Source organism: Coregonus clupeaformis, chromosome 37 (assembly GCF_020615455.1).
Source record: "Coregonus clupeaformis isolate EN_2021a chromosome 37, ASM2061545v1, whole genome shotgun sequence".
Lineage (NCBI taxonomy): Eukaryota > Metazoa > Chordata > Actinopteri > Salmoniformes > Salmonidae > Coregonus > Coregonus clupeaformis.
In genome coordinates, this window is record NC_059228.1 from 4,901,398 (window position 1) to 4,973,486 (window position 72,089).

A 72,089-nucleotide genomic window follows, 5' to 3' on the forward strand; every position below is an offset into this window, starting at 1 on the left:
TCTGGTTAGCGAAAAAAAAAATAGAGACAGTCAAGCGAGTTAGATTGAGCTGTAAGATGGTGTATGCAAATAGTTGGTGAATTCTAGAACGATAATTTATTTTCGTTACGGGGACCAGGGGATGCAAGTAGCTTTAGCTATTATGCTAAGGGGGAGGCACCAACCTATAGTGGGTTCTAGATGTGTTAAATAAACAAAGTTATATTTTAAACTAAAGTAATGCAATAGGCTACAATTATAACATTATCAGAAAAAGGCACAATTTAATGTGAAATAGTTATTACAATTATTATTAATAGTTATTACAGTTATTATCATTGATCCATTAATGATAGAAGGATAGTAGAGGAAAGGCAAGGGATTAAATCTCATTTAGGGAAAGAAGAAGAGTATGAAGATATATTAGGGAGAAAATACCATTAACTGAGGGATTAAAACGTTTAGCTGAAAAAGACAACAGGAATCATTTACCTTACACCCTAATATAGACATTAGACCACACCAGAAGTAGAGATGGCAGGATCACCAGTAGCAATCATGAAGAGAAGGTTCCCAGAAAATAGTGAAGATATTGGTAATATCTCTAACAAATGAGAAAAAGGACCAAGGAGGGAACATTTGATGTAACCGTGATTGTATTGGCTAAAAAATGAAATATGACATTTACAGGGGGGACAGGAACAATAGAAGGGGAGACAGATTTTCCTAGGGGGTTGAACAAATAATTGATAATGGATCATTTGAGATGTAGCAGATTTAGTGTAATCAATTAAATAATAATTGTATACTCGAGGAATTTTGAGTGGTTTTATGGATTAGTTATGAGGAATTAGATTGATACAAACAATTATTGATGGGTTAGGACTGGGGTTATCTGTATCATGTTTTGTGTGTACTACCAACTTTAGATTACTGATGGTAATTGAAGGTTAACAAAATTATAACCAGGAGAAAGAGAATTAGCTTATCTCATTGGAATGTTGCCCAGGGCTAGGGGGAGCAGTAGTGAAGTTAGGCAGTATTTAAGTGGGGCCTGGCTATTTGTGGTTGTTGTTTTTCAAATTGGGTTTTTCAAACAAAAAACAACACACCTAGTATGATGTTTTTAAAGCCTTGTTGTTTCAATTTTGGGGGGGTTTTCAGCAGGTCAAGGGTGATAGGTCTTGGAGGAGCACGCACAGTGAATTTTATGGAGTTTTTCGGTTTTGGCTGAGATTGGGGTATATATGATTTCTTATGAGAATGAATGTCATGAGGACTTAATGAACACTTGGGATAAGTAACATTTATGAAATATTTAGAATAATGGTAATGTTTGGTATGCTATGGGATGGAACAGTTCGTTGAATAATTTCAATTGCCTCTGAACTCTGTTTTAACTTTCTGGTGTTAATTAATCATCCACACTAGTAAATTCTAAAGGCATGAGAGGTGGACTTTAAAAGATAGTTTATTTTACTAAGTTGAGGGTAATTTATAATACTGTGAAAAGTGTGAAGAAGATTATAATTTGGTAATAATATATATGATTTGAACCATAAAATAACAGAAGAGAGAGAGAGCTTTCCCTGAATGAGGGATACCTGTTGCTAGTCAATTGTACTAATCTTGGATTACTTTTACGGGATAGAAGTAAATTGAGGTATTATCAAATGTTGTCATTTAAATTTCCTTTTTAGTATGCTTTAATAAACAACAAGTTGGTATTTGAAACTAAATTAATGCAATGAGCTGCTGTAATCAGAGGAAGGCACAATCTAATGTGAAACAGCTATTACCTAGATCATTTATTTAGTAATGAGATCAGGAAGATAGGAGCAATAAAGAAGCAAGGGACAGCCTCAAAAATAAATAAGGGATGGCAATTGGATGATAAATTACCAATATTACCTAAGTGATTGTTTAGGTAGGTGGTAATATTGACACATGAGCAAAACATGTGTCAAAAGGGGGATGGTAGGATTAAATAATAAATATATACGAAGGAGAGGACAAAATACTTAGTAAACATTTTTTTAGATACAGTCTAGAAAGAGAATGCAGTCAGAAATAGAAATTGAGAGCTGAACATGTGTGAAGATAGTTTATTAACCACACCCGTATGTCAGAGGTTTTGTGCCCCACAGGTGAACTAAAGGAGAAGGTGACCCACTCTATCTAACCAGGTGACTGGTGAGCATCCAGTCCCTAAAGAAGAAAAACTGGAAGCAGGCCTGTTGGGAAGGGCCCTATCAGGTTATATTGGTCACTGCCTTTGCCATTAGAATAGCAGAAAGAGCAACCTGGGTCCACGTTACCCACTGCAGAAAGGTAAGAACACATACAAGCACCATTGAACACATGCAGAGTTAGAGAGAAGAACTAGACCAATAGGGTCTGGGGATCACCTCTGTTAACGAAGATCTCCTACCCCGACCTATCATCACTGTAGTGTGTTCTCAGGGTGTGAGTATGGGGTAGTACCAAGCAGAAAGACTGAGGACAGGAGAGGGTTGGCGGTTTTTGGGAATATGGATAACTTGGGTTGCATCATAGTCTCGGTAATGGTCTTGATATGTCAAGATCCACCACCAATTATGCTATGCCCTTACCATTGTTAAGAAGTGAGAAAAGAGAAGAGAAGCGACCCGACATACTGACCGTCAAGGACGAGTGGCCTACAAAATAGGAGTCAGAGAAGGGCAGACTGTCAGATTCAAAATAAGGGTTGGGGACGTAGCCAACGGGTGGGGTACATGTCAATAAGCAAATTGGGATTATAAAATCCTATTATATTCATGTTCGGCCCCCACGCCGGATTGTTCCTAGATTCAAGTGTTTAAACACACTTGGGGATGGGGATATGAGACCGGGTGGGACTGAACATCCAGATGGGGGGTATAGAGAAATAAAGACATCACCAATTATCAATTGGAGATAGTAGTAATGTGACAGACTTAAGTTCGGAAGCACAGGAGAGAATTCTAAACCTTACAGCCCCTGTAACTGATGTGTGGTGGGCGTGTGCCAGTAAGGGCAGTGTAAGGCAGAGAATTCCAAAAGGGTGGCTAGATACGTGCGCCCTGGTTCTACTGATTCAGCTAGTTAGAATTAGTCACCAGGAACCAAGGATTAAACAGATGTAGGAGGAGTTTTAACAAGAAGGAGAATAGCCCTATTTAGATGGATGCGATTGGGATACCAAGGGGGGTATCGGATGGATACTGAGCTATGAAACAATTGGGGAAAGGGTTTACTACCACGTTCTTTTGGTGGGTGACAATAAACAAAATTGTGAATTGGATTAATTATATCTATTATGACCAACAACAATTTATTGGCTGGACTAGGGATGCAACAGAAGGGATCTTTTGAACAATTATCCGCCATCTCACTCTTATGACTTAGTAAAATGAGGTTGGCTCTAGATCAGGCAGAAAGGGGGGGTGTCTATAGAATGGTAAGCCATTGTTGTACGTTTATCCCTAACAATACCAGTCCTGACGGGAGTATCTCTAAAGCCCTAGTTGGTTTAGATAAACTATCAGCTGAAATGAAGAGCATGGCTGGAATGGAGGGAAACGGACTGTGCTCCTGGTTGGGGGAGTGGTTTGGTAAGTTCGCATCAATGGTGGTTACTGGATTTCTGACCCTAGTAGTTGTGTTTCTAATATTAATGTGCTGTACTGCCTGTGTAATATCTTGTCTGAGAAAGTCTGTTGCAGATGTCGTGCATACGGCTGGTATGATGCCCCTCCTAGGGGCTCAAGAAGGAGATGCAGACACTGAGATGGGGTTGACAAAGGATGACCCTTAGTTTGCTATTGGTGAGGTGGTGGAGTGACACCCTAGAGGGTGTCTAAAGGGGGCCAAAATCTACTTCCCTGTTTGTGTTTTATGTTTTATTAATCTTGTGTTTTGTGTTCTATTAATCCTGTGTTTTATGCTTTATTAATCAAGTTAACCATTGTGAATGTTTGTCTTTCCTTATGTAAAGGCTTGAAGTTCATGGGTGGCTGGTAGACAACCTAGTACAAGTTGGGTGTAGATGGAAGGACTGAAGGCCTTTTTATTATCATTATTGCCTATTCATAAAAGTGTGATTATTTTTGTTTGTATGAGTGACACACTAGTGGGTGTCAAAAGGGGGAATCCTACATTTCCCTGAAATTTCTTATTTTGGGTTTTCTTATTTTGGGTTCACACCCAGTGGGTGTGAAAAGGGGGATTGTGGGAAATTATTCTCTTATACAGTGGGGGAAAAAAGTATTTAGTCAGCCACCAATTGTGCATGTTCTCCCACTTAAAAAGATGAGAGAGGCCTGTAATTTTCATCATAGGTACACGTCAACTATGACAGACAAAATGAGGGGAAAAAATCCAGAAAATCACATTGTAGGATTTTTAATGAATTTATTTGCAAATTATGGTGGAAAATAAGTATTTGGTCACCTACAAACAAGCAAGATTTCTGGCTCTCACAGACCTGTAACTTCTTCTTTAAGAGGCTCCTCTGTCCTCCACTGTTACCTGTATTAATGGCACCTGTTTAAACTTGTTATCAGTATAAAAGACACCTGTCCACAACCTCAAACAGTCACACTCCAAACTCCACTATGGCCAAGACCAAAGAGCTGTCAAAGGACACCAGAAACAAAATTGTAGACCTGCACCAGGCTGGGAAGACTGAATCTGCAATAGGTAAGCAGCTTGGTTTGAAGAAATCAACTGTGGGAGCAATTATTAGGAAATGGAAGACATACAAGACCACTGATAATCTCCCTCGATCTGGGGCTCCACGCAAGATCTCAACCCGTGGGGTCAAAATGATCACAAGAACGGTGAGCGAAAATCCCAGAACCACACGGGGGGACCTAGTGAATGACCTGCAGAGAGCTGGGACCAAAGTAACAAAGCCTACCATCAGTAACACACTACGCCGCCAGGGACTCAAATCCTGCAGTGCCAGACGTGTCCCCCTGCTTAAGCCAGTACTTGTCCCGTCTGAAGTTTACTAGAGTGCATTTGGATGATCCAGAAGAGGATTGGGAGAATGTCATATGGTCAGATGAAACCAAAATAGAACTTTTTGGTAAAAACTCAACTCGTTGTGTTTGGAGGACAAAGAATGCTGAGTTGCATCCAAAGAACACCATACCTACTGTGAAGCATGGGGGTGGAAACATCATGCTTTGGGGGTGTTTTTCTGCAAAGGGACCAGGACGACTGATCCGTGTAAAGGAAAGAATGAATGGGGCCATGTATCGTGAGATTTTGAGTGAAAACCTCCTTCCATCAGCAAGGGCATTGAAGATTAAACATGGCTGGGTCTTTCAGCATGACAATGATCCCAAACACACCGCCCGGGCAACGAAGGAGTGGCTTCGTAAGAAGCATTTTAAGGTCCTGGAGTGGCCTAGTGTGACACTCTGGCTCTAGGACTTTTGTATGTGAGCTAGAGTGTATGTTGTTTTGTTGGGGATTTGGGTGTTTTTCTATGTTGGTAGTTCTGTCGGGTGTATTTCTATGTTTGCAGGTCTGTGGGTTGTTTTTCTAGGTGTTGTATGTTGTAGTCAATGACTCCCAATCGGAGGTAACGAGTGTCAGCTGTCGGCTCGTTATCTCTGATTGGGAGCCATATTTAAACTGTCAGTTTTCACCTTTGTTTTGTGGGTTATTGTTCCAAGTTCAGTGTATTGTTACGTTAGGACTTCACTATCGTCTTTTGTTGTTTTTACGTGGTTGCTTTATAAATAAAGTCATCATGTTCACTCCACGCGCTGCGTATTGGTCCGCTCCTTCCGACGATCCTGACAGAATAACCCACCATAAAGGAACCAAGCAGCGCGTCCAGGAACAAAGGGTCTGGACATGGAAGGAACTGGTGGAAGGTAAAGGGTCCTGGACTTGGGAGGAGATCCTAGATGGTATGGATCGCCGACCATGGAACGAGACGGTGGAGAGGCGACGGCGAGAGGAGCAACGGCATCAGCAGGGCCATCATCGTCGGAAGGACGAGAGGCAACCCCAAGAAATTTTTGGGGGGGGGCACATGGCTTGGGCGACGGAGCAGCAGGAGGCTGCCACAAGGCAGAGTCAGAGGGCTGCCAGGTTAAGGGGGCTGACGGAGGCAGAGAAGGGACAGATTCAGTGGGCTACCAGGTCAAGGGGGCAACTGGGTAAAGCAGGGAAGGAAAGTGTTGAGGCACGGCGTGAGGTACTGGGGTGTGTAACCAGTTCGGTCCGGCCCGTTCCTAGTCCCGTGGTGCAGCCAGTAGTGTGTGTTCCCCGTGACGGTACGGCCTGTTCCGGTCCCTCGCACTAAGGATACGGTGCGCGTCGCCAGCCCAGCCCGGCCTGTTCCTACTCCTCGCACCAGGGATACGGTGCGCCGCCAACCCGGCCCGGCCTGTTCCGGCCACTCGCACCAGGGATACGGTGCGCGTCGCCAGCCCAGCCCGGCCTGTTCCTACTCCTCGCACCAGGGATGAGGTGCGCGTCGCCAGCCCAGCCCGGCCTGTTCCTACTCCACGCACCAGGGATACGGTGCGCTTCGCCAGCCCGGCCCGGCCTGTTCCTGCTCTCCGCACTAGGCGTTATGGGAGTCCCCAGGGTCCAGCATGCCCTGTTCCGGCTCCCCGCACTAGGCGTTATGGGAGTTCCCAGGGTCCAGCATGCCCTGTTCCGGCTCCCCGCACTAGGCGTTATGGGAGTTCCCAGGGTCCAGCATGCCCTGTTCCGGCTCCCCGCACTAGGCGTTATGGGAGTCCCCAGGGTCCAGCATGCCCTGTTCCGGCTCCCCGCACTAGGCGTTATGGGAGTCCCCAGGGTCCAGCATGCCCTGTTCCGGCTCCCCGCACTAGGCGTTATGGGAGTCCCCAGGGTCCAGCATGCCCTGTTCCGGCTCCCCGCACTAGGCGTCATGTGCGTTCCCAGGGTCCAGCAAGCCCTGTTGCTTCTCTCCGCACTAGCCCTGAGATGCGTGTCCTCAGCCCGGTACCTCCTGTTCCGGCACCACGCACCAGGCCTACGATGCGCCTCAGACGGCCAGAGTCTGCCGTCTGCCCAACGGGGCCTGAACTGTCCGTCTGCCCAACGCCGTCTGAACTGTCCGTCTGCCCAACGCCGTCTGAACTGCCCGTCTGCCCAACGGGGCCTGAACTGTCCGTCTGCCCAACGCCGTCTGAACTGTCCGTCTGCCCAACGCCGTCTGAACTGCCCGTCTGCCCAACGGGGCCTGAACTGTCCGTCTGCCCAACGCCGTCTGAACTGCCCGTCTGCCCAACGCCGTCAGAGCCTTCCGCCAGACAGGATCAGCCAGAGCCTTCTGCCAGACAGGATCAGCCAGAGCCTTCTGCCAGACAGGATCAGCCAGAGCCTTCTGCCAGACAGGATCAGCCAGAGCCTTCTGCCAGACAGGATCAGCCAGAGCCTTCTGCCAGACAGGATCAGCCAGAGCCTTCTGCCAGACAGGATCAGCCAGAGCCTTCTGCCAGACAGGATCAGCCAGAGTCTTCCGCCAGCCAGGATCCGCCAGAGCCGTCCAGCCAGGATCCGCCTGAGCCAGCCAGCCAGGATCTGCCCCTCAGTCCGGTGCTGCCCTTTAGTCAGGTGCTGCCCCTTAGCCCGGTGCTGCCCCTTGGTCCGGTGCTGCCCCTTAGTCCGGTGCTGCCACTTAGTCCGGTGCTGCCCCTTAGTCAGGTGCTGTCCCTTAGTCCGGTACTGCCTACTAAGCAGTTTGTGACTGTGGTAGGGGTGGGGATCACGACCGGGGCCAGAGCCACCACCGTGGACAGACGCCCACCCAGACCCTCCCCTAGAGCGTATGCTGGTGCGCCCGGAGTGCGCACCTTTAGGGAGTACTGTGACACTCTGGCTCTAGGACTTTTGTATGTGAGCTAGAGTGTATGTTGTTTTGTTGGGGATTTGGGTGTTTTTCTATGTTGGTAGTTCTGTCGGGTGTATTTCTATGTTTGCAGGTCTGTGGGTTGTTTTTCTAGGTGTTGTATGTTGTAGTCAATGACTCCCAATCGGAGGTAACGAGTGTCAGCTGTCGGCTCGTTATCTCTGATTGGGAGCCATATTTAAACTGTCAGTTTTCACCTTTGTTTTGTGGGTTATTGTTCCAAGTTCAGTGTATTGTTACGTTAGGACTTCACTATCGTCTTTTGTTGTTTTTACGTGGTTGCTTTATAAATAAAGTCATCATGTTCACTCCACGCGCTGCGTATTGGTCCGCTCCTTCCGACGATCCTGACACCTAGCCAGTCTCCAGATCTCAACCCCATAGAAAATCTTTGGAGGGAGTTGAAAGTCCGTGTTGCCCAGCGACAGCCCCAAAACATCACTGCTCTAGAGGAGATCTGCATGGAGGAATGGGCCAAAATACCAGCAACAGTGTGTGAAAACATTGTGAAGACTTACAGAAAACGTTTGACCTGTGTCATTGCCAACAAAGGGTATATAACAAAGTATTGAGAAACTTTTGTTATTGACCAAATACTTATTTTCCACCATAATTTGCAAATAAATTCATAAAAAATCCTACAATGTGATTTTTTGGAAAAAAAATTCTCATTTTGTCTGTCATAGTTGATGTGTACCTATGATGGCCTCTCTCATCTTTTTAAGTGGGAGAACTTGCACAATTGGTGGCTGACTAAATACTTTTTTCCCCCACTGTATTTTAGATGTGCTGTTAGCTTAATAAGAAAGCATTAATGATTAAACATAAAAGGTTTGTACTGTACTGATATAAATTGTTTAACCTAACAAGCTGTGATTCATGTGAGGAGCTGTTAGGGAGTACGGTGAGATAAGGCTTGTGACTCACACTGCCTGTTTGTTGAACTGTCCAAGGACATAGGTACAAAGAGTACAGTTAGAGTGGGAAAGTACAGGAAAACTGTGTCTATGGGTGCTGACTCTCTGGACAAGCTGCAGATAACAACTTATGCCTGGCAACAGTGAAGCGCCAAGGGGATGGGACCAGCCTGTGCGCCAACGATAGGCTGAGTAAGTGTAAACCACGCTCAGTCTCTACTCTGACAGACCAGCAGGGAGCGGGAACTATCTCTGTCAGAGTATTTAAAGAAGAACTTATAACAATGGACCAGTTCTCTGACTGCCATGTGTGGTATTTCAGTGGACCCGTATATACGAACATCATATTTACCATTGAAGTGTTTTGCATTAATTAAAATACTAGTTTATTATAGAAGACGTGTATTGACCTCTTTTTGTTCCAATACCAGATTTGAATTGACGCAACTTAACACCACCATTTAATATTACAATGAGAAAAAACGGTTAATTGATCTAGCTAGTAGGTTATGTCAATAACTTAAGTCTACAGTAATTAGCTAGGTAAGAACAACTTTATCCACTAACACAAGGAATAAAATGGCTAGCTAACACCCGAAAGCTAACATTAGTTAGCTAGCTAGCTTGACCAGGTGTTTAGAGAAAAGGTATTTGGCTAGACTAACGTTAGCTGACTAAAATGTGCCCAGATTCGGAAACTACTAGTTAGCTAGCTTGTTATCTCGTGTCAGTTTAGTTAGATTGCGTTAGCTAACAAAGCTTCCGAATCTGGGCACATGTTAGCCAGCTAAAGTAGGTAGCTACTAGCTAGTGAACTATTTAGGTATATAGGATTAGCTAGCATCAACTAACACTGCTTGTTGCATTAACAAATGTGGGCTAGCTAGGTTAGCATACTAATTAGTTAACATTAGCTAACGTAATTCTAGCTAGCAAGCTAAGAGGTAGGCTTACCTCAATGCGTTTTTTTAGGTTTGAAGGCGAGTTCTTGAACTCTAGTATTTCCTGAACTTTTGGTAAACATAACAGACATTTCATCCGGTAGGATGAATCCTTCATTCCGAGAAAATAAAACATTTATTTTAGATACAGCCAAGGGTGTTCATCCTCATCAGGAGGTGGTGGTAGAGCGATGTCGGTCATGATTGTGCGATTTCTGAGATGCTTGAGCAAAGTGCTACTGAGTGGATGACTGTTTTGCAAGTGACAGGCTCCCAGTGGTTGGGGTTTGCACTTTAGGACCCTTGGATTTGCCCAAAACGATGAGAATTGGATCAACTCTGCATGTCGTCGCCTGCTGCATTGCAAAACAAGTTCACCCATGAGTGTGCCGGCCGATGTTGCTTGCATCTTTTTTCCAACATGATTAGTTTTTTCCTTCCAACTTCAGATTGATTTGATTTTGTAGCGAGTAACGAAGGTGTCATGGGAAATGTATCGGAGTAAAAGTATACTTTTTAAAATGTTTATGTAGTAAAGTAAACAGACAGAAATATAAATAGTAAAGTACAGATATCCCCAAAAAACTACTTAAGTACAGTAACAAAGTATTTCTACTTTGGTGTTTTGCCAGTGCAGTGAACACGCTGTAGAGGCACTCATCATGGACCCTGGTGGTGGGTCCGTGAACAACGATGTCAGAGGTACATGGCCTTCTCTGGGATCCCCGCCAAGACCGACATTATGATATTTTGGAAGCAGCTGGGGGCGGAGCTTAATCCAACCGACATGTGCTTGTAGCAGAAGACCCCTAAGTGGGTGAAGAACACTGTGAGGTTGCGGCTCCTGTAGGTATCCCTCATGGTGGTCCAGCTTGGTGAACACAGTGGCGCCATAGAACAGGGCAGTGAGCTATTCCGCAGTGGGCAGGGGGTATTTGTTTTGGATGATGGTCTTGTTTGCTGCTCTAAGGTCCACACAGGCACGCAGGCTCCCCGATTATTTTTTTTCCACCACCAGGTTTGAGATCCAGGGGGATGCATCGATAGGCACAATGATGTCTTCCTCTAGCTGGTGCCGGAGTTCGGCGTCGACGTCTGTGCGTAGGGCCAGTGTGACGCGGCTTAGAGATCATATGACGGGGGTCAATCAGAGACTGGTGTGCGAAGGAGGTGAGGCAGCCCAAGCCGTCGAACAGTGCATGGTGCTCTCCTCGCTTTGAAGTGCCGCCTCACCCTCCCTCGGGGGTGGGGCATCTCTGTGTATAGTGTCTGAGCAAAGCGGTCCGTGTCAGTTTGAGCGAGTGGTTGGAGAGAGGAGGCTAGCTTTGCAGCACATTCTGCCACAGACTCCAATTGAAAAGCCAGCTGGAGTGCCTTTGCCTTTGACAAATCATCAGGTTTGAGTAACAGTCTTTCACATACATTCTTGTTGTTTTAATGCTCAATGAGTTGGTCACGTACCATTTCGTCCTGCACTGCCCCAAATCTACACGAGCTAGCTAAGCCCAGTAGATTTGCCTCATACTGGTGTGCACACTCACCAGGCAGCTGGTGGCACCATCTGAACAGAAACCGACAGAGGAGGGCACTTTAGGGTGTAGAGAAGTGTCTCCAAGAGAGCCACAGCATTGCTGTATTTTTCAGCATAGCCAAGTGTCCCGAACACATGCTGTCCCTCTGTGCCTAGGCAGTGTAGCAGCAGTGCTTTTAGCCTAGCATCACTCACGTCCTGTAAGCCCAGCTTGTTAATGTATGTTTCAGAAGTTTGAATCCATAGAGACCATGGAACTGGGGACTCACCTGGCAGAGCGAAAAAGGGAGAGGGTGATGGTAGGGAAAATTCAGCCATCCTTGTCGCCAAATGTTAAGTGTGAAGGATAGACGCGACCACAGGTGTCAGAGCCAACTACTCTTTTAATCATAATGTCAACTGAACAATGGAGAACATTGGGGGGGTCAACAAATGTAAAATTGCATGTAACTCTCCTACTGTACAGACATATGGTGTTTTGGGGTAGAAGGAAGAGTGCATTGAGCATAACACGTCAACCCTGTTACCCATTGATAGATGTTTAAACAAGTTCAAATGTTTTATTAAGCTTGCATTCAATTTCCCCTCCCTTGCTTCCATTTTCCTGGTAGCAAGGGGTTATGGCTGATTTATGATATCATTAACCGTTACCGTCAATTTTCTTAATGTAACCTCATGTGATGGGAAAACATGTTTATGATTTTGAACGTGCTCCTTATGACAATGTTAAAATTAGCTTAAAGCCGAGATCCACATTTGTTATTGTTTTGAGGAAATGTCGTAATATCGCAAACGGATATCGCAACCCCCCGCGGGTTTTCGCTCCTCCCTTGTACTTGATTGATGAATTAAGGTCACTAATTAGTAAGGAACTCCCCACACCTGGTTGTCTAGGGCTTAATTGAAAGGAAAAACCCAAAAGCCTGCAGACACTAGGCCCTCCATGGAATGAGTTTGACACACCTGATGTACACCATAGAGTTCCACAGTGGACGTGTCATAATACCCATAAAACCTAGCGGTCAGACAGGGAAATGGTTTCAATCGTTTTTCCACCATTCATTTTTCCCCATAGGGGATTTTAGAAACAAATAAGGGCTGTGTTTCATGTAGGTTTACCCTGGCGTGACGTTTTGATAACCATGTAAATCTCTCTCGGACAAGGTGACTTTTAAATCAATATTCGGCTCTACGGCGATTCAAAAATGTCCATCTAAAGAAATGTTGCCAATTTATTCATTACTATATTTAGCTGACGGATAGTTAATCCAGTGATTCTTACCTTTGCCTTGATTCGGCAGTCTCGTCCAGATCATCATGGCATTTGTAGTTCTTTATGATAGCCACATACTCATTTTAATTTTGGGGGGGTAAATACAGGCGAATATATTGATAAAAGTTACCTTGTCCTAGAGAGATTTACACAGTTATCAAAACATCACACCAGGGTAAGCCTACAAGAAGCCCTTATTTTAAGTGTTCCTAAAAACCCCTATGGGAAAAGTGAATGGTGGAAAAACAATTGGAACCATTTCCCTGTTTGACCTCTAGGTTTTATGAGTAATATGATGACTCTGTAGTCCAGTCTGAAAACATTATGAAACAGTTCATCCCCACATCATTACAAGTGCTGGAGTGTGGTAGGCCTTTATTACGCAAGCCCAGACCGCTGTGCCAGGACCAGGGTTGATACATTTTGTAGGGTTGTTTCACTTGGGAGCAGCAAACATTCCCCATCTCTTCCCTGTAGTCCTCCCAATATTCACTCTCCTGCTCGTCTACACAACCTGGTCATGTGACTTCAGCACATGTAGGGAGCAGGAGCCGCTGGGAGATGTAGTTATCTGTGGACAGAGTCTGTGGGGTCAGTGGTCAGACAAACATTGCCTCATTTTGTAGAAGTCTCAATTCAGTTATTTTCTATTTGGCTCAGATGGGCATCATGTCTTTTCTGATTGGATAGATGTCCCAGGTCAGGCTGTTCCCAAAGGGGACATGTCCAGAGGGCAGGAGGACTCGTGTCAGCCAATGACTGGAGAAAGAAGAGAGGCAGAGGTTATCACAACTAAATACAATACTTAGTAATAGTGTTTTATTTCTGACCTAGTCACATAATGTGCGTGTTAAATATCTGTGCAGATCAATAGATTGTCACACTGCCTGGACAGGAGACGCATCTAACTAACCTTTTCTTCGCCACACCTAAGAAGACTTTCCAGTTGTTCAGTCTGCCATAGTTAAAGGGGTTCTTGTACACCTGGGAGAAATAGGAGAACAGTTTGAATAGCTTGTGTCCACCAACTGTAAGACTAGGTGTGTGCGTGCGTGCGTGCACCTTGCCATGTTTGCGCATCCGTTTGGTCTCCTTGTTGTTGAGGTGTCTCTCTATGCTGGTCTCTCCTCGGGATATCAGCACTGCGTGCCAGATAGTCAGCCCCCCAAGAGATACAGCCACCATGCTAAAATGACCAATCGCAGGTTTTTTAAAACACATTTTTATTGCCAAACAGCCAGTGACAACACACAGTACTGTGGGGCTGAGTTTCTACCATCATGGGGAAATAATGTGCTTTTAACTTGGAGCTATTGGTTTCTCAAATGACTGCCTCGCCTGGTTCACCAACTACTTCTCAGATAGAGTTCAGTGTGTCAAATCGGAGGGCCTGTTGTCTGGACCTATGGCAGTCTCTATGGGGGTGCCACAGGGTTCAATTCTTGGGCCGACACTTTTCTCCGTGTATATCAATGATGTCGCTCTTGCTGCTGGTGACTCTCAGATCCACCTCTACGCAGACGACACCATTTTGTATACATCTGGCCCTTCATTGGACACCGTGTTAACAAACCTCCAAATGAGCTTCAATGCCATACAACACTCCTTCAGTAGCCTCCAACTGCTCTTAAACACTAGTAAAACTAAATGCATGCTTTTCAATCGAACGCTGCTGGCACCCGCCCACCCGACTAGAATCACCACTCTCGACGGGTCTGACCTAGAGTATGTGGACAACTACAAATATCTAGGTGTCTGGTTAGACTGTAAACTCTCCTTCCAGACTCACATAAAGAATCTCCAATCCAAAGTTAAATCTAGAATCGGCTTCCTATTTCGCAACAAAGCCTCCTTCACTCATGCTGCCAAACATGCCCTCGTAAAACTGACTATCCTACCGATCCTTGACTTCGGCGATGTCATTTACAAAATAGCCTCCAACACTCTACTCAGCAAATTGAATGTAGTCTATCACAGTGCCATCCGTTTTGTCTCCAAAGCCCCATACACTACCCACCACTGTGACCTGTACGCTCTTGTTGGCTGGTCCTCACTACATGTTCGTCGTCAAACCCACTGGCTCCAGGCCATCTATAAATCACTGCTAGGCAAATCCCCGCCTTATCTTAGCTCACTGGTCACCAAAGCAGCACCCACCCGTAGTCTGTGCTCCAGCAGGTATATCTCACTGGTCATTCCCAAAGCCAACACCTCCTTTGGCCGCCATTCCTTCCAGTTCTCTGCTGCCAATGACTGGAACGAATTGCAAAAATCTCTTAGCTGGAGACTCTTATCTCCCTCACTAACTTTAAGCATCAGTTGTCAGAGCACCTTACCGATCACTGCACCTGTACACGGCCCATCTGAAATTAGCCCACCCAACTACCTCATCCCTATATTGTTATTTATTTTGCTATTTTGCACCCCAATATCTCTATTTGCACATAATCTCTTGCACATCTAGCATTCCAGTGTTAATACTATTGTAATTATTTTGCACTATAGCCTATTTATTGCCTTACCTCCATAACTTGCTACATTTGCACACACTGTATATATATTTTCTGTTGTATTTTTGACTTTGTTTTTTTTAACCCATATGTAACTCTGTGTTGTTGTTTTTATCGCACTGCTTTGCTTTATCTTGGCCAGGTCGCAGTTGTAAATGAGAACTTGTTCTCAACTGGCTTACCTGGTTAAATAAAGGTGAAATAAAAATAAAATAAATAAAATATGTATTTTCTAAGATCACTGTGTCAAAACTAACTAAAATACAGTAATCTCGTCGAGTACATCTCACCTGGTTAACACCCACATGTAGATGATACTCTTGTGGAACATCTCGTCTCTGAACGTGAAGGGAGGAGTCTGGTAGGGGCTCTGATTGACAGACAGAGGTCATACAAACAACTAAATAGGAAAACATATCCTAGTCAGGACCCAGGGTTGTGCTTAAGTCACCTGTTTTATGAGTATGCAGTAAGCATAATACAAGATCAAAGACCGTATGAACAATATCACCCTTTAAAATCCAAGTCATCTATTGAACCACCACCAGTAAGAACAAAAAAGTAACCAGGAGAGGCAGAATGAAGTGGGAGGGGTAGTGTGTGTGTGTGTGTGTGTGTACTACCTGCACAGGCGGTAAGATGCCTATGAGTTGCCCCATCCCTGTCACCGGGACACCAGAGTTATCAAAGTACATGGTGTTTGAAGCGCTATCGGACAACGCAAAAACACACACCCTCAGACCACCAAGAGTTAGAGACAAACACCAAAGTTAGACAAACAGAAGAAAACACTTCAAAAGTTAAAATTGAACACAGTGACGGTTAAAGTAGACCATGAGCCTCTCACTGATCGAAGCCCTACAATGGAGGAGATAGCAGACCAGCAGACCCAAGTCTCCCTCAAAGAGTTTGTGTGTACCTGTACAGCACTACAAGCATCTAGGAAAAGGTTCCGGCCACTGATGCTGCAGTAGATACAGCCCAGGGTCATGGCGACACAGAAGGAGAAGAAGTAGCGCTGGTTAAAATGGCCGACACAGTTATTCAGCCATGCTGGGGGGAACCAGAGTTGAGGAAGAAACCAAAAACACTAACACCCATCCTCAAAATACTGTGTAATAATCTTCATTTTTGTGCTTAACAGACTTGCTTGTAAAAGATGCAACTATGGTAGACACAATCTAAATGGGGTCAACCATCCCTGATAACGTGACATTACCAGTACACTACCAATCAATCTCTACTCTCCAACTTCAAACTCCATTTAAAAGGATACGACAATGATGGTCCATTTTCAAAATGCACCTGTGAAGTAGAAGACGTCATGTTAAAGTTAGACATCTACAACGCTACTATACTGTACAAGTGTTACGAGTTCTCATTGAGTAGATAAATATCTGACGGGAATACTAATTCTAATTCCCCTAATGGTTATGGTTAGGATAGGGTCCTCTGATCCTAGATATGTGGTTAGGGGAAAGCAGAGTTTGTCTTACGTGTTGCAGATGGCACAGTGGTGAGTCCTGGCTGGTTTGGGGATGACACACTTCTTACACACGGACACAAATGGAGAGTCATTTTTCATCTGGAATAAACAACACACAGATCTCTATTACACCTGTGTGTGTGTGTGTGGGCAACCGCAGGGTGCATGTGACGCGTCTAGTGCAGTAGTGCCTAGGTAGAGTTAAGTTGCATGCTCGCTTACCACGTGCTTACCACGTGCCCTTGTGGTGAATTGGGGAGCAGCTTCATGCACAAGTCTCACCTTGCCGGTACAAAGCCTCTCCATGACCAAAACTCCAGTCGGGCCTCCTAGTGGCAGTACACTTTAACTGGTTGTCTTGAAACTCCAGGCTAACCAGCATGGATTTCTGAGCAGCAGTGGGCCACAGAGAGGAGTCTCTTTCACATACATTCTTGTTGTTTTAATGCTCAATGAGTTGGTCACGTACCATTTCGTCCTGCACTGCCCCAAATCTACACGAGCTAGCTAAGCCCAGTAGATTTGCCTCATACTGGTGTGCACACTCACCAGGCAGCTGGTGGCACCATCTGAACAGAAACCGACGGAGGAGGGCACTTTAGGGTGTAGAAGTGTCTCCAAGAGAGCCACAGCATTGCTGTATTTTTCAGCATAGCCAAGTGTCCCGAACACACGCTGTCCCTCTGCGCCTAGGCAGTGTAGCAGCAGTGCTTTTAGCCTAGCATCACTCACGTCCTGTAAGCCCAGCTTGTTAATGTATGTTTCAGAAGTTTGAATCCATAGAGACCATGGAACATTCAAATACAAATCATGGAGGCCCACCTCTGTGTGGACACACCCTGGCAGCCATCAACCACTGCCCCACTGCCTTGTTGGTTAGTCTGGTACGACAAAGGCTAGGGGAGCACACCCTGAGAGAAAAGTAGCGTGCTGCCGGCACGCGGTAGGCAGACACCGACAGACTGTGGACCTGGCAGCCTCCTGCAGTGGAAGACGCTGGTCGTCCTGAGTTTCCCCCCCTTGCCACTGGAATAAGATAATAATAAGTAGAGCATGGCGCTTGCAACGCCAGGATTGTGGGTTCGATTCCCACGGGGGACCAGTATGAAAAATGTATGCACTCACTAACTGTAAGTCGCTCTGGATAAGAGCGTCTGCTAAATTGACTAAAATGTAAATGTTAAATGAATACACCTTCCTACAGTGAAGTAGTGCGGTAGGGAATTGTGCACCCTCAGCGGCACTTTAAATAACCTCCTTTGCGCAGGTATCCACTTCTGACCTTGATGAAGCAATCAACTGGGAACTGGACTAAAGCCTGGCTGTGTTGGGGTGTCTGGTGACGGGGGCAGGAGTGAATGCACTGGGAGACCTTAAATCAGACCTCTGCACGCCAGCGGCAGAGGGCTATTATGATCGCCAGCAGTTGGGACTTGAGTGGCAGCTGCTCTCGGCAGACCCGTGTGACTGAGCAGACATATTTAGGAGCCACACTGCTCACCCCAGCTGGGGAGAGGCCTAGAAAAGGTGGCCTAAAAAGTGCCCACTCACTCCTTCCTGGATAGGCTATCGCACCTATCGGCAGTTCCACTCAGCGGTCAAATATGCTAAAAAATATATAATTCCCCTGAAACTGGCGACATGGAACATCAGAACTCTTTTGGACTATGACGACAATAATGACAGACCGCTCTGATTGCTGCAGAACTAAGGTGCTACAACATTGATAGTGATACCAGGTTCCTGGATGAAGATGGCGCCGACGGAGATGGCAGCCTCACGACTCGCTCTTAGGAAACTTTGCAGTATTTAGTTTTTTGGTGTATTATTTTTTTTTACATTAGCAGCTCAGGAAATGTTGTGTGTCATTACATACAGCCGGGAAGAACTATTGGATATCAGAGCGGCGGTAACTCACCAGAACTACCAGCATTACGACTTCCCGAAGCAGATCCTTTGTTCGCTCTCCCCAGAGCAATTGGACTGATTCCAGAGGCCGACCCAAAACGTCGCCGGCGGAGGAGAGGCACTCGAGGCTGCCTGCTGGTTCGACTTAGGAGGCGCGCACACCACCCACCGCTTCCGAGTATATTACTCGAGGTTGTGTTTTCTCTAGCAGGAGGTAAGCTTGGCTTCTCATATGGTGTTGAGTAAAGCTTAAACCATGTATTTAGATCGTAGGTAGGTAGTTGTAGTTAGGTATTGTAGGTAGTTTATTTAGGTAGTTATTTAGGTAGTTATTGTAGGTTTCCGTAGGTAATTATTGTAGGTAAGTATTGTTTACGGCGGAGCCCGGCGAAGCACGAGGCTAGCTAGCTAGCGGGTAGCTACTGGTAACGTTTATTGGTAATTATCTGTTTAGTGCAACGGTGGAGAGTTGTTTTCAATGTTAATGTGCCAGCTAGCCAACGTTTAATTTTTGCTGCGTTATGAAAGGAACTAGACACGGACATGAATTATCTGTTTAGTGTGTTAACACACTCTTGGTAGTTTGTTGTAACCAAGTATTGGTGCTAAACTGTGTGTTATTGGATGCTAGCATGCTAGTTAGCTATGGCGTCATAGCTAGGCATCGTGGGCTGTTGTGGGTAGTTACTGTAGGTTGGCATTGTTTTTCGGCGGTGCCGGGGGTAGCACGAAGCTAGCTAGCTAGCCGTTCTTAAAACAAAGTCAACACAGTGGCCATTGCTAGCTAGCCAACACGACCAGCTAACTGTACTGTAGTAGCTAAAATACAATATATTTGTGCTAGCTAGCCAACGTTTAATTATTGCTGCGTTATGATAGGAACTAGACACAGACACAAATTATCTGCTTAGTGTGTTAACACACTATTGGTGGTTTGTTGTGACCAAGTGTTGGTGCTAAACGGTGTGTTATTGGATGCTAGCATGCTAGTTAGCTATGGTGTCATAGTTAGCTAGCTGAATAAAGTGGGTTGAGTCTATTCCTTTAAACATTGAACCGCTGTGGTTCACAACAATTCTGATTTCTAAAGGTGGAAGTTGGTAGAGTTTTTGTTCGGGTGGTTCAGTGAAACAATTATAGTTTCTGAGGTAGAAGTTTTTGGTGAGAGGGCCCTGCTCTCTCCTCTCCCAGATGTTTAGCTCATTTCATTCCGATCTCCTCTGCATTATTGTAGCCATTTGCTACAGCCTGTCAACTATGCCTCTGCCTATCCCTGTTCTCTCCTCTCTGCACAGGCTACACAAACGCCCCACACCGCGTGGCTGCTGCCTCTCTAACCTGGTGGTCCCTGCACGCACCCCACACCTGGAGTTCCAGGTCTCAGGCAGCCTCTGGAACTGCCGTTCTGCTGCCAACAAAGCTGACTTCATCCCAGCCTATGCTAACCTCCAGTCCCTCGACTTCCTGGCGCTGACGGAAACATGGATTACCACTGAAAACAATGCTACTCCTACTGCTCTCTCCTCGTCTGACCATGTGTTCTCGCATACCCCGAGAGCATCTGGTCAGAGGGGTGGTGGCACAGGAATCCTCATCTCTCCCAAGTGGACATTCTCAATTTTTCCCCTAACCCATCTGTCTATCTCCTCATTTGAATTCCATGCTGTCACAGTCACTAGCCCATTTAAGCTTAATATCCTTGTCATCTATCACCCTCCAGGTTCCCTTGGAGAGTTCATCAATGAGCTTGACGCCTTGATAAGTTCCTTTCCTGAGGATGGCTCACCCCTCACAGTTTTGGGGGGATTTCAACCTCCCCTATGTCTACATTTGACTCATTTCTCTCTGCCTCCTTCTTTCCACTCCTCTCCTCTTTTGACCTCACCCTCTCACCGTCCCCCTACTCACAAGGCAGGCAATACGCTTGACCTCATCTTTACTAGATGCTGCTCTTCTACTAATCTCACTGCAACTCCCCTCCATGTCTCCGACCACTACTTTGTTTCCTTTTCTCTCTCGCTCTCCTCCCACACTACTCACTCTGCCCCTACACAGATGGTAATGCGCCGCCGCAACCTTCGCTCTCTCTCTCCCACTACTCTCTCCTCTTCCATCCTATCATCTCTTCCCTCTGCTCAATCCTTCTCCCTCCAATCTCCTGATTCTGCCTCCTCAACCCTCCTCTCCTCCCTTTCTGCATCCTTTGACTCTCTGTGTCCCCTATCCTCCCGGCCGGCTCGGTCCTCCCCTCCAGCTCCGTGGCTTGATGACTCATTGCGAGCTCACAGAACAGAGCTCCGGGCAGCGGAGCGGAAATGGAAGAAAACTAAACTCCCTGCCGACCTGGCATCTTTTCACTCCCTCCTCTCTACATTTTCTTCATCTGTTTCTGCTGCTAAGGCCACTTTCTACCACTCTAAATTCCAAGCATCTGCCTCTAACCCTAGGAAGCTCTTTGCCACTTTTTCCTCCCTGCTGAAAATCCTGCGACTTGTGACTGCAGGTCGCCCAACAACCTGCCCGCCCCTCCTCTCTTCTCCAGACCATCTCCGGTGACCTTCTCCCCTACCTCACCTCGCTGATCAACTCATCCTTGACCGCTGGCCATGTCCCTTCCGTCTTCAAGAGAGCGAGAGTCGCTCCCCTTCTCAAAAAACCAACACTCGATCCCACTGATGTCAACAACTACAGACCAGTATCCCTTCTTTCTTTTCTTTCCAAAACTATTGAGCGTGCCGTCTTTAGCCAACTTTCTTGCTATCTCTCTCAGAATGACCTTCTTGATCCAAACCAGTCAGGTTTCAGGACTGGTCATTCAACTGAGACTGCTCTTCTCTGTGTCACGGAGGCTCTCCGCACTGCTAAAGCTAACTCTCTCTCCTCTGCTCTTGTCCTTCTAGACCTGTCTGCTGCCTTTGATACTGTGAACCATCAGATCCTCCTCTCCACCCTCTCCGAGCTGGGCATCTCCGGCGCGGCTCACTCCTGGATTGCGTCCTACCTGACCGGTCGCTCCCTACCAAGTGGCGTGGCGAGAAGCTGTCTCCGCACCACGTGCTCTCACCACTGGTGTCCCCCAGGGCTCAGTTCTAGGCCCTCTCCTTTTCTCCCTATACACCAAGTCACTTGGCTCTGTCATATCCTCACATGGCCTCTCCTATCATTGCTACGCTGACGATACACAACTAATCTTCTCCTTTCCCCCTTCTGATAACCAGGTGGCGAATCGCATCTCTGCATGTCTGGCAGACATATCAGTATGGATGACGGATCACCACCTCAAGCTGAACCCTTGCAAGACGGAGCTGCTCTTCCTCCCGGGGAAGGACTGCCCGTTCCATGATCTCGCCATCACGGTTGACAACTCCGTTGTGTCCTCCTCCCAGAGTGCGAAGAGCCTTGGCGTGACCCTGGACAACACCCTGTCGTTCTCCGCTAACATCAAGGCGGTGACCCGCTCCTGCAGGTTCATGCTCTACAACATTCGGAGAGTACGACCCTGCCTTACACAGGAAGCGACACAGGTCCTAATCCAGGCACTTGTCATCTCCCGTCTGGACTACTGCAACTCGCTGTTGGCTGGCCTCCCTGCCTGTGCCATTAAACCCCTACAACTCATCCAGAATGCCGCAGCCCGTCTGGTGTTCAACCTTCCCAAGTTCTCTCACGTCACCCCCCTCCTCCGCACACTCCACTGGCTTCCAGTTGAAGCTCGCATCCGTTACAAGACCATGGTGCTTGCCTATGGAGCAGTGAGGGCAACGGCACCTCTGTACCTTCGGGCTCTGATCAGTCCCTACACCCAAACGAGGGCATTGCGTTCATCCACCTCTGGCCTGCTGGCTCCCTTCCTCTGCGGAAGCATAGTTCCCGCTCAGCCCAGTCAAAACTGTTCGCTGCTCTGGCACCCCAATGGTGGAACAAGCTCCCTCACGACGCCAGGACAGCGGAGTCACTCACCACCTTCCGGAGACATTTGAAACCCCACCTCTTTAAGGATTACCTGGGATAGGATAAAGTAATCCTTCTACCCCCCAAAAAAAATAATAATTGTAAAGTGGTTTTCCCACTGGCTATAGGGTGAATGCACCAATTTGTGAGTCGCTCTGGATAAGAGCGTCTGCTAAATGACGTAAATGTGCCCTTGAGCAAGGCACTTAACCCTAATTGCTCCTGTAAGTCGCTCTGGATAAGAGCGTCTGCTAAATGACTAAAATGTAAATGTAATGTTCAGTCTTTGGATAACAAAGTTGACGAGCTCAGGGCAAGGACTTCTTTCCAGAGAGACATCAGGGCCTGTTACATACTTTGTTTCACGGAAACATGGCTCTTTTGGGATACTCTGTCGAAATTGGTCCAGCCAGAGGGGTTCTCAGTTCATCGCGCAGACAGGAATAAATATCTCTCCAGGAAGCAGAAGGGCGGAGGTGTGTTTCTCATGATTAACGACTCATTGTGTAATTGTAGTAACATACAGGAACTCAAGTCCTTTTGTTCACCCAACCTAGAATACCTCAATCAAATGCTGACCGTATTATCTCCAAAGATAATTTTCCTCCGTTATAGCCACGGCCGTTTATATCCCCCCTCAAGCCGATACCACGACGGCTCTCAAAAGAACTTCACTGGACCTTATGCAAACTGGAAACCACATATCCTGAGGCTGCATTTATTGTAGCTGGGGATTTTAACAAAGCAAATTTGAGGACTAGGCATATCGACTGTAGTAAACACACTGCTAAAACACTGGACCACTGTTATTCAAAATTCCGGGATGCTTACAAAGCCCTCCCCCGCCCTCCTTCCGGCAAATCTGACCACGACTCCATTTTGCTTCTCCCTTCCTATAGGCAGAAACTCAAAACAGGAAGTACCCATGCTAAAGACTATCCAACGCTGGTCTGACCAATGCCAACGTCGACTGGGACATGTTCCGGGTAGCTTGCATAAATAATTTGGACGAATACATTGATATGGTAACTGAGTTTATCAGGAAGAGTATAGGAGATGTCATACCCATTGTGACTATTAAACCATGGATAGATAGCAGCGTTCGCGCGAACCACCGCATTTAACCATGGCAAGTTGACTAGGAATATGGCAGAATACAAACAGTGTAGTTATTCACTCCGCAAGGCAATCAAACAAGCAAAACGTCAGTATAGAGACAAAGTGAAGTCGCAATTCAACAGCTCAGACACGAGACGTATGTGGCAGGGTCTACAGACAATCACAGAATACAAAAGAAAAACCAGCCACGTCGCCGAGACCGACGTCTTGCTTCCGGACAAGCTAAACACCTTCTTCGCCTGCTTTGAGGATAACACAGTGCCACCGACGTGGCCCGACAACAAGGACTGTGGGCTCTCCTTCTCCGTGGCCAACGTGACTAAAACATTTAAACGTGTTAACCCTCGCAAGGCTGCCGGCCCAGAGGGCATCCCTAGCCACGTCCTCAGAGCATGCGCAGACCAGCTGGCTGGTGTGTTTACGAGCATATTCAATCTCTCTCTATCCCAGTCTGCTGTCCCCACATGCTTCAAGATGGCCACCATTGTTCCTGTACCCAAGAAAGCAAAAGGTAACTGAACTAAATGACTATCGCCCCGTAGCACTCACCTCTGTCATCATGAAGTGCTTTGAGAGACTAGTCAAGTATCATATCACCTCTACCTTACCTGCCACCCTAGACCCACTTCAATTTGCTTACCCCAATAGATCCACAGACGATGCAATCGCCATCACTCTGCACACTGCCCTATCCCATCTTACATACCTATGTAAGAATGCTGTTCATTGACTATAGCTCAGCAATCAACACCATAATACCCTCCAAGCTCATCATTAAGCTCGAGGCCCTGGGTCTGAACCCCGCCCTGTGCAACTGAGTCCTGGACTTTCTGACAGGCCCCCCCAGGTGGTGAAGGTAGGAAACAACACCTCCACTTCACTGATCCTAAACACTGGGGCCCCACAAGGGTGCATGCTCAGCCCAGTCCTGTACTCCCTGTTCACCCATGACTGCGTGGCCAAGCACGCCTCCAACTCAATCATCAAGTTTGCAGACGACACAACAGTAGTAGGCTTGATTACCAACAATGACGAGGTAGCCTACAGGGAGGTGGTGAGGGCTCTGGGAGTGTGGTGCCAGGAAAATAACCTCACTCAACATAACAAAGGAGATGATTGTGGACTTCAGAAAACAGCAGAGGATGCACCCCCCTATCCACATCGACGGGACCGCAGTGGAGAAGGTGGAAAGCTTCAAGTTCCTTGGCGTACACTACACTGACAAACTGAAATGGACCACCCACACAGACAGTGTGGTGAAGGCGGCGCAAGAGCCTCTTCAACCTCAGGAGGCTAAAGAAATTTGGCTTGGCAGCTATAACCCTCAAACTTTTACAAATGCACAATTGAGAGCATCACCGCCTGGTACGGCAACTGCACCGCCCGCAACCGCAAGGTTTGCCCCCGGTAACACATTACCGGGGGCAAACTATCCGCTCTCCAGGACACCTACAGCACCCGATGTCACAGGAAGGCCAAAAAGATCATCAAGGACATGAACCACCCGAGCCACTGCCTGTTCACCCCGCTATCATCCAGAAGGCGAGGTCAGTACAGGTGCATCACAGCTGGAACAGAGAGACTGAAAAACAGCTCCTATCTCAAGGCCATCAGACTGTTAAACAGCCATCACTAGCACATTAGAGGCTGCTGCCTAGAGACAGACTAGAAATCACTGGCCACTTTAAGAAATGAAACACTAGCCACTTTAATAATGTTTACATATCTTGCATTACTCATCTCATATGTATATAGTGTATCTTAGTCCATGCCGCTCTGACGTCGCTCGTCCATATATGTATATATTCTTAATTCATTCCTTACTTAGATTTGTGTGTATTGGGTATATGTTGTGAAATTGTTAGATATTACTTGTTAGATATTACTGCGCTGTCGGAGCTAGAAGCACAAGCATTTCGCGTCAACCGCAATAACATCTGCTAAACACGTGTATGTGACCAATAACATTTTATTTGAAAGAGGGAGAAGGCTACACCTTCTTCTGGAAATGTTACCCTCCAGGTGGACAACATCAGCACGGTGTGGGACTGGCAATTAAGAACAGCCTCTTACCCAGACTTACCCACCTGTCGGCATAAGTGAAAGACTCATGTCTCTCCGTATCCCCCTAGCCAAGATGCGCTATGCCACTCTTCTCAGTGCATACGCACCAACGTTACCATCTGAAAATGAGGCAAATGACTGCTTCTACCAGTCACTATATGAGGCCCTTTACCGCATCCCCAGGAATGACAAGCTCTTTCTGCTGGGTGACTTCAACGCTAGGGTAGGACAGAACAGGATATGGAGCGGAGGGCTGGCTAGGCATGGTGTTGGCCAGGTCAATGATAACGGCATGAGACTGCTAACTATGTGCCGAGCATGATCTCATCATCACTAACACCTTGTTCCAGCAGAAGAACAAATACAAATCATGGATGCACCCACACTTCAAACACTGGCACCTGATCGACTACGTCATAGTGAGATGTTCTAACACCAATGACGTCCTGCTGACATGTGCCATGAGGGGTGCAGAATGCTGGAAAGATCACAGTATGATACTGACTAAACTCCAGGTGAGACTATGTTGTCCCCCGTCATTCAAATACCTGGGCAGCATCCTCGGAGGACTGCAGCGTCAACCCCAACATTCAAAACAGGATCAAGCAATCCTTAACTGCCTTCGGGAAACTCAGACGCAGGGTCTTCCAAAACAGCGATCTCCACATGCACACCAAAGTCGCTGTCTATCAAGCCGTCTGCATTACTACAGTTCTTTACAGCTGTGAAGCCTGGGTCACCTACAGTCGCCACTACAAGCAGCTCAAGCGTTTCCACATAGGATGCCTGCAGCGCATCCTGGGAATCACTTGGCGCGACCGTGTGCCCCATACGGAAATACTTTCTAAGACCAACTGCAAGAGTATGGACGCCATGGTCACCCAACACCAACTGCGCTGGCTCGAGCATGTTATGGGAATGTCTCAGGAGCGCTTGCCACAGAAGATCTTGTATGGCCAGCTACACCTTGGCCGGCGGTCTGCAGGGGGGCAGATGAAGCGCTACAAGGACCAGCTGAAAACGTCACTGAAGAAGTGCAACATCAAACCCACAGACCTGGAGGACGCTGCTGCCGACCGTTTCACCTGGCGGCAGCTCTGCCAGAGCGGTGTACAGAGGTAGGAGGAGAGGAGCACAAAGAGACCGCAAAAACAGCTCAGGAGACATAACCATGCCTGCCCCCGCCAACACAGACTGCACATGCCCCACCTGCAATAAAGTTTGTGGATCTCGGATTGGACTCTACAGCCACCAAATATAATAATTCACTGTTAACTCAGAAGTGGATGTCATCATCGGATACGATGGACTACCGCAAGGCAAGTGTGTGTGTGTGTGTACCGTAGGGGGGTATCCTGGGGTAGTATTGGTAGCTTTATAATAGTGGAAGACGATCATGACAAGGTTCCAGTGTCCGTACGTGATGTGCCAGGCTATCCAGGATGGAGAGTACGTGTCGAAGATCATGGGCAGCAGAACCACATAGACTACCACCAGGATAGTACTGGTCAGTATCACTACCAGACATACAAACACCTGGAGAGAGAGGGTAAATGAGTGAGAAACTGTTTCATGAGCATGAACATCTGTGCAACTCTCACTGACACACACACTTACCGCCCCCAACCTGCGGGTGAGTAGGTCCACCATCCAGATGATGGGTTCCAGCAGTGAGTCCATGACGACGTCAGAGTTGGTGAGGGAGTTGTAATAGAGGGAGTCGACCATCAGTCTGAGGTAGGCCCATATCTGCCTCACACACAGCGGTAGTCTGCAGTTGTTGCCATTGCTGTTGCTGCAGTGCCACTGTCTGGTGCACACACACAACCACAGCCAACGCATCAGTGGGAAGGTGGGGCACGGCCTCATTCTGCTTCTGAAACACACAGGGATGAATGTACACCAGGAATTATACTACCATTGAAATCCTTGGGCGGGCCGCCAAAGGGTTTTTCGGGATGCTTGAGTCCAAACAGTGTAAAAAATAAACATCTGTGTAAACTTAAAAAGACATCCTCCAGCGATTGTGGAACTTTTACTGTTGAAAAGTGATATCCCATGTATAAATACAGTAAAGAACACTTGTTGGATTCGAACTTCTAACTTGAAATATATTACACTATTAGAACTGAGTGGATGGAAATCTACTGAGTGAGAAAGGGGAGTGCAGAAAGTTTACATTCTGTTAGAACATGTTGTTATGGTTAAATCTCATGTATACTATGGAGAAAAGAAGGGCAACGGTCTGGTTTCAGTCACTGATAAGGTAGGACAGCCGTGAGTTAGGAAGGAGTGAGGAAATCGGGTCGAGGTCAGACAAAGTGAGAAAGAACAGTCACCACTAAAGTCCTGCCTAGTAATAGAGATGTATTGGCTGTCCAGATGTGAGGGTATAAATATATGTGCTGGTGTAAACACGTCTTTGTCCTATGCAGCTGTTTGACCCAGTGGGTGAATAAACTTGGTTTGAGCTTTGACTAGTTGTCCTTTAGGTTTTTCACTCTGTCAGAACCTAACACACTAAAGGCTAAAAAAAAATAAAAAAAATACATTGAGCAACAGTGTTTTTTTTAGACACCTGCAAACTTCAAGGAGTAGGGCATTCAAGGACTAGGTCTGATGGGAATCCATGATGTCGGCCTCCCCACTTGATTGAGGAACAATAGAGAACAAAAGATTCAACCACAAAGACAAGGGAGGTTTTCCAATGCCTGGCAAAGGGCAGCTATTGGTAGTTGGGTAAAAATAAAAAAAGCAGACACTGAATATCCCTTTGAGCATGGTGAAGATATTAATTACACTTTGGATGGTGTATCAGTACACCCAGTCACTAAAAAGATACAGGAAGGAAAATACTCTGGGATTTCACCATTACGCCAATGATGACTTTAAAACAGTTACAGAGTTTAATGGCTGTGATAAGAGAAAACTGAGGATGGATCAACATACTCCACAACACTAACCTAAATTACAGTGAAAAGAAGGAAGCCTGTAAAGAATTCAAATATTCTAAAACATGCATCCTGTTCGCAATAAGGCTAAAGTAAAACTGCAAAAAAAAAGGCAAATAAATTAACTTTGTGTCCTGAATACAAAGTGTTATGTTTGGGGCAAATCCAACAACACAACTGAGTACCTACCACTTCATATTTTCAAGCATGGTGGTGGCTGCATCATGTTATGGGTATGCTTTTCATCAGCAAGTAATAGGGATTTTTTTTAAATAAAAATAAATGGACTAGAGCTAGGCGCATGCAAAATCCTAGAGGAAAACCTGGTTCAGTCTGCTTTCATTATACCCTGATGAAAACAGCTTGTCTGTCGAAACATTGGTTATTAGGTTATTACATTTTTTCATCTGAGCTCCTAGAGTGTGCGGCTCTCCTTTTCTTTTTCAGTCTGCTTTCCAACAGACACTGGGTGCCAAATTCACCTTTCAGTAGGACAAAACCTAAATTAAACAAGGCCAAATATACACTGGATTTGCCTACCAAGACGACATTGAATGTTGCCCAGTGGCCTAGTTACAGTTTTTACTTAAATCTACTTAAACAATGATGGCAATACATGAAAATGGCTGTCTAGCAATGATCAACAACCATTGTGACAGCGCTTGAAGAATTTTAAAAAATGAATAATGTGCAAATATTGTACAACCCAGGTGTGCAAAACTAAAGAGAATTACCCAGAAAGACTCGGCTGCAATCGATACCAAAAGTTGATTCTAACATGTATTGCATATTTTTATATAATCTTTGAAAAGTAACAGTCACCAAAATAAAAGGTACAGTGGGGAGAACAAGTATTTGATACACTGCCGATTTTGCAGGTTTTCCTACTTACAAAGCATGTAGGTCTGTAATTTTTATCATAGGTACACTTCAACTGTAAGAGACGGAATCTAAAACAAAAATCCAGAAAATCACATTGTATGATTTTTAAGTAATTAATTTGCATTTATTGCGTGACATAAGTATTTGATACATCAGAAAAGCAGAACTTAATATTTGGTACAGAAACCTGTTTGCAATTACAGAGATCATACGTTTCCTGTAGGTCTTGACCAGGTTTGCACACACTGCAGCAGGGATTTTGGCCCACTCCTCCATACAGACCTTCTCTAGATCCTTCAGGTTTAGGGGCTGTTGCTGGGCAATACGGACTTTCAGCTCTCTCCAAAGATGTTCTATTGGGTTCAGGTCTGGAGACTGGCTAGGCCACTCCAGGACCTTGAGATGCATCTTACGGAGCCACTCCTTAGTTGCCCTGGCTGTGTGTTTCGGGTTGTTGTCATGCTGGAAGACCCAGCCACGACCCATCTTCAATGCTCTTACTGAGGGAAGGGGCCAAGATCTCGCGATACATGGCCCCATCCATCCTCCCCTCAATACGGTGCAGTCGTCCTGTCCCCTTTGCAGAAAAGCATCCCCAAAGAATGATGTTTCCACCTCCATGCTTCACGGTTGGGATGGTGTTCTTGGGGTTGTACTCATCCTTCCTCTTCCTCCAAACACGGCGAGTGGAGTTTAGACCAAAAAGCTCTATTTTTGTCTCATCAGACCACATGACCTTCTCCCATTCCTCCTCTGGATCATCCAGATGGTCATTGGCAAACTTCAGATGGGCCTGGACATGCGCTGGCTTGAGCAGGGGGACCTTGCGTGCGCTGCAGGATTTTAATCCATGACGGCGTAGTGTGTTACTAATGGCTTTCTTTGAGACTGTGGTGCCAGCTCTCTTCAGGTCATTGACCAGGTCCTGCCATGTAGTTCTGGGCTGATCCCTCACCTTCCTCATGATCATTGATGCCCCACGAGATGAGATCTTGCATGGAGCCCCAGACCGAGGGTGATTGACCGTCATCTTGAACTTCTTCCATTTTCTAATAATTGCGCCAACAGTTGTTGCCTTCTCCCCAAGCTGCTTGCCTATTGTCCTGTAGCCCATCCCAGCCTTGTGCAGGTCTACAATTTTATCCCTGATGTCCTTACACAGCTCTCTGGTCTTGGCCATTGTGGAGAGGTTGGAGTCTGTTTGATTGAGTGTGTGGACAGGTGTCTTTTATACAGGTAACAAGTTCAAACAGGTGCAGTTAACACAGGTAATGAGTGGAGAACAGGTTTGTGAGTTTTTCTTAAAGAAAAACTAACAGGTCTGTGAGAGCCGGAATTCTTACTGGTTGGTAGGTGATAAAATACTTATGTCATGCAATAAAATGAAAATTAATTACTTAAAAATCATACAATGTGATTTTTTTGGATTTTTGTTTTAGATTCCATCTCTCACAGTTGAAGTGTACCTATGACAAAAATTACAGACCTCTACATGCTTTGTAAGTAGGAAAACCTGCAAAATCGGCAGTGTATCAAATACTTGTTCTCCCCACTGTATATAGTCAGGGAGAATTGAAAATTCCCAAAACAATGAATTTAGCAGTATTGATTTTGTTATCATGTTTTTTTTTTTAAACACAGCATTAGCCATGGCAAGAGGCATAGAATTGCAGGAAATTCTCTCAGCTCCAGAGAATTTTTTTGAATTGTAAGAAATTGACTTAAATTCAAAAATGTCTCTTCCTCGCCAAGATGGGGTCCCTCTAAAATTCAGTCGTGCCGACGAGGTCGTCACTAGTTAACCTCTTAAGGATCTGACCCTTTTTTCCAATTTTCGCCTAAAATGACATAGCCAAATCTAACTGCCTGTAGCTCAGGACCTGAAGCAAGGATATGCATGTTCTTGATACCATTTGAAAGGAAACACTTTGAAGTTTGTGGAAATGTGAAATGAATGTAGGGGAATATAACATTAGATCTGGTAAAAGATAATACAACCAAAAAAACATGCGTTTTCTATATTTTTTGTTTTGTTCCATCATCTTTGAAATGCAAGAGATAGGCCACAATAATATTGCAGTTTAGGATCAATTTAGATTTTGGCCACTAGATGGCAGCATTGTGTGCCAAGTTTCAGATTGATCGAGTGAAGCATTGCAACACTGGACTGTTTTGTATCAAGTCTGCCCAAATGTGCCGAATTGGTCAATTGATACATTTTCATGTACATAACTATAGAGAACATACAAAAATGATATGGTAATACCAAACGTAAGTTCACACACTTCCAGGAATGTCATACATGATGGATCATTAGCTTATACACTAACTTTCACACATCTAGATGGCCGGGCAGGGTGGGTGTGGAGCTAGAGAGAGCAGGGGTTCAAACTGTAGAACCCAGTTCCTAGATTTGAATATAAAAATTGATTTTATCAAACAAAACTATGCTACATTTTATCTCTGGGACCCTTAGGATGACAAATCAGAGCAAGATTACTTAAAGTAAGTACATTATTTACCTTCAGAGGTGAATGTATCAAACCAGCTGTCGTGATAAGTTTGTTGTTGTGCACTCTCCTCAAACAATAGATGTAATAGCTACTGTAAATTGGACAGTGCAGTTAGATTAACAGGAATGTTTTGCTTCCTGCCCATTTATAACATGTCTATGTCCTGGAAAGTGTGCTGTTACTTACAACAGTCATGCTTATCACATTAGCGCACGTTAGCTCAACCGTCCCATATACGGGACACCGATCCCGTAGAGGTTAACACACCCACAAAGTAATAAACTCCACCTATTTCTACAATTGATCTTCTTAAAATCAGATTTGAAACCTAACCTTAAACTACACTGGTAACCTTATGCCTAACCCTATAATTAAGACCAAAAAGCAAAATGTTTGTTTTCATGTTAAGATAACACAGCCACAAAGTCAAAGTTGTCTATCTAGTGGAAACCCGCTGACGTCCGACCGCGCCCCCTGCCACATTCACCACCTAAACCACTTTTTGATCCATAAAAACAACCTACACACACACACCTGAACAATACACAACAGAGCTACAAAGACCACATGGTGTAAGGACTGGTTCCGTTTTAAGACCTACTTTCTGATTTTAATTTAGGAAATATGTTCCCAAGTATTCCCACACACAAATAGAGGCATATGTGATCATATCCCAATGTTTTTGTCATACTATCTGTTTGGGATTCTTGCGGTCAATTTGCTGTGTACAAATGATTAATAACTATATTCCGGGACCCCGACCATCCGCGCAAGAAAAAAATTAAACAATCAGCCCACAGCTGAATGTAATTGGGGACTCCTGTAGATTTGAGATTGGGCCACAAACTTCTAGTTCTACTGCTTTAAAACAAAACAAAAAAAAAAGATTATGGCAACTCTTCTCTTGCTCTTCTGCATTCCAATCAAGGGATATGAGCAGGGCGGAACACAATAGTGAGAGCGACACAGCCCATAATGACAGCTTTGAAAGAATGGAGTTAGCTACATTGTTGGAATCCTATCCAGACGTTCTGAACCTTCAGGTCTAGCACATTGTTGAGCATTTTCACCGCAATCTTCCATGAACATGCCTCTGTCACTCACTGCCCATTCCTCCAATTTGTTATAAACCATCTGCCAGTGTAGCAGCAATTATCAAGTTCTATCATGATTCAATGTTCTATGTTTATGACACGGACAAAATGCTGTTTATAAAAAAGATAGCTAAACAATATGATTGAATGAGTCATATACATTTAAACTCTTCCTCAACCCTTATCTGTCAAAGATCATCAGTTGAAAGGACCACTGGCACTTGACCAGTGTCGTGAGCTACCAGCAGCAAGCTTGAAGAGCAGCGCTGTATACTGCTAGTTACCATTGCACAAAGTAATACATTCCATTTATATACTCACTTTCTTAGGATCGCATGTCACCCGTGAGAAATGTGTTACCTCTGGCCATGATACCAAGGTGAAGAAGGTTGAATTAACACGGAAGCTAATAATTGAACGGGAGACAATCTTCTCGAGTGAGAGATTCCTTAGCACAAACGCTTCTCCTCTACCTTGTCATAGTCATTTTACTTCCGGGAGAAGCTATACGGACCAATGGTGTATATATAAATAATTGATTTGGACACGCCTGGTGCCCAAATTGTTTACGTATGTCGCGCAGCTAGAGTCGAGTATAGATGAACGGATTCGGTTCAGTCAGTCCTCCTGATGAGCCTTCCCAGCCAGCCGTCCTGTGGGTTTTTACTCCAACCCTAATTTTGCCCACCTGATTCTAATAATTAGCTTGTTGATGAGCTGAATCAGGTTAGTTATAACTGGGGATGGAGCAAAAACCTACAGGAGGGTATAGCTCTCCAGGAACAGGGTTGGAGAGCCCTGGCATAGGGTCTAGACCCGGGTTCCCAATAAGGTGGCAAGCGGGCCATATTCAGCCTGCAAGTGATTTTATTTGCCCCCCCAAATTAATATTTGTTAAATATAATTTTCGTTGTTGGACAGAAGACTAAAATCACCAGGAAATCAGTTCAAAGTTATTTTAATTTAGGAAATCTGTTCCCAAGTATTCACACATAAATAGAGAGGCATATGTGATTATCCCAATGTAATCAAGGTTTACTATATCTGTTTGGGATTCTTGCGGTCAATTTGCAGTGTACACATTTTTTATCCTGATGAGCCCTTCCCAGCTAGCTAGTTTATACTTGTGGCTAGACACTTCAGCTAGAATTTGAAACTTGTCTGCCGAAGTTGGGACTTTGTTTTTGTTTTCAAAAATGTAGCTAGACTTTAATGCTGTAGTTCTACATTTTGGGTGACAATCACTACAATAAATGAGTAGCCTAAGCATAGGACACGATTCAGTAACAGTAGTCACTGCAGCCTAAAGTAAATTGAAATACATTTGCCAAAATTATAATTACTCCTGTTTATATATACAATAATTCAAAATACTTCACCAAAAAGGATGACTTAGCCACAGAGGATCATTAGCTTCTTTTAAAGCTGTGGATTGTTTCGAATCACAAGAGTGTAGGCCTAGTTGGGGAGCCTGCAATTTGGGCAGCGCGTGTGGCGATAGGCCTAGCTGATTATTGAGATGCGGCTGTAAGTGAAACGCAATGCTTCTAAAATATGTATAAAGATAATGTTTCGTGAGTATAATTTGAAATGTTGAGACAAGAAGACGGGGAGGGGTTGTGTGGCAAAGATATTGGCGCCTCTCTCCAGAATGTGCTCAGCTCTCCAGAATGCGCTAAGCTGTCTCCCCCCAATTATTGTGCATTCATTGTTTTATTGTGTTAATTGTTTGTCCTTTGATTAATTCCCCATTACATGTCACCAGTAGTACATTTACCGTTAATCGCGTCATTTCGTTACATTCATTTCTGTTAATGCATGGATTAATTAGGCCTACAGTCATTTACCATTCTCATTCTCGGAGTGGAAACTTTTGCAGAGTTTACAACCTGCTACACTTGTGAGAAACAAGTTTTGGTTTATTTCATACCATCATTTACGAATTTAGTCAATTTTTGCATTGTATTTTGTTGGAGCGCACCATGTGAGCAATGAGAATGTGTCTGGTTTCTATGTCATCTTAATGTTGACGGAACGCTTGCACCTGAGCACCCATAGAAGTAGGCTAACTGGCCTGCTGCATGCAAATGTAGGAAAGTGCCCATTTGGTGATGTTTGATTTCTGATTGTCTTAACTCGGCACCACTAATAAACTGAGCTTCTCAGTAATTTGTTCTTCACCTCACACAGTAAGTCAACGAAGTCCTTTTTTTTGTTATATAAAAAAAAAGAATAGTTCCTCACAGTATTTGAAAACTCTTTCCAAAACTCGCTCCCTCGATAATCACCAGGCCTCGGTGTGAAAGAGCAAAATGTCATGCTCTGAGGATCCAATATATCCAGTGGTAACGTCATAAAATACCTGAACACATTTCCCTTTGGGCAAAAACAGCTGTCTGTCCAGAGCTCACTTGTGTAGGAAACTCTGAGGGCCCGGAATAGGCTAGTTGATACAATGTTGCAAGTTTGCTGGCAACAGCTTCGGGCTGGACCTTCAAATAAACAGTCATTGGGCCGGAGCCAGTTGATTGATTTGATAGGGTACAATGTTGCACTTCACTAGTATAGCTCAGGTCAAGACAGATAGAAAAGGACGCAGACAGGTGGAGTAGAGAGATGAATGCGATTGAAAGAACCTGCATTTTCATCAGAATATTTATTTTTATTTAGTTCACAATGGAAGTTATATGCCTACTAAGCCATGGGTCTCGCAGACCACCTATGAGTAGCTCGCCAAACAATTCTGAAAGCACATGCAATTTTCACGTGTTCCACCGCAAACTGTCATAAACAAATCTCACAAGTATCAGACACCGCAAGCTCCCAGCTACTATCTAATCAACATTGACATTATCCCACCCTGGTTAGACACTATTGGCTTACAATGCCAAACCTAATACAAGATCTGCCAATTTCCAGCAATATTGCCCCTGTCTGTCTGTGTGGGGCGCACGTGTGTTTATCACTCCGTGTCTAGCCAGTTGATATGATAACCCTCTTGTGGGTTGTTAAAAATACTTTCCCCAAAACCTTCTCAATTAAATGTTAATTGCAAAGTAGGCTTACCTGGCAGAAGTATATCATGAATAAGTATATCATTTGTATCTACACTGAACAAAAATATAAAACGCAACATGCAACAATTTCAAAGATTTTACTGAGTTAAAGTTCATATAAGGAAATCAGTCAAATTAAATGAATTCATTAGGCCCAATCTATGGATTTCACAAGACTGGGAATATAGATATGCATCTGTTGGTCACAGATACCTTAAAAATGGGCCTCGGTATCTCGTCATAGTATTTCTGTGCATTCAAATTACCATCGATAAAATGCAATTGTGTTCGTTGTCCGTAGCTTATGCCTACCCATACCATAACCCCACCGCCACCATTGGGCACTCTGCAGTCAGGTCAAGACCCTGGTGGGTACGACGAGCACGCAGATGAGCTTCCCTGAGATGGTTTCTGACAGTTTGTCCAGAAATTATTCGGTGGTACAATTAAAGGGCCAGATGCGCAATTAAAAGGGTAATTACACTCAAAAATCTAAATGTGTTAGTTTTCTTCCAGACCTAAAAAAATGTGTCTTAATCATTGACATGGACTCAGATCATCCAGTGTTGTTGTTTCTCTATGAACAAAAAATAAAACAGAACATAATTTGGGAAAATATAAAACAGAATTATGGGGAAAAAACATACAGATTTTATTAACCATTATTTTACCAGGTATATTGACAGAAAACATAGTGCACTACTTTCTTGTACATTAAGGACCCGGGAAGAGTTGCAGGGGAGAGGAGAAGAATGTGCCTATTTGAAAGCTAGAAAAAATGTTGTAGCTCACAACATTTTTCATTTTTTAAAAGTAGCTCTCATGCTAGAAAAGGTTGGAGACCTCTGGCATAGACTCTTAGTTCCATGCGCTCATTTCTTTAGCCACCAATGGCTCACGGTGAATCAATGTGTCCATATGGCAGAGGCTGGTGCTCTGGCATTAATGGAATTTTAACTTTTAGATTTTATCATTCTAATTCCGATTCGTATTATTAACCACGTGACAATGATTTTGAGAAGCTAAAACGTTATTATTAAAATGAAACTCTTCCATGAAAATGTGCATATGAAAATCATAACTGGCATGCAGATCGGTAGAAATGGAAGGATAAATTGTAAGCTTCCCCAAACTTGAAACTCATGTGCAGCCTTGGAATAGATTATTGTGAACAGAGCACACATTTCTTTATACCATAGGCGAAATTGCCAGGGGGGGATAGGTGGGACATGTCCCCGCAATATTCAGAACATGTAGAATATTTTTTCGTTTTTTTTTGGTCAGGGGCCCTCTAGATAGCATATGAACACGTCATAAGCAATGGCAAAATGTGTAGAATTGCAGGAAATTTGCTTCAACAGTCGACTTTGGGCATGAAAAAAGGTCCAACTCCTCCTCTTTCTCAATTTTCAAACAGAAATGGGGTGTGCCTTTGGTGGTTTATTGATGTGTCATTCTGGTTATGCGTGCCGCGACTGACGTAGCTAGTTTGTTAGCTAAGCTAGCCACTTGTAGCTAGCCGGTAACTCCTCCAGTATGTGGTGACATAATTTCAATGATTTGTTTTTGGACGGAAGCTGTAGAGATCAGTAAGAAATGGCACTTCTGTAGCCAAATATCTTATTAATTCATTTTGTTTTTAAGCATTAAATTACCTGGTATGATGGTGCATTGATTAGTTATATAGTTTCTTTCTTTTTGAGCTTTTGCCCAAAGTCAACCTTTAAAGTAACGGTCCAGTGTTTCCAGATTTCTATGAAATATGACCTATAATTAATTACACTATGAATTAAATTGTTTTCCTTCCCAATTTTTTTAATTAAGCATTTTAAAAAGCAGCTTTTCTGTATTGGAATGCTGTGGGCATACCCCGACAACAGAATTGTGTGAGCGTATACCGGTCATTAACCTTTTGACCTGTACGATCACTTATTTGTGATCATTGTTGAGTGGTCCCTGCAGCATACAGAACAGCAGCAACAGAACTTCTGCATGTAATGCAACATGCATCTAAATAGCGTTGTTGTCTGTGGAAGGTTTTCTAGTCAGTAGGGGGTAGAAATGGGGGAAGGTATCGTGGGGGGAAATCATAGGAAATATTACTATGATGAGGGATTTATCAATAAATGGGGGGCAAACACAGCACAGCTGAGTATACATTGAAATAATTTGCTAATAATTTGCTTTTTTATTTGACTGGACTTAAGGTATATGCATCTTGGAACTCAGAGAAAAAAACAGGGCAAAATCACAACTTCAGTGATTTTAGGTCAGAAAGTGGGGGCTCTAGAAATATGCTAGAGTTTCCGACTTGGAATTCCAAGTTGGATGACGTTCAAAACGATTTTTTCCATAGTTACCAGTTGTATGAAAATGTAACACTCACTAACTGTAAGTCTCTCTGGATAAGAGCATCTGCTAAATGACTAAAATGTAATGTAAATGTTTTGAACGCATTGAAGTCGGAGATCTCCGAGCTCCAAGTTGATTTGAACACAGCATTAGTCTCAGCGGACGGGGGTAGAGAGCAGCAGAGGGTCAGCTTCTTACGGTCCCTGCACTCCTACCTTTCCTCAGGTGAGACTGACCAGAGAGAGGGGAGACCGTCTTCCACCTGATGGCGAAACTGGAGTCGCACCGCATCTGCCTCGAGTACACATTCATGTTATTCCTATGACCAGAGAAATTTAAATATTCCTCGATATTAAAATAGACACGACAAGCTGCTAAAAATAATAAAAACGCAGGGCTATCAGTACACTTGGCTACTCATTCATTGCAGTGCAAGTGGGAGTAGGGAGAAGGCGTTTTATGTTTTGTAATAGTGTTGAAAAATTTTTTTACATGACCTCGCACATAAAAACAGTAGCTCTTTGCTGTATTCTTTGACAGTCGCTCTCTGGTCATGGTTTTAAAAGTTATGAAATCTGACGTAGGCTAGTATCAAATTTATAGGCACGGTGATTTGAGCTACCAGATTGGCCAGCGCGGTAGGCGCACTGGATTTAGCCACAATCTCCCAGTCTGCCAGGTAGGCGGAGTTTGTCTTTTCAGACAATTAAATGGTTCAAAATGGGAACACTTTGTCTACCCAGCTTCTGAATCAAGTGCACCTACCACCAACAGCGCAACACAAATAATAATACCAAAAAAGGTGCGCAAGCCTTTAACCTTTCTACAGAAATGTTTGATGATTGACTAGGAATGCCTTGAAGACCAACCAGTCGATCGTGATCAACCAGTTGGTGTCCACTGCTGTAGACCATACTATTGGTTTTCATCTGTATTTTTCGTAGCTATTTACCACCACAAACCATTGCTGGCAAATCGGACCATAACTCTATCCTCCTGATTCATGCAAGCAAAAACTCAAACAGGAAGCACCAGTGACATGCAGTGGTGTAAAGTACTTAAGTAAAAATACTTTAAAGTACTACTTCAGGAGTATCTGTACTTTACTTTACTATTTATATTAAAATAATGTACTTTTTACTCCATACATTTTCCCTGACACCCAAAAGTGCTAGTTACATTTTGACAGGAAAATGGTCAAATTCACACACTTATCAAGAGAACATCCCTGGTCATCCCTACTGCCTCTGATCTGGCGGACTCACTAAACACATGCTTTGTTTGTAAATTATGTCTGAGTGTTGGAGTGTGCCCCTGGCTATCCATCTTTTTATTTTTAAACAAGACAATTGTGCCGTCTGTTTGCTTAATATAAGGAATTTGAAATGGTTTATACTTTTACTTTTGATACTTAAGTACATTTTAGCAATTACATTTACTTTTGATACTTAAGTATATTTAAAACCAAATACTTTTAGACTTTTACTCAAGTAGTATTTTACTGGGCGACTTTCACTTTTACTTGAGTCATTTTCTATTAAGGTATCTTTACTTTTACTCAAGTATGATGATTGAGTACTTTTTCCACCACTGGTGATGCGCTCAATACGGAAGTGGTCTGATGAAGTGGATGCTAAACTACAGGACTGTTTCACTACCACAAACTGGAATATGTTCCGGGATTCATCCGATGGCATTGAGGAGTTTACCACATCAGTCACCGGCTTCATTAGTAAGTGTTTCAAGGACGTTGTCCCCACAGTGACCGTATGTACATATCCCAACCAGAAGCCATGGATTACAGGCAATATCCGCACTGAGCTAAAGGCTAGAGCTGCCGCTTTCAAGGATCAGGATACTAATAGGGACACTTATGAGGAATCCCGCTACTCCCTCCGACGAACCATCAAACAGGCAAAGCATCAATACAGGACTATGATCTAATCCTACTACATCGGCTCTGACACTTGTTGGAGGTGGCAGGGTTTGCAAACTATCATGGATTACAAAGAGAAACCCAGCCGAGAGCTGCCCAGTGACGCGAGCCTACCAGACGAGCTAAATGCCTTCTATGCTTGCTTGAAAAAACTGAACCATGCGTGAGAGCACCAGCTGTTCCGGACGACTGTATGATCACGCCCTCTGTACCGGGTGTGGTTAAGACCTTTAAAGAGGTTAACATTCACAAGGCAAGACCAGGAAGCTTTCTCAGAGCATGCGCTGAGCAGCTGACATGTGTCTTCACTGACATTTTCAACCTCTCTCTGAGCCAGTCTGTAATACCTACATGTTTTAAGCAAACCACCATAGTCCCTGTGCCTAAGAACGCCAAGGTAACTTGTCTAAATGACTACCACCCCATAGCACTCACCTCGTGTAGCTATGAAATGCTTTGAAAGACTGGTCATGTCTCATTGTCAACACCATCATCCCAGAAACCCTGAACCTACTCCAATTCGCATGCCGCCCTAACAGATCCCAGTTGACACAATCTCTACTGCACTCCACACTGCCCTTTCCCACCTGGACAAAAGGAACACCTATGTGAGAATTCTGTTCACTGACTACAGCTCAGCGTTAAACACCATAGTGCAGGGTTCACCAACTGGCGGCGCGCGAGCCGAATTTGGCCCGCGGGTGGTTTGATTGGGCCCCCACATGTTTCTGAGCAAAAAACTAAAATATATAGCTTTTTTTTTTCATTTTCTTTTTTTTCCATTGTTGGACATAAAAGACTGTAAAAACACCAGGAAATAAGCTCCAAGTGATTTTAATTTAAGAAATCTGTTCCCAAGTATTCACACGCATTATAGAGAGACACATGATCGTATACACATGTAAGCAAGGTTTGAAATGATTATGTTTTAGTCAAACATTACATCTGTTTGGGCTTCTTGCAGTTCATTTGCAGTCTACAAATTATTTCTAGTTATATTCCGGCCCCCCGACCATCCACTCAAGAAAGAAATTGGCCCGTGGCTGAATCTAGTAGATGATCCCTGCCATAGTGCCCTCCAAGCTCATCACTAAGCTAAGCACCCTGGGACTGAACACCTCCCACAGCAACTGGATCCTGGACTTTCTGACGGGCCTTCCCCAGGTGGTGAGGGTAGCCAACAACACATCCGCCATGCTGACCCTCAACACAAGGCCCCTTAGGGGTACGTGCTCAGTCCCCTCCTGTACCCCCTGTTCTCCCACAACAGCATGGCCGTGCATTACTCCAACACCATCATTAAGTTTGCCGACGACACGACAGTGGTAAGCCTGATCACCGACAACTATGAGAAAGCATATAGGGAGGAGGTCAGAGACCTGGCAGTGTGGTTCCAGGACAACAACCTCTCCTTCCCTGTTACTATTTCCTTTTTATTCATCAAATATCTGTACCATTTTTTAAATGCCACTTTAGCTACTGCCGGCGATGTGATACTGATAGCCTACAGCTTCCCAGTGGGAAGCAATCTATTATGTATATAAACCTTGGATTGCTAATGCTATGTATTGGCCATTGAGAGACTTTGAAGCCACCGGTCGGACATATTGGCACTCCCCAGTAGGCACAGTCCTCCATAGGAATGAATGGGATTCTACAGGACAAAATTATGTGTATTTAAGTATTTTGTTGTTGTATATAGAATGGCGCCGAAGGAGATGGCTGCCGTTTTACGGGCTCCTAACCAATTGTGCTATTGTGTGTGTTTTTTTTCGCGTTATTTTGTACACAATGTTCCTGCCACCGTCTCTTATGACAGAAAAGAGCTTCTGGATATCAGGACAGCGATTACTCACCTTGTACCCGATGAATGCTTTTACTTTAACGAGTCAGACAAAGGATTTTCTTCAGACACCCGACAAGGCCCAAAACCCCCTCATTCGCATGAGAAAGAGACGGAGATATCGAGGACGTAGCTCAGGGTGCCTTGTAAGGATCCGACGGCGAGTGCGTAATCTTCCTCTACCATCAGTCCTATTAGCCAACGTACAATCATTGGATAACAAAATAGACTAACTAAGATCGCGGATATCCCACCAAAGGGACATAAAAACCTGTAATATCTTATGTTTCACCGAGTCGTGGCTGAACGACAACATGGATAACATACAGTTGGCGGGATATACGCTGCATCGGCAAGATAGAACAGCTGACTCCGGTAAGACCAGGGGTGGCGGTCTGTGTATATTTGTAAACAACAGTTGGTGCATAAAATCTAATATTAAGGAAGTCTCAAGGTTTTCCTCGTCTGAGGTAGAGTATCTCATGATAAACTGTAGACCACACTATTTACCAATAGAGTTTTCATCTATATTTTTCGTAGCTGTCTATTTACCACCACAAAGCGATGCTGGCACTAAGATTGCACTCAATGAGCTGTATAAGGCCATAAGCAAACAGGAAAACGCTCATCCAGAGGCGGCGCTCCTAGTGGCCTGGGACTTTAATGCAGGTAAACTTAAATCCGTTTTACCTCATTTCTACCAGCATGTTAAATGTGCAACCAGAGAAAAAAAAACTCTAGACCACCTTTACTCCACACACAGAGAAACGTACAAAGCTCTCCCTTGCCCTCCATTTGGCAAATCTGACCATAACCCTATCCTCCTGATTCCTGCTTACAAGGAAAAACTAAAGCAGGAAGCAATAATAATAATAATAATATGCCATTTAGCAGACGCTTTTATCCAAAGCGACTTACAGTCATGCGTGCATACATTTTTGTGTATGGGTGGTCCTGGGGATCGAACCCACTACCTTGGCGTTACAAGCGCCGTGCTCTACCAGCTGAGCTACAGAGGACCACGCACCAGTGACTCGGTCAATAAAGAAGTGTCAGATGACGCAGATGCTAAGCTACAGGACTGTTTTGCTAGCACAGACTGGAATATGTTCTGGTTTTATTCCGATGGCATTGAGTAGTACACCACATCAGTCACTGGCTTCATCAATAAGTCTATTGATGACGTCGTTCCTACAGTGACCGTACGTACATACCCGAACCAGAAGCCATGGATTACAGGCAACATATGCACTGAGCTAAAGGGTAGAGCTGCCGCTTTCAAGGACTCTAACCCGGACACTTAAAAGAAATCCCGCTATGCCCTCCGACGAACCATCAAACAGGCAAAGTCTCAATACAGGACTAAGATTGAATCGTACAACACCGGCTCCGATGTTCGTCGGATGTGGCAGGGCATGCAAACTATTAAAGACTACAAAGGGAAGCACAGCCGCGAGCTGCCCAGTGACACGAACCTACCAGACTAGCTAAATTACTTCTATGCTCGCTTCGAGACAAGCAACACTGAAGCATGCATGAGAGCATCAGCTGTTCCAAACGACTGTGTGATCACGCTCTCCATAGCCGATGTGAGTAAGACCTTTAAACGGGTCAACATTCACAAGGCCGCAGGGCCAGACGGATTAACAGGACGTGTACTCCAAGCATGCGCTGACCAACTGGCAAGTGTCTTCACTGACATTGTCAACCTGTCCCTGACTGAGTATGTAATACCAACATGTTTCAAGCAGACCACCATAGTTCCTGTGCCCAAGAACACTAAGGTAACCTGCCTAAATGACTACCGACCCGTAGGACTCATATCTGTAGCCATGAAGTGCTTTGAAAGGCTGGTCATGGCTCACATCAACACCATTATCCCAGAAGACCCACTTCAATTTGCATACCGCCCCAACAGATCCACAGATGAATCAATCTCTATTGCACTCCACACTGCCCTTTCCCACCTGGACAAAAGGAACACCTATGTGAGAATGCTATTAATAGACTACATCTCAGCATTCAACAACATAGTCCTCAAAGCTCATCACTAAGCTAAGGACCCTGGGACTAAACACCTCCCTCTGCAACTGGATCCTGGACTTCCTGACGGGCCGCCCCCAAGTGGTAAGGGTAGGTAACACATCTGCCACACTGATCCTCAACGGGGACCCCTCAGGGGTGCGTACTCAGTCCCCTCCTGTACTCCCTGTTCACCCATGACTGCATGGCCAGACACGACTCTAACACCATCTTTAAGTTTGCTGACGACACAACAGTGGTAGGCCTGATCACCGACAACGATGAGATAGCCTATAGGGAGGAGATCAGAGACCTGGCCGTGTAGTGTCAGGATAACAAACTCTCCCTCAACGTGATCAAGACCAAGGAGATGATTGTGGACTACAGGAAAAAGAAGAGGACCGAGCACGCCCCCATTCCCATCGACGGGGCTGTAGTGGAGCAGGTTGAGAGCTTCAAGTTCCTTGGTGTCCACATCACCAACAAACCATCATGGTCCAAACACTCCCCCTCAGGAGACTGACAAGATTTGGCCTGGGTCCTCAGATCCTCAAAAAGTTCTACAGCAGCACCATCGAGAGCATCCTGACTGGTTGCATCACTGCCTGGTATGGCAACTGCTCTGCCTCCGACCGCAAGGCACTACAGAGGGTAGTGCGTATGGCCCAGTAGTGCGTTTTTCTTAAAACTGCATTGTTGGTTAAGGGCTTGTAAATAAGCATTTCACTGTAAGGTCTACACCTGTTGTATTCGGCACGTGACAAATAACATTTGATTTGATTTAGTGGTGACAGTAACATTAATAATTTCTAAACTTTCTACTTTAAGGAAAATGTATTTATACATTTGTTCATTTTATTTGTATGTTTATCACACGTAATATAATTTAAAAGTATGCATTAAGGTGTCTGTAATAGAATAACGTGGCAAAAACGAATGTAGACATTAATAAATGCATTACTTTATCTTCCAATTTTTTTTACAACGGTGAGGGAGTGCCAAGATGGAGGCAAGGTGACGTCAACACAGCGCCCCCTATAAGTCATCTAGTGTATATATAAATCATTGTAAGCAACTCACGTCAGCAACACCTCCATACAACACCGTTGCACTGGTCATTTGGCACAGGCTTGTCGTTACGTAAGCTAATTTGCATGTCATGGTGACATTCAGATGGTGACCAATACTACAAGTTATTTCTCCCTCTCCCATCAAAATAAACATAACTTTCTTTTACAACTAGCTAGCCAGCATAAACTAGATACAGTAGCTAGCTGGGAACTGAAAACCATCCATTCGTCTCCACACGCGACTCCTCTTCTTCTATGGTATTATGGAGGTCCGCAAGCATATGTTAGAGGTGCATGCCGCCACCTACTATGTGGGGTAAAAACTAGGGAACTTTAACGCAGAAAACACGGGGAAATAGGTAAAGGGTGAAAGAAAAACAACCCCCCTAAAAAACAAACAAACAAAAATCTATGTACTCCTTTAGTCAGATTCAGATGTCTACTCTGATCCCTACAGGCTCTGGGGTCATGTCTAGATGGGATCCAGCTTTTGTCAAATTTGCCAAAAAGTTGGACGCACAGAATCGTCTAGAATATCATTGTATGCTGTAGCGTTAAGATTTCCCTTCACTGGAACTAAAGGGCCTATCCTGAACCATGAAAAACAGCCCCAGACCATTATTCCTCCTCCACCAAACTTTACTGTTGGCACTATGCATTTGGGCAGGTAGCGTTCTCCTGCATCCTCCAAACCCAGATTTGTCTGTCGTTCTGCCAGATGGTGAAGCGTGATTCATCCCTCCAGAGAACGCGTTTCCACTTCTCCAGAGTCAAATGACGGCGATTTTTATACCACTCCAGCCGATGCTTGGCATTGCGCATGGTGATCTTAGGCTTGTATGTGGCTGTTTGGCCATGGAAACCCATTTCATGAAGCTCCCGACGAACAGTTCTTGTGCTGACATTGCTTCCAGAGGCAGTTTGGAACTCGATAGTGAGCGTTGCAACCGAGGTCAGACAATGTTTACACGCTACGCGCTTCAGCACTCGGCGGTCCCGTTCTGTGGAGTCCCGATCTATTTTACTATGGAGACTGCATGGCTGTGTGCTAAATTGTATACACCTGTCAGCAACGGGTGTGGCTGAAATAGCCGAATCCACTAATTTGAAGGGGTGTCCACATATTTTTGTATATATAGTGTATCTTGACATGCTATATAGTTTGACCACCATCAGTGCATGTTACGATAATAATCTATATAAAGTACAGTCATTTGTTAAATTAGAGGTACTGTGAAAGTGAAACCATTGTTGAAATACTATAAAAGACTGAGATAATGGGAAATGGAAGATTCTGATCTTGGAAGATTTGGCACACGCTGCATTTCCCAGAGAGCAAGTTTTTAGAGAGGTGGGACTTTTTCTGCAGAAAGTACAGATTGGCTCATCAGATATCGTTTCCCAAAAACAATCTTATAGGATTTTTGGCAGGATTTAAGACCTAAATCCTCGCAAAACACATGCCATTCCAGTGCTCATCCAAGTGCTATCCACCCTTGGGTTTTTGGCAACAAGCACTTTTCAGAGGGAGCTTGCCGATCGGCAACTCACATCCCTCGATGAGCCAATGTTTTGGATGCAATCATCAGTAAAACGAACTGTAACATACAATTTCCATACACCATCGCACAACAGGTCAAGAGGGGTTTCTTTGCCATCAATTGGTTCCCAAATACGGACAGAGTAATAGACGGCACCCACATCGCCATAAAAGCACCATCCCAAAACGAGTTCAACTAGGCCATGTGAACAGAAAAGGCTTCCTCTCTTAATGTGCAGGTGATAGCTTACATGGTACACAAAAAACTCTACTGAATGTGGTGGCAAGGTGGCCAAGTGGAACGCACAACTCCGTTCATTCTGCATTACAGCAGTGTTGGCCTATACGCCTACAGGAGGGAGCTGTTGAGGATGGATGGCTTATTGGTAAGTGTTGCCTACTCATTTGAAGTATTTAAAACCTTGTATGTCAAATACTTGAGGTGCGCTTGATTAAGAAAAGAAACAGATTAAGGAGGAGTTTGAGAAGCTTTACCAATTTCTATAAGATGAAGAGGGGACCAGGATAGCTGCACTGGTGGAGGAAAGGAAGCAGAAGTATGATGATAAAGAAGATTGCGGAGATGAGCAAAAAGATATGTGATATTCCATTATCATGGCGCCATTGTAACGCGCAAACTAGGCCTATAACAAGCATACCTAAGTATTTCAAATGATTTGTCTCAAATGTATTTAGCCTGTTTTTAACAGGACATCTTTACAAGTACCTACTATACATGTGTCTGTACAGTACTCAATGTGAACATGTGAAAGTGTCTTCAACTCAGTTTCCATTTATTAAGTGTATGTTTGTGGAACAAAAAATTAAAGCTGTTTGTATTCATTTTGGATCATGTGGTCATAAAAGTATTAGTTGACGTAGGTGCAATATACGACCCAAAATAAGATGCCATTTCATGTCGCCTCTCTTTCACTTCCTATATAGACCATTAGAATAGGGCTGGTGCCAGTAACTGAAGTGCAGGGGAAAAGCGGAGAGGAGGTAAAGCAATAAAGGTCTTTACAGGGGGGGATTGATGGAGGGGGGGGAAGGAAGGGAAATGGGCTCAGTGACCTTTGCGGGAGATTCCCCCAGTGTTCAAACGGCACCATGAAAGCCAGGCTTGTTTCTGAAGTCCGCCGCAAAATGTCAATTGCAACTTATCCCACCTGCCCAAGGACGGGGTCTGAAAGTGGAGTCTGGAGTCACTGTAGTGTAGCCCATCTATTCTACAGTGGGGCTCTATGTGGTCTCTGTGTCTCCTTCTAATGTCTGAGTCTTGCTGAGTGAATTCACCTTTTCACATTTTAAGGCAGCAAAATGTGAAGACTGTGCAAAGGGTGTGTAGACTTTCGCTAGGCACTGTGTCACAATTGACACGCTTTTACCGTAAAATATTAATTTCACTTCAGTTCTGAGAACCATATATTATTAGAGCTTGGTGAGAGCATGGCTGTCCTCTGGTTATTTTGCATACAACCTTCCCACAATGTTCTGGGAATGGTGCAGGATAGTTTATTGGCTTTGGAACATTCTCAGCACATTTAAGGAACTTGACAAAATAACAATTTATTTTTGGTATTGCATTACTTTAAAAGAACGTTTCCTAAAAGTTAAAATATCGTTACATTTAATTACATTTTGGTAATGTTCTAAGAACGTTCTCCAACTGGTTTGACATTGGGAACACATGACTCAAATAGTTCATAGAACGTTAAGAAACAACATTCTCCTGTGGGAATTTAAATACTTCAGCATAACGTTTCCGCCATGTTTCCTCATGGTTCTATTTAAAGTAATGTTCTCAAATTGTTCTGAGAACGTGAAGAAACAACATTCTTCTGTGGGAATTTCAGTACTTCAGCATAAGTTTTCAGCAGGTTTCCTCATGGTTCTATTTAAAGTCATGTTCTCAGAACATTACAACGTTACATAAAAACCACAAGAAAACATTAGTAATGTTCAAAGAACGTTCTAAGAATGTTATTGAAAAACATATACACCTACTGTTCTCAGCTACAACAAAATGCTCTCTATCGCCTCTCTAACCTGGTGGTCCCTGCACGCACCACCCACGTGGAGTTCCAGGTCTCAGGCAGCCTCTGGAACTGCCGTTCTGCTGCCAACAAGGCAGAGTTCATCTCAGCCTATGCTACCCTCCAGTCCCTCGACTTCTTGGCGCTGACGGAAACATGGATTACCACTGAAAACACTGCTACTCCTACTGCTCTCTCCTCGTCTGACCATGTGTTCTCGCATACCCCGAGAGCATCTGGTCAGCGGGGTGGTGGCACAGGAATCCTCATCTCTCCCAAATGGACATTCTCTATTTTTCCCCTGACTCATCTGTCTATCTCCTCATTTGAATTCCATGCTGTCACAGTCACTAGCCCATTTAAGCTTAATATCCTTGTCATCTATCGCCCTCCAGGTTCCCTTGGAGAGTTCATCAATGAGCTTGACGCCTTGATAAGTTCATTTCCTGAGGATGGCTCACCCCTCACAGTTCTGGGGGACTTCAACCTCCCTACATCTACCTTTGACTCATTTCTCTCTGCCTCCTTCTTTCCACTCCTCTCCTCTTTTGACCTCACCCTCTCACCATCCCCCCTACTCACAAGGCAGGCAATACGCTTGACCTCATTTTTACTAGATGCTGTTCTTCTACTAATCTCACTGCAACTCCCCTCCATGTCTCCGACCACTACTTTGTATCCTTTTCTCTCTCGCTCTCCTCCAACACTACTCACTCTGCCCCTACTCAGATGGTAATGCGCCGTCGCAACCTTCGCTCTCTCTCTCCCGCTACTCTCTCCTCTTCCATCCTATCATCTCTTCCCTCTGCTCAATCCTTCTCCCTCCAATCTCCTGATTCTGCCTCCTCAACCCTCCTCTCCTCCCTTTCTGCATCCTTTGACTCTCTATGTCCCCTATCCTCCCGGCCGGCTCGGTCCTCCCCTCCAGCTCCGTGGCTTGATGACTCATTGCGAGCTCACAGAACAGGGCTCCGGGCAGCCGAGCGGAAATGGAGGAAAACTAGACTCCCTGCGGACCTGGCATCTTTTCACTCCCTCCTCTCTACATTTTCTTCATCTGTTTCTGCTGCTAAGGCCACTTTCTACCACTCTAAATTCCAAGCATCTGCCTCTAACCCTAGGAAGTTCTTTGCCACCTTCTCCTCCCTGCTGAATCCTCCTCCCCCTCCCCTCCCCCCCACCTCCTCCCTCTCTGTGGATGACTTCGTCAACCATTTTGAAAAGAAGGTTGACGACATCCGATCCTCGTTTGTTAAGTCAAATGACACTGCTGGTCCTGCTCACACTGCCCTACCCTATGCTTTGACTTCTTTCTCCCCTCTCTCTACAGATAAAATCTGATCTCCGGTGACCTTCTCCCTTACCTCACCTCGCTGATCAACTCATCCTTGACCGCTGGCTATGTCCCTTCCGTCTTCAAGAGAGCGAGAGTTGCACCCCTTCTCAAAAAACCAACACTCGATCCCTCTGATGTCAACAACTACAGACCAGTATCCCTTCTTTCTTTTCTCTCCAAAACTATTGAGCGTGCCGTCTTTAGCCAACTCTCTTGCTATCTCTCTCAGAATGACCTTCTTGATCCAAACCAGTCAGGTTTCAAGACTGGTCATTCAACTGAGACTGCTCTTCTCTGTGTCACGGAGGCTCTCCACACTGCTAAAGCTAACTCTCTCTCTCCTCTGCTCTTGTCCTTCTAGACCTGTCTGCTGCCTTTGATACTGTGAACCATCAGATCCTCCTCTCCACCCTCTCCGAGCTGGGCATCTCTGGCGCGGCTCACTCTTGGATTGCATCCTACCTGACCGGTCGCTCCTACCAGTGGCGTGGTAGGGCTCAGTTCTAGGCCCTCTCCTATTCTCGCTATACACCAAGTCACTTGGCTCTGTCATATCCTCACATGGCCTCTCCTATCATTGCTACGCAGACGACACACAACTAATCTTCTCCTTTCCCCCTTCTGATAACCAGGTGGCGAATCGCATCTCTGCATGTCTGGCAGACATATCAGTATGGATGACGGATCACCACCTCAAGCTGAACCTTGGCAAGACGGAGCTGCTCTTCCTCCCGAGGAAGGACTGCCCGTTCCATGATCTCGCCATCACGGTCATCACGGTTGACAACTCCGTTGTGTCCTCCTTCCAGAGTGCGAAGAGCCTTGGCGTGACCCTGGACAACACCCTGTCGTTCTCCGCTAACATCAAGGCGGTGACCCGATCCTGTAGGTTCATGCTCTACAACATTCAGAGAGTACGACCCTGCCTTACACAGGAAGCGGCACAGGTCCTAATCCAGGCACTTGTCATCTCCCGTCTGGATTACTGCAACTCGCTGTTGGCTGGGCTCCCTGCCTGTGCCATTAAACCCCTACAACTCATCCAGAATGCCGCAGCCCGTCTGGTGTTCAACCTTCCCAAGTTCTCTCATGTCACCCCGCTCCTCCGCACACTACACTGGCTTCCAGTTGAAGCTCGCATCTGCTACAAGACCATGGTGCTTGCCTACGGAGCTGTGAGGGGAACGGCACCTCCGTACCTTCAGGCTCTGATCAGTCCCTACACCCAAACGAGGGCATTGCGTTCATCCACCTCTGGCCTGCTGGCTCCCCTACCTCTGCTGAAGCACAGTTCCCGCTCAGCCCAGTCAAAACTGTTCGCTGCTCTGGCACCCCAATGGTGGAACAAGCTCCCTCACGACGCCAGGACAGCGGAGTCAAACACCACCTTCCGGAGACATTTGAAACCCCACCTCTTTAAGGAACACCTGGGATAGGATAAAGTAATCCTTCTAACCCCCACCCCCTTACCCCACTCCACCCCCCCAAAAAAAAATTTTGTAAAGTGGTTATCCCACTGGCTATAAGGTGAATGCACCAATTTGTAAGTCGCTCTGGATAAGAGCGTCTGCTAAATGACATAAATGTAAATGTATCCTCTATCTTGTTAAATGTGTTCAGGTGTGTTGGCCGCGGCTTCTAATTCTTCTTCTTCTTCTTCTCGGGTATAATGGCGTTTGCAACAATTGGATGTGCATTCCGCCACCTACTGTGCTGGTGGATAATAAAGATCCCCAAAAATAAATAATGTGGGGTAAAAAAATATTCATACAAATGATCAAAAAGAAGGTTAACGTAAACAAATTCAACCTGCATTTCTGTTAAAATTCAAAATTCAAATCAGGTCCCTACACAGGCTCAGAAGGATCCTGTGAGGGCGGGACATTTTCTGGGGACAATAGTCCTTGCAGTGCCTCTGCTGTGAAGTCTTGAAGACCCAATAACTTTTCTAGCTGCAGATACAGTGATGTCCAGCTTCTTAAACTTCTTGGACACTTGTTTAGTACAATTAACACCTTCTTTACAATTAGTGTATCCAGATCTCTTGACTGACGTAAAACATGTGCGACTAGTTGTGATGCATCCACCGCCATATCTTCTTCAGCTCTGTGGCCTCTTGCCCCTTCGACACTCTTCACTGCCTCCACACAGGAAATCTGGTGTACAGCCTTATCCTTGACACCTCAACCTCTTTAACCCTAACAGGGCACTCAAATAAGTCTGCAGTATGATCCCCACCACAATTGCAAAATGTTCCATACATAGAGTCTTCAAAAACATAAATTTGACACGTGGCCATATATTTTGCAATTCCAACACTGTAGTTGTTTGGCCACAAATGCTCTCACCACATACCTCACATATCCAAGCTTCACATGTGCAGGTAGTCTCCTCAACCAACAATAGTATCGATAGGCTTTTCTCCTTCTTTCCATTTACCATACTGGTCAGGTGACTTTCACTGATCACTCCTGGGATTTTCTGAATAAGGTACAAAAAATGTATATCTAACGAGACTCCAGATATAACTCCTTTGGCAGGCACCCTTCTCTGAAGATCAATCCAGGTCACATCCAACTTTGCCACTTTTTCCAGATCCAGTGTTTTGGTTAATTGTATAAATAAAAGAACAGAAGAAGCGTTTCTTCTGTTCTTTATTTATACAGTTAACCAAAACAAGGCCGCTTCTAGTCACCTTGATTGAATCTACCTTTCCCACTGCTCTCTTCACAGTCCTCGATAGAACCAATTAATCTCCAGCATTAACCTCCTTGTCTAAAACATGCAGTCCAACAAGTAATGTATTATTGGACTGATCTTGTCTTCCACTACAACGTTTCGTTCCATTCTTTGATTTCACCATTCACTGTCACAAACTTCACTTGCCACACTCTCAGATAGTGATGTTATGTTTGATACCGGAGCTCCGAGGCATGGGTTGAAATTGCTAAGCAGCTAAATTCAAAGCAGTGTGCCGATGCGTGTATCACTTTATCAGAAGAACGTCATCAATGACGTCTGAAGCTTTGTTTGATCAACCCATGTGTTGCAAAATGCGAGATCCCATTGATTTCGCCATGATTCCGGTGCATTCTTCAATTCCAAGCTGCCTTCAAACACCAACCTCTACTGTCCACCATACTTAGAAATATTGTTAGGATTTTGTACAAGAAGTTTCACCTTACCGGTAGCTTAGCGGGTAGAGTAGGGATCTATGGAACATTCAGGGACGTGAGTGTCACGGATTCAGTCGAGGCTGCTCCTCCTCCTTGCTCGGGCAGGCTTCGGCGTTCGTCGTCACCGGAGTACTAGCTGCTACCGATCTATGTTTCTGTGTTCTACTTGTCTTGTCTTTATTGTTCACACATGGTTCCCATTAGGTATTGATTACTTCCCTATTTAACCCTCTGGCTCCCACTGTATGTTGTGCGTGTTTGTTCATGTTTGGTTGTCGTCTGGTGAGCGGGTTTGTTTCCTCCCTGCGTGGAGATATGTTACTTACGTTACCTACGAGTAAAGTACGTTTTCGATTAGCTCTGTGTCCTGCGCCTGACTTCGTCCTACCGCATCACACTGACAGCCTGACAGTGAGGTTCGATCCTGTTGAAGATTGTTTTGAAAATAGTTTTATGTGAAACCACACTTTATGCACTGTTGTTAAAATAATTTGTTTTATTTAGTATAGTATAAGCTTCTGTCTTAAGCATCCTAAATAATGCCATAAATTCAGTTTTTGAAAAATAGTCAACTTGAAGGCAGAAATGGTAGGCATGATGTAAACCTGGTATTCCAACTGATTTGAGGCGACTTACCGCTGCGCCATGGAATTTTTATAAAAACGGTGGAGAAATGTAGCCAGTGGCACCTAGTGTCTGGTATGAAATAAGAGGAGGTGAGCAATGTCATAAATACCTGAGCAGAACCTTTCAGGTGAGAGTTTTGGTCCGCCCCGGAGGACAGGGAATGGTGCACATCCCTGTTCATGCCGTTGGCTGTGTTGATAGAATTCTGTCAAACTTTTGTGATGTGTTTAATGTGGTTTGGGAGAGGTGTTCAATGTTATCGGAGACTCAGCGTTGATGCCTTTTGATGGTTGTGTAGGTCGGGAAAGAGTATGGCTTACCAACTGTAAAGATAAGCCTTTCGCTGCTCTTACTGTAGCTTTAGTTTGTGTCTCTTACGTTAGGCAGGTAGGGTTTTGTCTAGTTCGTCATAGCACCAGAACTGGTACACAGGCAAAAGTGTTGGGGTTGCCTTGGTGGGCGGAGTAGTTTATTTTTCTTTGTTATATGTTTGGTTGTATTATGTGTCTTATTTTTGTCATCACATCCCCAGACAGACCTCCAGGGCTGGCCGTTGTTGGGAGGGGCTATTTTGAATAGAACTCAGCAGCCAGTCTTATGAATTCTTATTTGTCGTTGGACTCCAGTCCCCTGCCATCCAGCGTTGTGAACTCGCGCCCACTAATTGGCCACACCTGATCTTAATGAGTGCTTGTTTCCTTTGAAATGGGGTCTGAATAGGCTAAAATGAACAGCTTTGTATGAGTTAAAAAACATGGCATGCTCGCTCCATCCTGGTGGTGCAGTGGACTAATTCCATTGCTAGAGAACAGAAGTTCATAGGTTCAAATCTCACTGATGCCATACCACAATAAAAACATGTATTTGCATGATTAATGCCTAAGCAAATGCATTTCTATCTGTGCTAAGAGTTCAAAACAGTTAACATAAGCTGGCAGTGTTATTGAAATATTCAGTGAAAGTTTTAAGGGACAGATCACAATTTACTGTGGGGGTGCGTGTCCAAAATAGGGGAGTGTTGTCAACTTTGTTTTTATAGTCTACCAGTCTAGTCTATCCTGCCCTCTATAGTGACAATAGTCAGCTCTGCAATAGGCTAACTAGCAATATACCACACATAAAAACATTCAAACCTGCATCAATTTTCTATATGAATCGCCCCAACAGATCCACAGATGATGCAATCTCTATTGCACTCCACACTGCCCTTTCCCACCTGGACAAGAGGAACACCTTGGTGAGAATGCTATTCATTGACTACAGCTCAGCGTTCAACACCATAGTGCCCACAAAGCTTATCACTAAGCTAAGGACCCTGGGACTAAACACCTCCCTCTGCAACTGGATCCTGGACTTCCTGACGGGCTGCCCCCAGGTGGTAAGGGTAGGCAACAACACATCTGGCACGCTGATCCTCAACACAGGGGCCCCTCAGGGGTGCGTGCTCAGTCCCCTCCTGTACTCTCTGTTCACCCATGACTGCATGGCCAGGCATGACTCCAACACCATCTTTAAGTTTGCCGACGACTCAACAGCGGTAGGCCTGATCACCGACAATGATGAGACAGCCTATAGGGAGGAGGTCAGAGACCTGGCCGTGTGGTGCCAACGTGATCAAGACAAAGGAGATGATTGTGGACTACAATAAATAAAAGAGGACTGAGCATGCCCCCATTCTCATCGATGGGGCTGTAGTGGAATAGGTTGAGAACTTCAAGTTCCTTAGTGTCCACATCCCCAACAAACTATCATGGTCCAAACACACCAAGAAAGTCGTGAAGAGGGCACAACAAAGCCTATTCCTCCTCAGGAGACTGAAAAGATTTGGCATGGGTCCTCAGATCCTCAAAAAGTTATACAGCTGCACCATCGAGAGCATCCTGACTGGTTGCATCACCGCCTGGTATGGCAACTGCTCGGCCTCTGACTGCAAGGCACTACAGAGGGTAGTGCGTACGGCCCAGTACATCACTGGGGCCAAGCTTCCTGCCATCCAAGACCTCTATACCAGGTGGTGTCAGAGGAAGGCCCTAAAAATTATCAAAGACTCCAGCCACCCTAGTCATAGACTGTTCTCTCTGCTACCGCCCGGCAAGCGGTACCGGAGCGCCAAGTCTAGGTCCAAAAGGCTTCTTAACAGCTTCTACCCCCAAGCCATAAGACTCCGGCTACCCGGACTAATTGCATTGCCCCCCCCCACCCCACCCCAACCCCCTCTTTTACGCTGCTGCTACTCTGTTTATTATTATTTATGCATAGTCACTTTAACTCTACCCACATGTACATATTACCTTAATTACCTCGACTAACCGGTGCCCCCGCACATTGACTCTGTACCGGTACCCCCCGTATATAACCTCCCTACTGTTATTTTATTTTACTGCTGCTCTTTAATTACTTGCTATTTTAATTTTTTTCTTAAACTGCATTGTTGGTTAAGGGCTTGTAAGTAAGCATTTCACTGTAATGTCTACACCTGTTGTATTCGGCGCATGTGGCAAATAAAATGTGATTTGATTTGATTTGAAGAACAAATAGGAATCGCTGATAGGCAGCAGAGAGGCCAAGTGCATCATTGCACATGAAACAGTGAAGACTTGAAACACACAGCTCAAACAGCTCCCCTATTGATCTTGTTTAGGGACAATACAATTACCCTACCTAGACTAGCCTACAACACCACAGTGCAATGAATAATTGAATTATTGTTTTCAAGTGAGCACAAAATTATACTATTGGCTGCAGTGAAAATGTCAAAAAAAACCTGTGATTTGAATGTTTAATTCGATTTGGATCAGTTGTGGGTCTATTCTCAACAGTTTATATGGTCTAGAAAGGCACAGTAGCAGTCCAGTCTGGCTGTATTTTTATTTCTGATACTGAATGCACTGCTGTGGAGGCTCCTCAGAGGAGGAAGGGGCAGACCATCCTCCTCAGTGAATTTCATAAAAATAAAAATGGTAAAACATTTTAAAAAGTTATCATTTTTAGATAAAACTATACTAAATATAATCACATCACCAAATAATTGATTAAAACACATTATTTTGCAAAGAAGGTCTACAGTAGCCTCAACAGCCCTCTGTAGGGTACCATCATGGTGTAGCTGGAGGACAGCTAGCTTCAGTCCTCCTCTGGGTACATTGATTTCAATACAAAACCTAGGAGGCTCATGGTTCTCACCTCTTCCATAGACTTACACAGTATTTATGACAACTTCCAGAGGTCGTCCTCCAACCTATCAGAGCTCTTTCAGCATGAACTGACATGATGTCCACCCAATCAAAAGATCAGATAATGTATCTAGTACTGAAAGGATAAGCTACAGCTAGCTAGCACTGCAGTGCATAAATTGTGGTGAGTTGTTGACTCAAAGAGAGAGAAAAACAATAGTTGAACAAATTGAACAAAGTAATTTCTTCCAAAATAAAGGAGAATCAAGAGAGAAATAGAGAGAGAGACTGTCCTTTTTTTCTGTTTCACTTACAACAAATGCAGCTAGCTAGTTTAGCCTACTGAAACACCCTGCTCAAACAGAGGGATGCTATGTTAGCTAGCTGGCTATGACTATCCAACACAACACTGGAACTCTTCCAAGTCAAGGTAAGCTTTTGGTTTTACAAATGTATTGCCACCGGGGCCCGCCGATGTAACTGCTTACTGACTGTACTCTATAAGGTTACTGCGTGATTGTAGCGGGTTTACATAAGTGATAATGCCCTCGAAACCGGTGTTTGAAGGATATATTGGCACAGGTGATGTTAGGCCCGAGATGAAGTCAAGAAGAAGGCAAACCGTGCCAATATATCCTCCAAACACCGGCTTCGAGGGCATTATCACTTTTATACAACGGGTTACCAACATATTCAAATAATGATTGACATATTTTCATTAATAATGTTATTTTGATGAATTTATTCATACTATTTCATCCTTCCACAAGATATAGTCCCGACACAAATCTAGGGTTGCTACCCAAGCCGGCTGGTCGTTTGTTCTATCGGTTCGGTTGCAAGAGATGCAACCCAGTCGTTCAGTCTTTTTGTTCTGTATCTATGGACACACTTTTTGTTCTGTATCTATAGTCATTCGTTCTAAATGTTCCATTGCCATACTGGCTGGCAACGTTCTTATCCCTTGCTTGCTAGTTAGCCAACTACGGCTAACGTACAGTCACGTCAAAACTGGAGCCCAAGCCCCAAAATAGCCAAGTGATTGTGCCATTATCCAATACATAGCCTATGATACAGTATATACATATATGATATAGGCTACCGCACATTACGTATGACAGAAAAACATAAAAGCCCATAGATGTATCTATGCTCTCTTTGGTAAGTAAATGACACAAGCTCCAGTAAGCTAATCTTTTTGAGTGTGGACTGTATTATTGTATTGTATTATACTGTATTATATAGACTAGAATTCCGCACCTCTTTCAAACCATGAACCTGGGAGAGAATATGTAATGCTGGTGCAGGACATGTGGCCTACAAAGTTACCATTATAGGCTAGATAATTTGATTTTAATTTAGAAATATAATAGGGCCTATTTTACATTTTAAATAATTAGTAGGCTGATGTATGCATACCTTTCATAATATTTCCCCTAATGTTGTGAGATATTAGCCTACCTCCTCTTTCTCGCTCTATTGTTTCTTCATTCCTTCCTTGCTTTCAACAGTTAAATTAAATATATTTTGTTGTCCTGATCTTCATCATTGAAATGACATGCTTGAATAATATAGGACTAGAATAAGATGCAGACGGCTTTCTTTTCTCTTCATGAAGACTGAATGATTACAGTTCTGAACAAATAACTGCTATAGCCTACTGCCATCACGCGTTCTCTCTTCTTTCAAACTCCCCAGCCCGTGGCCGTGAGTTCTTTTGGCTGCTGTATTTAACATTCAGCAAACAAGAGCTTGCATCCCTCTTTGAATAGTCTATTAGTATAAAAAGTGCAAAAACAAAAACATTCCAGCAACGTATTCTAGTCTAGTTTTTCCTGGGACTCCAAGAGCTAATTAGCGTTTTTTAAGGAGAGAGGCCAGCGGAGCGCAGGTGCATATTGCGCAAGAGACAGAGGCTATAAGTTAGAAGCTTATGAATAGCCAATCATTCATTAGATAAATATAAGGCTAATAACTGCATTTAATTTATTATCTGAAATTATTACCTGAAAGAGCTAGGCTAGGACATCTACAGTGGGGAAAAAAGTATTTAGTCAGCCACCAATTGTGCAAGTTCTCCCACTTAAAAAGATGAGAGAGGCCTGTAATTTTCATCATAGGTACACGTCAACTATGACAGACAAATTGAGAAAAAAAATCGAGAAAATCACATTGTAGGATGTTTAATGAATTTATTTGCAAATTATGGTGCCAGACGTGACCCCTGCTTGCATCCAAAGAACACCATACCTACTGTGAAGCATGGGGGTGGAAACATCATGCTTTGGGGCTGTTTTTCTGCAAAGGGACCAGGACGACTGATCCGTGTAAAGGAAAGAATGAATGAGGCCATGTATCGTGAGATTTTGAGTGAAAACCTCCTTCCATCAGCAAGGGCATTGAAGATGAAACGTGGCTGGGTCTTTCAGCATGACAATGATCCCACACACACCGCCCGGGCACGAAGGAGTGGCTTCGTAAGAAGCATTTCAAGGTCCTGGAGTGGCCTAGCCAGTCTCCAGATCTCAACCCCATAGAAAATCTTTGGAGGGAGTTGAAAGTCCGTGTTGCCCAGCGACAGCCCCAAAACATCACTGCTCTAGAGGAGATCTGCATGGAGGAATGGGCCAAAATACCAGCAACAGTGTGTGAAAACCTTGTGAAGACTTACAGAAAACATTTGACCTGTGTCATTGCCAACAAAGGGTATATAACAAAGTATTGAGAAACTTTTGTTATTGACCAAATACTTATTTTCCACCATAATTTGCAAATAAATTATGGTGTCACACTCCAAACTCCACTATGGCCAAGACCACAATGTGATTTTCTGGATTTCTTTTCCTCATTTTGTCTGTCATAGTTGACGTGTACCTATGATGAAAATTACAGGCCTCTCTCATCTTTTTAAGTGGGAGAACTTGCACAATTGGTGGCTGACTAAATACTTTTTTTCCCCACTGTATATATGTGTCAATTAGTCGTGCATTTAGTCCTTATATTACTCTAGCATATACTGCAGCAAATGTAGGGAGCACAATGGAAATAAATCCCTGACTTTATTGTGCAATCCCGGTCACTTTTTCAATTATTGTGGGGAAAGCAAGTATTTAGTCAGCCACCAATTGTGCAAGTTCTCCCACTTAAAAAGATGAGAGAGGCCTGTAATTTTCATCATAGGTACACGTCAACTATGACAGACAAATTGAGAAAAAAATATCCAGAAAATCACATTGTAGGATTTTTAATGAATTTATTTGCAAATTATGGTGGAAAATAAGTATTTGGTCACCTACAAACAAGCAAGATTTCTGGCTCTCACAGACCTGTAACTTCTTCTTTAAGAGGATCCTCTGTCCTCCACTCGTTACCTGTATTAATGGCACCTGTTTGAACTTGTTATCAGTATAAAAGACACCTGTCCACAACCTCAAACAGTCACACTCCAAACTCCACTATGGCCAAGACCAAACAGCTGTCAAAGGACACCAGAAACAAAATTGTAGACCTGCACCAGGCTGGGAAGACTGAATCTGCAATAGGTAAGCAGCTTGGTTTGAAGAAATCAACAGTGGGAGCAATTATTAGGAAATTGATCTGGGGCTCCACACAAGATCTCACCCCGTGGGGTCAAAATGATCACAAGAACGGTGAGCGAAAATCCCAGAACCACACGGGGGGACCTAGTGAATGACCTGCAGAGAGCTGGGACCAAAGTAACAAAGCCTACCATCAGTAACACACTACGCCGCCAGGGACTCAAATCCTGCAGTGCCAGACGTGTCCCCATGCTTAAGCCAGTACATGTCCAGGCCCGTCTGAAGTTTGCTAGAGTGCATTTGGATGATCCAGAAGAGGATTGGGGAGAATGTCATATGGTCAGATGAAACCAAAATAGAACTTTTGGTAAAAACTCAACTCAGTCGTGTTTGGAGGACAAAGAATGCTGAGTTGCATCCAAAGAACACCATACCTACTGTGAAGCATGGGGGTGGAAACATCATGCTTTGGGGCTGTTTTTCTGCAAAGGGACCAGGACGACTGATCCGTGTAAAGGAAAGAATGAATGGGGCCATGTATCGTGAGATTTTGAGTGAAAACCTCCTTCCATCAGCAAGGGCATTGAAGATGAAACGTGGCTGGGTCTTTCAGGAATGACAATGATCCCAAACACACCGCCCGGGCAACGAAGGAGTGGCTTCGTAAGAAGCATTTCAAGGTCCTGGAGTGGCCTAGCCAGTCTCCAGATCTCAACCCCATAGAAAATCTTTGGAGGGAGTTGAAAGTCTGTGTTGCCCAGCGACAGCCCCCAAAACATCACTGCTCTAGAGGAGATCTGCATGGAGGAATGGGCCAAAATACCAGCAACAGTGTGTGAAAACCTTGTGAAGACTTACAGAAAACGTTTGACCTGTGTCATTGCCAACAAAGGGTATATAACAAAGTATTGAGAAACTTTTGTTATTGACCAAATACTTATTTTCCACCATAATTTGCAAATAAATTCATAAAAAATCCTACAATGTGATTTTCTGGAAAAAGCCCCAGATCAATTTCCTAATAATTGCTCCCACTGTTGATTTCTTCAAACCAAGCTGCTTACCTATTGCAGATTCAGTCTTCCCAGCCTGGTGCAGGTCTACAATTTTGTTTCTGGTGTCCTTTGACAGCTGTTTGGTCTTGGCCATAGTGGAGTTTGGAGTGTGACTGTTTGAGGTTGTGGACAGGTGTCTTTTATACTGATAACAAGTTCAAACAGGTGCCATTAATACAGGTAACGAGTGGAGGACAGAGGATCCTCTTAAAGAAGAAGTTACAGGTCTGTGAGAGCCAGAAATCTTGCTTGTTTGTAGGTGACCAAATACTTATTTTCCACCATAATTTGCAAATAAATTCATTAAAAATCCTACAATGTGATTTTCTGGATATTTTTTTCTCAATTTGTCTGTCATAGTTGACGTGTACCTATGATGAAAATTACAGGCCTCTCTCATCTTTTTAAGTGGGAGAACTTGCACAATTGGTGGCTGACTAAATACTTTTTTTCCCCACTGTAGTCTATTTATTGTGGTGTTGAAAACGCAAACTATGATATTGATGTTCCCGAAGTCGGTATGTTTTGTTTATTGGTTGTGTGGTGCAAAAAACCTGTTGGTGAAAAATGTGTTGCATATATTTAATATAATTATAAAAATGGCATCAAAATTGAAAATCTGATTCCCCCCTAGCTGATCATTGTCTGCAACAGGCTCTGATCGTGAAGTAATGAAACAGGCAGTGAGTGTGAGCTCGTCTGTGGTGGTCGGCGAACCCTCAATCTTAATAATAATATAAATAATATAATAATAATAATAATCTTCTTGCCTGTAGCCCTGCGTGGCATCGACTGTGCCACAAAAGCATGCTAAAGTAGCAAAGTCGATATCCACTTTTATAAACACAGGGTCTCCAGTAAATGTAAATCTGTCCATAAGGAAGTTATTAAAAAAACTCCAAATAACCTATAATTTCCATTAATAAAACCTTCCAGTAAAACTTTCAGTGAACCATAGTAATACGTTCAGAGAACCTCCCTACAACCAAAACATTTACGTTCCCAGAACAGGCGAAATGTTCACTTCCATTCTCAGAACATTTTAAAAAACGTTCAGTTTTACCATTCAGGAAACGTATGGCTTCGTTCCCAGAACTAATGGGAAACTGGGTTATTACAGTAAACCTATGAGTGGTGACCAACCAGGGTAGATTATGTAGAGTAAGAGAAGTCAAGCATGCTGACATACTGGTATAGCTAGAGTGGAATCCCCTTTTTAGCTTCATCACGGAAATACTGTAACAAAGACGGAGAGAAGGAAGGGAAATACAGTAAAACCAGTGGGAGAGAAAGGGGGATTTCCAAGGAAGAATAACAAACAGGGCAGAACCACCAAGCTGCTTACTCTTGAGTAGCTGTCAATATAACATGAGGAAGAAGGATTAACGTGGGTTTTACGGTTATCATATGTCATGTTTCACTTACCGATAGTTTATGTACACATTCATCTATATACTGTGTGTCACATTCATCTCTATATGACTGGTCTGTTCCATTCGTTGAAACTTGCACACACTACCTCTCGAGTGCCCTGTTTCATCCATGACATCATGGGTTTCATCATGCAGATAGTGGAGACCTAACAATGGAGACAATGTTCTTTTTTAGGCTTCAGGCTTGTCTAGATTGGTCTAGAAGAGTTGACTACACAGTCCCTCATAGGCATTCAGCATACATTTTTTGACCTTGCCAATGTTTTTTGTTTTTAGATCAGTAAAGAGAAAGAAGAGAGAGATGAAGGTAAAAGAAAAGAGGAGACAAGCAGAGGAAGCCACTGTAGACTACTAAGCCACCCCCTAGCCTCTCCCCAGGCTTTCTGGGAAGTGAGTCAGGGAGGGAGGGAGGGAGGGAGGGAGGGCAGGGCTGGTCTAATGGAGTTCCTCAGAAGTAGCTCTGTTGAATCACTGTGTGTGGGTGTTAGCCTCACTCCCACTATTTCCTCCTTCATGGGAAGTGACTGCCTGGCTTATCATACAGAGAAAGAGAGAAAAACAAAGGGACGGGGAGAGAGAGGGAGGCTTGCGTGGAGGGGAGTGGTATTTAAGAAATGCTCAACTCTGAATGTCAGGCAGTGAGTGGTGTCTGTGGGGCAGGGAAGACAGTGGGGACCTGGCTGGACAGTACAGGTGGATGTCGGTGGAGGCTGGTGGAGAGAGAAATGTGGATGATAGGCTCAAATCCAGTAGGATTTCAGACCGAAACAGAATATCCTCAATGCTGTTTTAACTGGACATATCAGATGCCAAAATGGGAGCTATACCTCTATTTGTTGGGTGAGGTTCATGTCACTATTGTGAGTTTCATTTTAGAAATAGCAAGAACATTGTTCCTGGGAAAGCCACGATGCAGAATTTCTGAGATGTACCTAAGCAATGGGACAGTGTTTATTCTGATGTAAGTATTTGAGTAACAAATGTCTTCATCTGTGTGAGTATAATTTCTGTATTGGAATAAGAAATTACGTGGCGCTGTTACTATTCAAAAAAAAATGTTCATGAAAATATATGTATCACACAATGTAGTATCAATCGCCTAGTCTAAAATGAACCATTATATCCTTGGACACTTCTTGGTGGCCTCTCAACATTTTGTGAGAATTGGATGGATGTAAGCAACATGGCAGAAACCCAAAGGCTACAAGGGCTGTATGGAGTTATTATACCGAGAGTGTCTGATCCTTTCAGATGTATGAGGGGCCATTGAATGCACAGCTAGCACATTTGGTTCCTTTGATATTGTAGGAACGTACGTTTTTTGTTTCCCATTGGTTCTGGGACTGAAGACATACTGTACGTTTCCTGACCGGTAAAACTGAATGTTTTTAAAATGTTCTGAGAATGGAAGTGAAAATTCCGAATATGTTAAGTTGCAGGGGGGTTCTGAGAACGTTTGACTATGTTTTCCTGGGAGGTTTTATTAACATTCTGAGAACGGAAGTTATAGATTATTTGAAGGTAATTAAATAACATTTCTCTAAATGTTGTGAATGTTTTGAACAAAACTTTTAGATGATAATGGATTATTTTATTTTTTTTACTTAAAACTTTTACTGAAAGTTTCAATGACTTTTAATAATACTGCTAGCTTTGGTTAACTGTTTTGAACTCCAAGCACAGATAGAACATATGTAAATTAATTTTCTTAGGCATTAATCATGCAAATACATTTATTTTTTTATTGTGGCACAGCATCAGTCAGATAACCTATGATCTTCTGTTCTCTGGCCATGGAATTAGTCCACTGCGCCACCAGAATGGAGCCAGCATGCCATGTTTTTTTAACTCATACAAAGCTGTTCATTTTAGTCTATTCAAACCCCATTTCAAAGAGATCAAGCACTCAATAAGATCAGGTGTGGCCAACACACTTGAACACACTTAACAAGATAGAGGATAGAGAGAGTTTTGTGACGGGAATGTACAAAACATCAAGGACACCTTCTCTTTCAATGACATAGACTGACCAGGTCAATCCAGGTGAAAGCTATGATCCCTTATTGATGACACTTGTTAAATACACTTCAATCAGTGGAGGAGGCAGTATAAAGAAGGATTTTTAAGCCTTGAGACAATTGAGACATGGATTGTGTATGTGTGCCATTCAGAGGGTGAATGAGCAAGACAAAAGATTGAAATGCCTTTGAACGGGATATGGCAGTAGGTGCCAGGCACACCGGTTTGTGTCAAGAACTGCAACGCTGTTGGGTTTTTCATGCTCAACAGTTTCCCGTGTGTACCAAGAATGGTCCACCACCCAAAGGACATCCAGCCAACTTGACACAACTGTGGGAAGCATTGGAGTCAACATGGGCCAGCATCCCTGTGGAACGCTTTCGACACCTTGTAAAATCCATGCTCCGAAGAATTGAGGTTGTTCTGAGGGCAAAAGGGCGGGGGGTTGCAACGTAATATCAGGAAGGTGTCCTTAATGTTTAGTACACTCAGTGTATATGTTTTTAAATATCATTCTTAGGATGATCTTTGAACGTTAGTTTGTGGTTTTATGGAAAGTTTTCTTAATGTGCTGAGAACATGCCTTTAAATACAACCATGAGGAAACCTGCAGAAAACTTTATGCTGAAATACTGAAATTCCCACAGAAGAATGTTGTTGGGTGTGAGGTAGTCTAGCGGTTAGAGTGTTGGGTTAGTAAACAAAAGGTCACTGGTTTGAATACCCAAGGTGAAAAATGTGTCAATGTGCCCTTGAGCAAGACCCTTAACCATAATTTGCACCAGGGGTGCCGTACTACTATGGTTGACCCTGTAAAACAACACATTTCACTGCACCTATCCAGTGTATGTGACAATATAACTTTAGTGTTTTTGTTACCATTCTCTGAACATTCTGAGAACATGACTTTAAATAGATCCATGAAGAAACCTGCAGAAAACGTTATGCTGAAATCCTGAAATTCCCACAGAAGAACGTTGTTTCTTAACATCCTCTGAACAATTTGAGAGCATTACTTTAAATAGAACCATGAGGAAACTGAAATTCCCACCCAAGAAACATATGGTTCTCAGAACATTATGTGCTAGCTGGGTATCCTGCACCATTCCTAGAAAGTTGTGGGAAGGTTGTACACAAAATAACCATGGGACAACCAAGCTCTCACCAAGCTCTAAGAAACATATGGTTCTCAGAACATTATGTGCTAGCTAGTCTGTCTGGGTTACAGATGCTAGAGGTTGATCAGAGATTAGAGACAATGTTGGACTTTGCCTGGTAGCCAGATTTGTCCCTGCTTTAGTGTGTGTGATTCATATATTTACATGTACTTTTTTAATAACAAAGTCCCTAGTAAGTGACTGAATGGGTTTAACTGTGTTAACCCATTGAGCTAAACGCCTAGGCATTAGCTCTGGGAGCTAACACAAGTATTAGGCCTCAGACAAGGTTAATCATCATGTGAGCATGGTTCACCGAACCACCTCCACTACACTGGGACTCTCTAGTCAGTTCCTCTGAATACCAGGGTTTTCCTCTGTTCTTGAATTTCCACTATTTCTTTATTCCAGTTAAGTACCAGGCAGTTCAACCGGTTGTTGCTCAGTTCAACTGACTGGCAGGAAGACTGGAGTTTCCTGAGCATATATTACCCAGCTAGCACATAACGTTCTGAGAACCATATATTTATTAGTGCTTGGTGAGAGCTTGGTTGTCCTGTGGTTATTTTGCATACAACCTTTCTGGGAATGGGGCAGGATAGTTGATTGGCTTTGGAGCATTCTCAACACATTTAAGGAACTTTACAAAAAATATATATATATTTTCTTGGTATTTTATTACTTTAACAGAACGTTTCCTAAAAGTTCAAAGACGGTTACATTTCATTTACATTTTGGTAATGTTCTGGGAACGTTCTCCAACTGGTTTGACATTGGGAATGTTATCAGATTGTTCAGAGAAATTTTTTTTGTAACCTTTTTCTGTGGGAATATCAGTACTTTAGCATAACGTTTCCTAAAGGTTTCCTCATGGTTCTATTTAAAGTCATGTTCTCAAATTGTTCCAAGAACGTCAAGAAACTACGTTCTTCAGTGGGAATTTTAGTACTTTAGCATAACAATTCCTACAAGTTTTCACATGGTTCTATTTAAAGTAATGTTCTCAAATTGTTCCGAGAATGTTAAGAAAACGTTCCATAAAAACCACTAGAAAACGTTTGTAATGTTCAGAGAATGTTGTAAGAATGTTATTTAAAAACATATACATTCCAATCTCAACGTCAACAAAACTCTCTCTTTCTCCCTCTATCTTGTTAAGTGTGTTCAGGTGTGTTGGCCACACCTGTTTTTAATGAGTGCTTGTTTCCTTTGAAATGGGTTTATTTGAATAGACTAAAATGAACAGCTTTGTATGCGTAAAATAAACATGGTATGATCGCTCCATCCTGGTGGCGCAGTGAACTAATTCCATGGATAGAGGACAGAAGATTATATATTTGAATCTCACTGCTGCCGTGTCATAATGAAAGATACATGTGTTTGCTTGTGTCCTATCTGTGCTTGGAGATCCAAAATTAGCTAGCAGTGTTATTATAAGTCTTATTTAAACACACAGAAGTTTTAAGGAAGTTATTCAAAAACCTAAGAATAACTTAATCTTCGTTCCCACAGCCAATGTGAAACCAAAAACATATGTTTCCACAACTTCCAAGGAACCAAATGTGCTAGCTGGGTGAGCTGTGTTCTTCCTCACAATGTTCTCTGTGTGTGTGTGTGTGTGTGTGCGTTTGCATGTCCACTCAGGAATACACTATAAACCACCAGGAGATAACACTGAAGGTTCCTCAAACCGTACTCACACTGTCAATATTGACTCTAGTCATTTGAATGGGTTATATTGCTGCAACTTAAATTGTTCAGATTACAATGAGTGGCAAACCATTTATTTCTATTATTGTGGATTTAAAGATATACTAAGCGACTTAGAACAGATATGATTGCCTTTTTTTATCTGAATGTTTCACCTTCCTGAATACTTCCCTGGTTTCTCTGAAACTGTTGAATGTGATGAGTCATCTCTCGGCTTGACCAGGGCCATGTGTGTGTGTGAGTGTGTGTTTGTGCGTGCAACTGACCAGTGCTGTACAGTATCTCTCAGTGCGATCTGAATCAGGCCTTGCATCACCCCACCACAAAATATTTCCTTTCCTCCCCGCCAACTGCAATCATAGAAGTTGTGAAACACTTCCAGGAATCTTGTATGCTGCAGATGGATCCTTTAAACATCCTTTAGCAAGGTTAAGGTTAAGAGTAAACCTTAGGCACAGATCTAGAATCAGAAACTTCATACCCCTCTAATAAACAGGCTCATCGTTCAGTCTTAAATGAAGATGGAACATGCTCAACCATATAGCGTTGTACTCTTAGGAGGAAGAGGTGCTGGTATCTACAATCACCATCTTCTCGCCACCATCTTAGCAACTTTTTCTAGAAATAGGGAAGGTCACCACAGGGTGAAGCTGGGGGTGAGAAGAGGTTGAGCAATCTCTTCACTGGTCTACTGCTTGTCGTTCCACTCCCTTTTATCAGTCTCAGTCTCATTCTGAATAGGAGCCTGGGCAGTTCCGTTTACTTAGGTTTTAAAAGACGTGTCTATGCTATTGAGACTAAGAGACTATGCTATTGATACAATGTTCACTACACTATTGTTCAATACCTGGGTCAAAATAGTTTTTGATAGTATTAGTTGTCTTTAAAATACTTAAAATATGCTTGATTGAAATTGCCTGATGGGACCAATTGAACAAGAGCACCTAATTTATTTGAAAGAAAACAAATACTATTTTGAGCCAGGTGTTACAGAAGCCATTTTAATGGATTGTAAAGGTGCTAAAGCCTAAATTGAGAGAGAAGACACAGTTTGGGAGGAGAATGAGAGGTGTGAGAGGTGTTGTGCCCTGAGAACTGAATTCCATAGATGGTGGCTACTGGAGATGTCATCTATGGGCTCAGTTCTTCTGGCAAGGCACTGCTTATCAGCATAACAAGACATCACCTATACTTTTATATGAAGAATATGGATTATCTGGCTTTCCATGGCAAACTTGTGGTTTCAAATAAAATAATTATTGTGTCCTTCTGTAGATTACATGTTGTCAGCATGTTACAATTCAGCATTGTGTGTTGTAATAAACTGCTTAAGTCTGTAATTGGGGTATGTATTTTGTATGTATACATATCATGTAAATGAATAAACTTTTCCTATTCAGAAAATACACTTTATATCTCATTAATGTTTACAATCTCATCATAATTAATATTTATTTACACTGTGGCGAGGATTACAAATGACAGTCAGACATCCATGTTTTGTCAAATCATCTGTGACACATATTTATAGAGAAACAGGATGTGTGCTCAAGCACATAGATATTACTGGAAATGGTGCGGTACAGGGAACATTCTAAAGTGAAGTAATAGCATGCAGCATACCCAACCCACACACCCTGGCCACAACTATGTCTTATCTCTCTACTGCGAGAGGTGACTCAGACCCAAACGCCTGTTCCATAGAACCTGGAGTCGACAGAGAGAAGAGCAGGGTCCATAAACATCAATGACTGGTAGGACAGACATAGAAACAGAATGACTAGTCACACTAGTCAGAGTTACTAGTTATTGAATTGAATGGGAATGTCCATTCTAGTAATTATATTTCTATGTTGATGGACAAAGTGATGAGATACAAGAGATTGGACCGTGTTTAATACAATATGACACTGGGTTACAGTATGAGAGATGAGAAATTACTAATATGATAGACAAGGGTTAGAACGACAGCACGTTATGTACGAGAGATAAGGTTTAACTGCATGACAGGGGTTTTTCAGTGAGAGATAAGAGGCAAATGACAGGAGTTTATAACAAGAGTGGCAAAGCAAACTGTAAAATGAGTAATCCCCTCGTTCCTTAAGCAAACTTGCTAATGCTAATGCTAATGTTACAGGAACCTTGATACTGTAAATCATAGTAGTACACACCACCTAATGAAAACACTAGACCAGAATGACTCCAACATTGTAGTAGCCTGAGGTAGCTCCATATAATGAGATGAAGAATATTAACAAATAAGTAGCATTTGACTGCTTTGTATTAAACTTATCTGGAATTTGGATGTGGAATATTTTTTTTTGCAATAACATTACTACTATTAACATTTACTAATATACAACGACTACTATATAACAGTTTTCATCCGTTTTTTCCATAAGCATTTAACAAAAGTATCACAAATTGTGTAAATACATTTTCATATGTCAACAAAGCTGGCATTTATTAGCCAAACCTCCATTACAATCATCTCACCTTTCTCCTCTTCTTCATCTTCTCCACTACCTCCCTCTCGCTATCCCCCTCAGGACTCTCCTGCTGCCTCACTATCCTCCTCTCCACTCTGTACTCCTGTTCCCCAACATGGGTGTCCCCTCGCACCACGTACTCCCCTCCCTGGTAGGTGATACTAACATCCGTCCGGGGGTAGGTACCGTACACTCTCCGCAGGTCCTTCCTCACAAACTCAGGCAGCTCCCTGCGGGGGCCATACACCCTCTCCAGCCTGCCCCAGCGAAGCTCTCCTCTCAGGGTGAAGCCCTCGGGCCAGGTCCCTCCCTGGTTCTGGAACCTCTGGGGCCTGGTTGGAGTAGGGGCCACAGGAGCCACTGGAGCAGCAAGGTTGGCATAAAGGCACTGGTGGTAGGTCCAGTAAGGGTTAGACATAAGTCTATGGTTACACCAGGGCAGGGGTGAAGGTTGATGATAGTGGTGGAACTCCCTAGGATCAGGTCCCTGGGATCCACTAGTGCTCCTGGAGATCAGGTTTAAGGGGAATTGATACTGGGTGGGGATAGATGGAAGGTAGGGACTGTAGTTGTTGCGCCACTGCATCGGGGTGATGGCGGTGGGATACATCAATCTGTAAAAGTGGTGTGTAGGTACAGGTCGAGGTGATGTGTATGTGTAAAAGTAGTGAGAGTTCATGTTCTAAGAGAAAGGTGGTGTGGAGAGAATGGTACATGGTCCATGGTTTGGGTTGTCTTCGTCCATACAGGGATCTCACTCTGCTGAAATAAACAATAAACACAAAACAAAGAGGTGAAAAGTACTCACATTAAAGGTATAAACAAAGTACTTTCATGATCCAACAATGTAGCTAGCTCCCATTTCCAATAAAACTAAACTATCTGAAAAAAGAAACACAGAAAGTCTAAAAAGTAGTGAAAAGAGTGTTGACAGCTTGCACAAGAAGATAAAGGTAAATCAACTATGTGTTCCTCACCTGAAGGAATATGAAGTGATTAACTCGCATAGCCATTGCCATTTTGTCAGAAAATGAAATGAACTTCAATTAAATACAGAAAGTGGCTGCCATACCTTAGTCAGACATAACTTGTGGCACAGAAGCCTGTCACCTGACTCTTTGTTACAGTATCTAGGCAGCAGGTAACAACAGTTATGTACATAGATCCTGATAAGATGGCGACTATATCTTATCTCAATTAACTATGCTATGCTCAATGGATAAATAGTACGTCGGTGTCGTTGGCAAGTCATAAAAGTTAAACACCAAATTGCATTTTAGGACAGCCTACCATTGACAGTGGCACCTTTGAGTTCCCTTGCTGTTCCTCCTATACTACTGGAGAACTCAAACAGTAGTGGGCACTATAGGCCTAGCAAAATGTGTGTTTGCATAGAGCCCCACAGTGGATGTGTCATAATACCCATAAGACCTAGCGGTCAAACTCAGAAATGGTTCCAATCGTCTTTCCACCATTCATTTTTCACATAGTGAAT

The 72,089-nt window shown here is 43.9% G+C and overlaps 2 protein-coding genes across 4 annotated transcripts in view; both read right to left on the minus strand.

Annotated features, from left to right (window-relative positions):
* Positions 1-12,696: 12,696 nt before the first annotated feature.
* LOC121553567 (palmitoyltransferase ZDHHC16A) lies at positions 12,697-53,507 on the minus strand. 3 transcript variants are annotated; one of them, XM_041866759.2, is made up of 10 exons: positions 53,402-53,507; positions 27,203-27,461; positions 26,927-27,121; positions 16,554-16,642; positions 16,334-16,362; positions 15,977-16,110; positions 15,348-15,427; positions 13,610-13,733; positions 13,461-13,531; positions 12,697-13,306 (listed from the first exon to the last, which is right to left on the minus strand). In XM_041866759.2, the coding sequence occupies exons 1-10, from the start codon at positions 53,437-53,439 to the stop codon at positions 13,204-13,206; spliced, it is 1,122 nt and encodes a 373-aa protein (XP_041722693.1). In that variant the 5' UTR covers positions 53,440-53,507; the 3' UTR covers positions 12,697-13,203. The 3 variants fall into 3 exon arrangements, with proteins under 3 accessions (XP_041722693.1, XP_041722694.1, XP_041722695.1); XM_041866760.2 differs by lacking the exon at positions 53,402-53,507 and adding an exon at positions 33,347-33,533; XM_041866761.2 differs by lacking the exon at positions 26,927-27,121.
* A 16,198-nt stretch (positions 53,508-69,705) lies between these two features.
* Positions 69,706-72,089, minus strand: part of LOC121553577 — a 2,398-nt gene continuing 14 nt past the window's right edge. Inside the window, exon 1 of the mRNA XM_041866805.2 lies at positions 69,706-72,089. This exon is cut by the window's right edge and continues 14 nt beyond it. Coding sequence (XP_041722739.1) covers positions 70,593-71,273 — 681 coding nt within the window. The 5' untranslated portion in view covers positions 71,274-72,089 and the 3' untranslated portion in view covers positions 69,706-70,592.

What these genes read in the sequence shown, in the direction of transcription:
- LOC121553567 (XM_041866759.2), bottom strand. Translation starts at nt 53,439, where the DNA reads ATGTTCCATAGATCCCTACTCTACCCGCTAAGCTACCG. An exon ending in GGATGCGCAAACATGGCAAG is followed by an intron (nt 13,532 to 13,609) that starts GTGCACGCACGC and finishes TATTTCTCCCAG; the next exon opens with GTGTACAAGAACCCCTTTAA. An exon ending in TTAGGTGTGGCGAAGAAAAG is followed by an intron (nt 13,307 to 13,460) that starts GTTAGTTAGATG and finishes TTCTTTCTCCAG; the next exon opens with TCATTGGCTGACACGAGTCC.